This window comes from Lathyrus oleraceus, chromosome 1 (assembly GCF_024323335.1).
Source record: "Lathyrus oleraceus cultivar Zhongwan6 chromosome 1, CAAS_Psat_ZW6_1.0, whole genome shotgun sequence".
Classification (NCBI taxonomy): domain Eukaryota; kingdom Viridiplantae; phylum Streptophyta; class Magnoliopsida; order Fabales; family Fabaceae; genus Lathyrus; species Lathyrus oleraceus.
Window position 1 is genome coordinate 65,618,606 of NC_066579.1, and position 72,089 is coordinate 65,690,694.

Sequence of the window (72,089 nt, forward strand, 5' to 3'; positions counted from 1 at the left end):
TTAGAGGGCGCTTTTAAAAAAGCGCTCTCTATGTCCATGTACATTTCCAGTTTATAAGGCGCTTTTGGAAAGCCTTAGAGAGCGTTTTTAGAAGCGCCCTCTTAGGCCCCCTTTAGAGGGCGCTTTTGTAACAAAGCGCCCTCTAAAGTGAAGCCAAAAAAAATAATGAGGAAATGGAGGGACAACAATAGAGGGCGCTTTAGTGAAAGCGCCCTCTAAGGTTACCCTTAGAGGGCGCTTTTAAAAAAGCGCTCTCTAAGTCCATGTACATCTCCAGTTTAGAAGGCGCTTTTGGAAAGCCTTAGAGAGCGCTTTCAGAAGCGCCCTCTTAGGCCCCCTTTAGAGGGCGCTTTTTTTACAAAAGCGCCCTCTAAGGTCCCCTTTAGTAAACATTAAAATTATAACATATACTGCATGTCTCTTTATTTTCCCTCTCTATAAGCTATTTCGTTTACGTAACTGGGTTTTCTCTCTACTGCGATTACTCTCTACTGCGATTACTCTCGTCCTCCGTTCGTTCTCCCTCCCTCACCGTCATCGTCGCCGTCGCCTTTTTCTGCTGCTGCGTTCACGTTCACGTCCACCGTCACTGTTCACTTTCTTCTCCATCGTTACCGTCACCTTGAAGGTATTTCTCTTCTCCATCGTTACCGTTCACTTTCTTCATGTGTTTGATTAGGGCATTTTCTAAACTTAGTTTTACATTTTGTGCATTATGTTGATTAATGTTGTTTAGGGCAAACTGAGTTTTTTATTTCTGATTGAAAACTGATATCATTTAAAGTGTGTTTGAGCTTGTGCTTGGAAGTTTGATGATTATGGATGCAAGTTTGTTCATGTTCCAAACACCATAAGTTTGCATTGGTCTTTTGCATGCAGTAGGTGTGTGTGAGTTTGTATTCAATAATGATAAAAAAAAAGAGTTTAGATTGTTGTAACATGAGAGAAATGGAAGGTATATGAATGTGTTCACGTATTAAATCATTGTCTTACTTGGGTCTTATTGAATCATTTCTATATTACAGATAAAATGGCTAACCAAGACGATACCCATGACGCGAATGGATCACGTAACAATGTTGAAAAAGAAATCAAACGAGGATTGACTGTTATGAAGTCAATCATTCGTGCAAGAGACAAGGGTGTAAAATTTGAAGTACATTGGAGTGCTGAAGACCAACTAATTGAGCCTAACGGTTCAATGTTGGCAAGTTACATTGGTTTCCTTGTTCGACAACATATTCCGATTACATGTGATAATAGGAGAAGTCCGGACTTGAAGGTTGGCAAAGAAAAAATATGGTCGGAGATACAGGTACTTACCATATATTGTTATATGTTTTTTTTGTTGACTATTTGTTGACCATATATTGTTATAATATTACTTTATAATAACACACTCCATGTGTATGTTTTTTAGAGATCCTTTCACATCGATGAAAGCCGGCAAAAATATTGTATTCAATTGGCCGGAAAAAGACTCCGAGGATTTCGATCCTTTTTGTCCAACAAATTTCTCAAGGATGAGGAAGGAAAATTTGTTGAAGCAGAACGGCCAATGAAGTATGCCGAGATTATTTCAGCCGATGAATGGAATAACTTTGTCGCCAAACGAAGAAACGAAAAATTCCATGTAATGTCTATTAATTATGGTATTATACAATTGTTAAGTTACTTGGTTCTAATATGCCTTAAACTTTTTTATCCAGGAAGTAAGCGACATAAATCGGAAAAGGGCATCAAAACCCGCGTATCCGTACAAAAAAGGGCGTACGGGATATGCACGGTTACAACAAAGAATTGTGAGTATATTCAAATGCTATGAGCTTATACATTGTCACAATATGTTATAATTGATGATCTTATAATCTAATTCAATGTGTAGCTAGCCGAGGAGAAAAGTGACGCAACATCTCTTCCGGAGCACGTATTATGGAAGGCTGCTCGGGTTGGGAAGGATGGGGCTGTCGTTGAAGCGGTCCAAACTGTTTATGACGAATGTGTAAGTATATGTAACATTATTTCTTTAATTATATCGAAAATTTTGTTAGACATATAATTCATTTTTAATCTCCTCTAATAATATTTCAGGAGACTTTATCCCAAACCTTACCTTCAACCGAGGTCCAGGATTGCAGGAGTGTACTTAGTCGAGTACTAAATGTTCCTGAGTATTCCGGTCGTGTGAGGGGTAAGGGTTTTGGTGTGACTCCGTCGTCATTTTATAAAAAACCAAAAACAAAAAATCCTACCAACAAAGAGGTGATGGAGACCTTGGCGGAGTTAAGGGCACAAGTACTCCAACTGCAAAACGAGAATGCAAGGTATAGAGAGGAAAGGTGCGCCTCCGAGGCAAAAGATACTAGTGACCGAGCTAGTATCAATTGTCAACCGAAATTTCCCGAGGTAATTATATATGTTATTATGAAATTAAAATAGCACTTTTTTACTTGACACATATACACGTTAACAATAACATTTATTATTGGTTTAGGGCATTTCACCTTGTCAGCTGTATCTATCGTCACCAACTTATCGCATGGTTGGCAAGGGAAAAGTGCACAACACTTCGGGTGAATTACTTCACCATAATCCCCTCCCGGTGGGATATATGAAAGTTTCGGTTGACCTTGTATTAGATACCGACGCGCTTCTACCATTACTTGACGTTGTTTCAGAGACAACGTTGATGCGAGAAGCAGTCGGATCCTTTGTTGGATGGCCGTCAGATCTAATTTTCCCAGATGCCGAGGTATATATGTTCTAAATGATTATGAATCTTTAGTATTCACATTTCAATTCAGCTACAATTATGATATTTAATCAATCCTTATTATATGGTAATGTTAGACTCCTACAAGACCCACGCATAAAGCTGGTAAAGGGATTTCAAGACGCATCGAGTCGGCTGCATCTCTAAAAGAGGTACAAATATATATACCTATTGAATTATATACGCAACGATTCTGTTGCATCACAAAAAGTCATGATTTAATTTATATGAATTTTTAGGTTCCCGGTCGAAAGTTGAAAAAAGCTGGTAACGATATTCCTCCAACGACGTCCGGGACAAAATCTCAAATTATGATGCGTCTTGAGAAAATGGTGAATGAGTCCGATATTATGCACGGGGCCATTCGTAGTATAGATTTTGATGAAGGTGTTTTCGGAGCTGCTCATTTCGAAATAATTGCAAAGGAGGACATGCAACAACTTTTTGAACACGACGAATTGGGCATCGCTGTCATTCATACATACATATGGTACTCCGATCAATCTATAATTTACTTAGTTGAACAATTTATTTACACATTTCAATGAGTAGTCTAATGTTTATTATGTTTCTATTTAAGGTATATGTATGTAGCATTGCTGCGGGGAACTGAATTGTGTAACCGTTTCAATTTTATTGTTGCTTCCCGTATCAACGCAACGTTAATAACGAAAAATCCAACATCCGTAAAGAATGATCTAGTCGATAGATTCATGGCGGTCGGCGATAATACTACACCCAGTTTGTATTTTTTACCGTTTAATTCTGGCAACGGGTTAGATTTTCTTTAAATAATTTCATTCTAATCTATGTATATTTTTTACGTAGAAAATTTTCATTCATCTAAATTTTTGTTTTATTTTACAGTGGTCACTGGGTGTTGGTTGCTATGGATCTTTCGAGACTAATAGTGTATTATCTCGATTCGTTATCGGGTGATTGGAGTAAATATCCGAGTATGAAGAAGACGGTTGACGCGTAAGTGAAATTCCCCTAAATATTCGTGTGTATTTGTATATTTAATTATGTCTGTCAGATTGATCTCAATATACGTTTTTATTTTGTTAGGGCAATAATAAAATTTAGATCGAAAAAGAATTATCGCAATAGGAAGGACATTACCTGGATCAGAGTTCAGGTATATATTAAGTATCTTATTTTTGCTTATAATAGTGTTTGTTTTTTTGCTTATAATAGTGTTTGTAAGAAATTAACTATATATATATATATATATATATATTGTTTGTTTTTCTGTGTAGTGTCCTCAGCAAAATAATTCGGTCGATTGCGGATTTTTTGTATTGAGATTTATGAGAGATATCATTGCGTTGAATCGTATAGACATCCCAAAAATGGTATGGAATAATAACTTAGGGTTTATTTTAATATTATCGGATATTTCATCTAATTTGTTACTAAATCATGAATATGTTTTATTCTCTTAATTGTAGTACTTTGAGGAATACAAATCTTACTCAAGAGCTCATTTGGATGAAATGAAGGATGAATTGTGTCAATTCATTGTTGATCAAAGAATCATATAGCTAGGTTGTATATTGTTGTACATATATGTATGGAATGTTGTTGTTGTATGCTGTTGTTGTATATATGTTGTATATTGTTGTTGTACTTTTACTAAATCATGAATATGTTGTTGTATATTGTTGATCAAAGAATCATATATTATGTTGTATATATGGAGGATTAATGTTGTATATAAATGGATTCATGTTGTATATATCAATGGATTAATGGTGTATAACATTGGATTAAAGGATGAAATCAATATGAATTTTACACTTTTGCAGCATGCGAACAGGTTACCAATTAAATATCCACTGTTTTTCAAACAAATTTTTTTAAAATAACTAACACTTTAGAGGGCGCTTTCTGTAGGAAGCGCCCTCTAAACATTTTACATTGACAACTTTAGAGGGCGCTTTGTCCAGAAAGCGCCCTCTAAACACTTTACATTGACAACTTTAGAGGGCGCTTAACACTTTAGAGGGCGCTTTCTGTAGGAAGCGCCCTCTAAACATTTTACATTGACAACTTTAGAGGGCGCTTTGTCCAGAAAGCGCCCTCTAAACACTTTACATTGACAACTTTAGAGGGCGCTTTTTCCAGAAAGCGCCCTCTAAACACTTTACATTGACAACTTTAGAGGGCGCTTTTTCCAGAAAGCGCCCTCTAAACACTTTACATTGACAACTTTAGAGGGTGCTTTTTCCAGAAAACGCCCTCTAAGGTGTCCCTTTATGGACCACTCCAGAGGGCGCTTTTTTCTGAAAGCGCACTATAATGTGGCCCTTAAAGGGCCACTTTAGACAGCGCTTTCTCCAGGAAAACAAAGTGCTGTCTTTACCTATGCCAGCGCCACTTTAGAGGGCGCTTAAAAGCGCTGTTATAGGCCAAAATAAGCGCCCTCTTTTCCCTTATTTGGCGTAGTGCAAAGGCTAAACTCATTAACAAAGAAAGAGCTTTTAACAGATGGCTAAGCTACTGAGAGTTTTTCACTACGGAGACCTTCCCAATATTTTTTTTTACTTTGTTTACCTCACAATCAAACAAGAGATTTTAATGGTTTAACTCAAAAACAAACATTACATTCTTACAAGAAAAATATTACACAATATAATACACTATTGAGCAATTTACAACTTCCCCCTTATCAAAAATAAAGATCATCACAAAGCAAACATTCACCCTCAAAATTAAGGCAGAACTAAAGTGAGAAATGAGAGATATGTAGAAAAATAGTGAAAGTGAGAAAGAAGGATCAAACCATGTTTTCTAAGTAGCAGAGTTTGATGATGTCCAGAAGCTACTATGATGAGAAGCTCTGAACCAACATCTGATGTATAATAGCCTCTAAACCATCTCAATCTTTTAAACTAAGTATAAGATTAAATGCCTCTGATATGCACACTAGTGGACACAATTGTTGTATATGCCTCTGACACCTGTCCTCTTACGTGTCATAAATCTGGAATGTCTTCTGACACACGGGTTATTGTTGTTGGGTAAAAACTCCTTTGTTCTTTATTGTGTTTGTCTCAATTAAATATTCTTCTTGCCTATTTGTTTTGCTTATATTTTTTAAGTAATTTTACACTCAAAACCACTCTTCATATCAGACTCTCTCTCTCTCTCTCTCTCTCTCTCTCTCTTCATAACAAAATCACTTTTAAGTAATTTTACACTCAAAATCACTCTTCCCACACTCTTATCTTCTCTAATCTCCTCTGAAAAACTCCTTTTTAAAAAGAAACCCTAAAAACTCCTTCTACAATGACATCTTCATCTACTGCTCAACAAGCTCACATGATTGTCAAGTATGGTAAAAGTATGAATATCAAGCCCAAGGCAATGTATATCAATCAGAATGATCTAAAGCTTTTGGTGGAAAAAATTGTTGACTTAGAGTCTTTCAATCATAACGGGTTTGACCTATGGAGCTACTTCAGGGTACATGAGTGGTCGGTATTCTTTGATATACTTCAGGCTGGAAATTTTGTTGAATATGTTGCATCTGCGGAGTTGAGTCTATTGGTACAAAATGACAGTTCCTTGAAAGGGAATAGTAGAGGAAAAGTTAGTTTGAAGAAGTATAAACTAGATCAGCAGTGATAGGTGTTGATGTTGTCATCACTCATAAGAAAATTAATAACCTTTTGAAAGTACCAAACTATGGAAGGTTTGTTTTGAACACTAAAGAGAACAGTTCTGAAGCAGAAGCCATCAAAAGATGCTTGTTTGATAACTTCGGAAACTTTTGTTCTTCTTACTTTGGAAAGGTTAAGAACATGCAAAAGGATTTTAAGCTTCTATTCAAAATCCGTATTAGCTGTCTGATCCCTAGAGAAGGTAGCACTGCTAATATTTCATAGGATCACAAGCACTTCATTTTATACCTGAAGAATGAAGATAAGACCAATCTCTCTTCCTACATCTTCAATCATATTTATAAATCTATCAAGGAGAGAACTAAGCATCACAAGAAGAATGATCCTTATGCTAGACTGTTGTTTGAACTGTTTTATTAGGATCGCCTAATTAATTCCATTAAAACTTTGCATGACAGTGAGAATCTGGATGAGATCTATGGGAACATTATGTCTGCTTCTGTTCTTGCCAACATGGAGCTTCTAAAGAAAAGTGATGTGGTGACTTCAAATGTTCATTTCTCAGTTAGATGTACTATTTTTGATTATCTTGAGGATTATCCTATCATCACCAAGATGGACAATCCAAAAGTAATCAGATTATACATTGAACATACATTCAAATAAGGAGTAACTTTAAAATACAGAGACTTACTTGAAAACCCCGTTGAAGTGCTCAAATCCTCTTATAAGAGAAAGCAGGTTGTTTTAGATTCTCAAGAGGTAGTTCAGAAGTCATATAAGAGAAGGAATGAGTTTGAGAAAGAGATTGTAGAAGTCATTACACCTACTGACTTAATTCCTTTTAAGACTAGAAGTGGAAGAACTCCTCATAAGGAATATTCTTATACCGATACTCCATTAAGGAAGAGGAAATTGAGGAAGATAGTAGTACCTGATGAGATTGAAGAGTAAGAAGAGGATGTTGGTGTTTTCTTGGTGAGAAGGAAGGTGAATATAGTTGTTGCAGTTCAGAAGAATGATGTTGAACCTGTATTTAGGGGTGCCCAACTATTGTCCTCTGCTCTGTTGGAGCATGCGGAAAAACATCCTGAAACCTCTAAAACTATGGTGGAAGATGATGCGGGTACTAGAATTGTTTTGGAGAATGCTGAGGTTCAGGATGCTGAAGTTATTATTGGGTTAGAGTCTATTGAGAGTGAAGCTTGTAGTATTCTTGAAGAAGTCTTTTCTAAAGCTATTGAAGAAGATAATCTAGCTACTTCAGAAGCTCTGAATACTGGTATGACAAGTATAAATCTGAATTGTATCTTGGAAGATGATTTGGATTATTCCACTCTAAATCGAATTCCTCACCCAATCAATCTCCAAAACACACCTCACTCCCTATTGGTGAATCCACTGATGTTCAGAATTAGTTAATTCTATTTTTTGCTTCTGAACAACCATCACCTCTAAATACCAAGCTTGAAACTCCCATAGATGTTTCTAGTGGGAAAGCTTCTTCTATTAGTTCTGAGTCAGAATATGACGAAGTTGGGTTCGAAGCTCACCGTAACCTCAAAACAGTAAAACATCCACATGTGATCATTAAACCTATTAAAGCATCCCTATGCAAACCTTCTCTCCTCAAAACTTACCATCTAACCAAATATGTTATACTTCTGAAGTTGAACATGTAACTTGACCACAAACACAACCTACTTCTCTATCACCTAAATCCACACCTCATAAAGAACCTAGCCCTGTTCAGACTCAACTCCAAGGTCAAGTAGCATCTGAACTTCAAATTGAAACTGGACAAATTGTTCAGGATCTATCCCTAGTTCAATTTGCATCTGAACCTAGAATTGAATCTGAACATATCTCTTTTGACCTTCTTCATCCTAAAACTTCCCTAAACACAACTTTCCAAAATTACCAATCCTTTGGCCCTTCACAAACTAACACTTAATCTCTTCCACCTGCTATCCAAACTAACCTAGAAGAAATCAAATCTATCTTTCTTGATAAAGTGCAGGATTTGGTTGAAGAGAGAACTTCTACTTCTGGCCCAACTGCTTATACTGCTAAGTGGGAGTCTCTCTAAACCTCTATTGTATATTTTTTCTTCAGAATCTAAAGGATGCCACCTCATAATCTGTCATCTCTTCTAGTAGAAGGCAAGAGCTTTTAGAAGCAAAGTTGGCCTCTACTTCCGCTGTTCAATAAGCCATGGTTATTAAGCAAGCTGAAATGGATGAAAGGATGAAGTATATGGATACCAGATAAGACATCATGGGTGTTGATCTTAAAGTTGTTCTGGATCTGCTGAAGAAACCTTAGGCTTAGGATTTAGAACCTATTTTTTTGTTTTCTTTATTCATTCTCATTGAACTCATGTTATTTATTATATACTTTCTTATGTGTTTAACTTCTTAAAACTAATTCTTATCTATGTTAATAGTTGTTGATATTTGTTTTTCTCCTTTTCTCATATTCTTATGTGTGAGCTACATTATTTGGGAATATTTATATCCTCTGATAAAATTAAAAAATTGTTTTGTTAGTTTGTGCTCAATTGGTTGAATTTTTTTCTCTTCTCTAGTGATTTGATCATTGATAAAGAATAAAATGACTATTCATAAAGTATCATTACAAAAATATTCATATTTCATTAAGTTTGGAAGAAGAGTAGAAGAGGATTGATCTACATAAGTTTATCTAAATTTGAACAATATCCTCGAGCACAAAAGCATATCTCCCATCTATATCTCACTCCTCTGAACCTTAATCAGAGTCAAAGTAAACAATCTTCTTTGGTACCTTCTTCTTCTTTTTCATCTTGAGTGTATTCTTCTTTTTGGAAGCCTTCATGACCCTAAGTGCCCCTCTCGCAGTGGTTGATCCATAAGGCTAGACTTCCTCATTTGATGACTAGTGGTGCTCCACAGTGGTGTTGGTCTCTTTAACCACTGTGGTCTCTGATGAGACAGTGATTTTGGTTGCTTCAGAGGGAGTCATGATTTTGATTGAGAAGGATAAGAGTTGGGTGAAGATGTGATATTTCAGACTATAGAGGTGTGCTTTTATAGAGGATCTTAAGTGTCTTTTAAGTTGCTTATGGAGGTTAAATTACATATTATATTTAATGATACGATCGGTCTTCTAGCTCACTACTTCAATGATTACTTATGATGGTTCATATTCTTGGAAACTTGACGAGAGTCTGACTGTCTCGAGCAGGGGAGAATTTTCTTTACCCAATCTAAGCCATTTCTCTTTCCTTTGAAAAGCACTTTTTTTCTGGAAAGAGAAAAGAAAACATTTTTTATTTATTTTTATCATATTTAATTTTTTCCCCACATATTTCTTTTCTCAAATATCTTTTCTCTCTCTCTCTCTCTCTCTCTCTATCTCTCTATCTCTCTCTCTCTCTCTCTCTCTCTCTCTCTCTGTGTGTGTGTGTGTGTGTGTGTCGACATGTATTTATTCACTTTTAGTTGATGACAAAAGTGGAGAAATTTATTGGAGTATTTAAGAGGATTGAAGTATTTTTGAAATACTTTTATTTACCCGAACCCTCATTAGAACCTATTTTATTGCTTAAATATGAACATATATGTTTTATGCTATAAAGATAAGTTTAATTAACTTAGATATGACTTAGGGGGGCTTACAAAACTCAATCTTAGAAATATTAGACTCAGAGGGAGCTTACAAACCTCAGACTCTGATGTTATCAAATTAACTAAACTGACCAACAATTGTTCTTAAATGCATTTGTTTGTCATCATAAAAAATGGGGAGATTATTGGAACAAGATTTGTTTATACACATTGGATTTTGATGATAACAATGTACTTAAAGAGAAATTAGATATTGATCAGTAAATTAGCAAGTGTACTAATCTGCCAATGTAGTAATAACAAGGGGAAATCCCCAATATCGATCTCAAGGACTGCTTGACGATACAGAGTTCTAGATTAATTTCAACTAAACAAAATCTTGGGGGTTTTGGGATAATTTGGTGAAATTATGAAAGCAATTGCAAATAAAATAAATAAAGTACGTGAACGGTTAAAACATATATGCGTAATATAGACTAGAGAATGTGTATGATCCGATTCAGTAACAACTATGAATTAACACTACAACAACTTATTTTAACTAACTAATTACCAGTTCTTCAGGGTGTTTACTCCTAAGTCCTTAGTGAGAAAATCTTTAATCATCCAACCTAATTCCTAGGTCCATAGAGAATTAAAGATGAAATTAAGCATTCAATTATCAAGAATATTCCGGTTTCTATAGGGTATCCCTAGTCCTATGTGATATCTACTATAGAATAATCTCAAGCAGACATTAACAATGGTGGTCCAGCCTAACCGTTAACCTTAAGTCAAACCTATTTGTCCGACATAGCAAGCATTAAGAACAACAGAAGAATAATTAATTATGGAAAATAGATTGTCATTGCAATAATGATATCAGAGTCATTACAAATCCAAATCAGGGACACCCCTTAACATTGAGGGGTTTAGCTTCTCATAGAAATAAAACAAAACATAATTGAAATTGTTGTAATTATAGATAAATTGATACAAATTGATCTTCAATCGCGAATAACTCATGAAAATATGAATCCACCGTTAAAATCTGAGTTCTCCAGCCTTCAAAACGTGTATTTTCCGTAAAAAATCGTCCAACCCTCGAAAGATCGCATTTTCGGGTTAAATCAACACATTTTAGGCTTCCTGAGTTTTTTGGGCTCATTACGCGTATTGACCTACCTGTTACGCGTAATGCCCTGTTCATTGCCTCAGTCTTCTACGCGTAAGCATCCTGGCAAGCATTCCAGGCATGTCATTACGCGTAATGCCTTCCTTGTTACGCGTAAGGGCAGAAGCTCATTTTTTTCTCCCTCCTTTTTGAAATCGTATCAAACGTGTACGGGAATGAGGCAATACGTGTAATGACTTAGCATTACATGTACTGGCAGCAACTGTGCATTTTTTCAGATCTGATACGCGTATGACTAAGTTGATACACATATGGGCTGACAATTACGAATTAATCTTTGATGTATTCATGAAAGTTATAGCCATGGATGTTAGCTTTCATTTTCCATTGTCCCACATCATTCCTAGTTACAACACTTTAGTTATGATCAAAATACCACACGTCTATCATGCTGTAAAACATGCTGAAAAATAGACTTTTCCAATTTTTCTGAAAATTCTCCGTTTTCCTTTTCCGACCATATCATTGACTTCCTCCGAACTACGAAACACGTTAACCTTCCCAAAAAGATAAAAAAAAACATAAATGATTAAAACATAGATAAATATGAAATTAAAGAAACTGACATATAAATCACTCAAACTATATGAAAAATGCAAATAACTCGTCTACTTTCACCTATTAAAAGGATAATAACTATAACACAAATGGTGACTGATCAGGTATACTAACATATGTTTAAGTATGTTGTATCATAAACCCTAAAGTATACTCAAAATTGACCCTGCTGAAAGCATTTGTTGACAAGCTGAATGTCTCAGATTCTGATGGATCAAAATTTGATGACTTTGAAGGATCAGCCTGTGAAGGATCATACTATAGTCATGATACTTCTGCCTCTGGTGATAACTCAGACTCTGGAGTCCTTATCTTGAAAATATCAGCCTCTGGTTCGTACTCTTTCCCCATAGAAGACCTATATTGTCAACATCCGACTAAGCGTAAAAGTCAACTCGAGTCCCTTAGTGCAAGGCTCAAGAAAAGCTGATGGGACTTGTCTAGTTTGCCCCCTCACCTGGTTTATTCCTAGTATGTAGTGGACTATGTTTTTACACTCTGGTTGAAGATGTTAACATGATTTGTCTTCCAGCGAATCTCTTTTGGAGCTGCTGCATTTCATTGGAGCTGCTGCATTTCAATGTTTCTCTTGTGCAAACAACTTTCAAACGAATCTTTTATCGCCTCTATAAAATGAAGCTGGAGACTTGAAGGAAAGTTATACAACTACTACACAATCTAATAGAACGCGTTGAGAATAAAATTCGAGCTAAAGTTCCATATACTCATTTGCATAAGCTCTTAAGATTTCTTATCTATGTATACCTTAGAAATATTAAGTGTTTAAGATACATTGTAGTTGTTGCAGTACTTCTATACTTCTGATTGTGTATTAAAGTATAGTTGTAATTATTTCTACTAAGCTATTTGTTTAAATTAGAGGAAGTCTCTTGCCTGCGTGCTTGAGCAGTGAAGTCTCTTTCAGGTGTAATTGAGCAGAAGTCTCTTACAGGGTTACCCGAGCGGAATTTTCTTTCAGGATTAATTGAGAAATGAAGTCTCTTTTTGGATTGGTTGAGCAAAGTTGTAATCAAGATTGATTATAGTTAAAATCTCTTGTTGAACAAGGTGACTGGACTACTCTCAGTTTAGAAGAGGAACCATGATAGATTTTGTATGTTCATTTACGTATTACTTCTGATTGTTTATCTTTCTATTGCAGACTAACTCCGTGTTCCGATTCCGAAGCTGGTTTTTTAGAAGTTAAAAAATAATTAACATAAACAATTCAACCCCCTCCCCTTCTTCTGTATTTTTCTCACCTTCAAGTTTTATAGAACAATCCTTTCTTGATGTTGAAATAGTTCTTTCAAGGATCTTTTTAATCTATTTTTTAGAGACCCCAACTTTCCCATTGGTTTACGGATGATAAGGTGATGCTACCTTGTATGTGACTCCATAATGCTCAAGGGGTTTTGCTAATTGAGAGTTGCAAAAATGTGACCCTCCATCAGTGATGAGTACCATAGGAGTTCCAAAACGAGTGAAGATGTTATTTTTGAGAAACCTAATCATTATTTTGCCATCATCTTTTGATGATGCAATCACTTCCACCCACTTTGAAACATAATCTACTGCTACCAAAATATATTCATTTAAGAATTACAAGGAAAATGGAGCAATAAAATCTATACCCCAACAATAAAAAACTTCCACTTCAAGCATATTTTGTGAAGGCATCTTGTTTCATTTGGATATTCCTCTAGTCCTTTGGCAGTTGTCACATTTTTTAGTATCTTCATGCATGTATTTAAACAGAGAATGCCAATAAAACCCAGACTGTAGAACTTTGGACACAATTCTCTCTCCGTTGTAATGACCACCATATGGAGAATTATAACAATGTCATATTATGCTTCTAGCTTCCTCTTTGGTAATAAATATTTTCAAGAGGTTATCTGATACATTTTTGAACAATTATGGATCATCCCAAACATATTAATTTGCATCTCGGAGGAATTTATTTTTATGTCGCGAGTTGAAATCATCAAGTATCAAACTGGTTACTTTATGATTGACTATGTTTGCAAACCACGATATTTCTTGCACCATGAGTAACTTCTAATCAGGAAACTCCTCCATAACTTCACATTTTTGTTTGATTATCTCATTGTTCACCAATCTAGATAAGTAATCTGCTACCAAGTTTTTTGTTCCCTTTTTGTCCCAAATTTCTAGATCAAATTCTTGTAGAAAAAGAATCCATCTTACGAGTCTAGGCTCAGAATTAGACTTGGTGACCAAATACTTTATGAATGCATGGTTAGTATATATAATTATCTTTGAACCAATGAGATAAGATCTAAATTTTTCAAATGCAAACACTATTGCAAGCGATTCTTTTTTTTGGTAGCCTAATTAACTTGAGCCTCATTAAAAACCTTGTTTGCATAATGCATGGAATGAAATTTTTTATTCTTCCTCTGACCCAAAACTCCACCTACTACATAATCACTAATGTTACACATAAGTTCGAAATCAAGTGTCCAATCATGCATTGTGATAATGGGTGCAATTTTCAATTTTTCCTTTAAGCCTTCCGACATTTGATCAAGAAATAGTAAGATTATTGACGGTTCAAGAAAACATGACGGTTCAAGAATTAGTAAGAAAACATGACAGTCTTTCCAGAAATATGGAAGTCTTATTGACCTGGCAGTCTTTCCAACATTTGATCCATAAACGGAAATGGTAAGTGGTCTTTTCTGGTGGCTTGGTTAAGCCTCCGATAATCTATACACATTCTCTATCTCATGACAATTCTTGTCGGAATCAGTTCATTATTGTCATTTGTGACAACTGTTATACCTCATTTCTTTGGAGCTACCTGAATAGGATTCGCCCGACCACTGTTTGCAATTGGATACATTATTCCTACTTCCAACAATTTCACCACTTCTTTCCTCATAAGCTCTTTTATGGAAGAATTCAAGTGACGTTGAGGTTGAGCTACAAGTTTAAAACTCTCATCCATCAAGATCTTATGCATAAATGAATATGGACTGATACCTTTTAAATCAGATAGCACCCATGATATTGGTTTCTTATTCCCTTTCAAAACTTAAATCAATTTGTGTTCCTCCTGAATGGATAGTGAACTGCTGATAATGACTGGTTTGTTGTCACTTTCTTCTAAAAATACATATTTCAAATGTGATGGTAACATCTTCAATTCAAGTTTGGAATCATCCGTTTTTGGTTCACTTTTCAATTCTTATATTTTAGCTTCAAGAGGGGGAACTTCTTTTAATGTATCAAGTTCTTTCAAGCACTCTTCAATATATTTTTCTTCTTTCGCATTAAGGACATTGAGTTCATTTGTTAGTGCTCGTTCCATAGGAGTTAGTATATGCATTTACTTTCGCACATCCATGATGGCTTCATCAGTAACATCTATTTTAAAACAAACTCTCTTGTCTTTTGAATGCTTCATTGATTAGACTATGTTGTAACCGAACTCTTCATCATGGACTTGGACTTTCATCAATCCATCGTCAATATCAATCATCATTCTTGCTTTCCTCATGAAAGATCTGCCTAGGATCAACATAACATCATCATCTTCTTATATATCCATCACAACAAAGTTTATCGGAAACATAAATTTGTCCACCTTAACCAAAACATCTTCAGATATTAGTGATGGACGTGTGATATATTTTTCGGCTAGTTGAAATGACATATTTGTATGCTTTATGTTAAGATCACTTATTCGCTTCATCATTAATAATGGTATAAGATTTATGCTTGAACCCATATCAATCAGTGATTTGTAAACATTTATGTTTCCTATGGTGACAGGTAATGTAACTCTCTCAGAATATTTTTCTTTCTTCTAAAGGGTTCTATGAATAATGGCACTATAACTAGCATTCAAGTAATGGTTTCCTCATTTGCGTATCTCTTTTACTTTGTTATAATCTCTTTCATGAATTTAGCATATGTAGGCATTTGTTCCAGGGCTTCAATAAACAAAATATTAATCTGCAAACGTTTGAATATATCCAGAAACCTTTCATACTATCTTTTTTTATCTTTCTTGGTAGGACCGTGCAGATAAGGAAAATGTTGCACCAGAGGATTCTTCATATTCCCTTTCTCCTCTCTAGCTTTTTTACTCTTTGTCTTCCACTTTTCACTCTCTTTTTATCTGATTCTTTTTTTTTCTTCCATATTTAACTAATTCTTCCTCTTTATTCTTTTATTCTATTTCTTTTTCACTTTCTTCTTTTTCTCCCTCTTGTTTTTCTTTCTTCTCAACAACAATTCTTTCCGTTTCTAAGTTATCACCAATGCCCTTGTCAATCATTCTACCGCTTTGAGTTTTAATTAATTTTCAATGTTCCTTTGGATTTGTTGGAGTGTTTGCAATAAACGTCCCTCCTTGTTGATCAACCAGCTGCTTAACTATTTCACCATCTTGAGTTTTGAGATTCTTAATGGATGCATTAGTGTTCTTTTGATACACAATATACAATCGCATAAACTGATTTAGAATGTCCTCCAATTTTGAAGTTTTATCTTGATGAGGAGGATTCAAATTGTAATTTTGATATGAACTTTGTATATTGGATGGTCATGCGTCTTGTTGTCGCATCTCGAAAAATGCAATCCTTCGTGAGGCGCTCGCGAAAAAGATGTTCGAACAGATTCACCACCAAAATTTATTTATTCCAAAATAGGAAAGATAAAATATCGATAAAACCCCTAAGAAAAGAAAAAAAGAAAATTATCGTCGCAACCAAATTCGGGTTCGGAAGTCGGTTATGCAAGAGAAATGTATTAGCACCCCTTACATCCGTTGTACTCAATGAGAACCTCTTAGTTAGATTTGTGATAAAGTGTTAGCTAAGTTAATTATGATCTTCTACTTACTTAGTGAGGAAAAGAAAAAAAAAGATAAATGTTTTTTTATTAAAGGGGTGCCTAACAAGATTTCTCAATCCTGCTACTACGTATCTCCAGGTGTTATAGAGAACTAAAGGCTATATAGTTCTACTAAAAGAGAACTATTTGGTTGATTGCTTTTAAGGAGTGATCCTTTAAACATATCGAGTGATTAAACCTTTACTTGTTGCTCGCTCTTGGAGGCTGAAGTCTTTTTTTGTTTCACGTCGATACGGATAAAACACACTTGTTTCTGAAAAGGTTTTTGAAGTCGGACAAGGGCGGAAAACAAGTTTGATTTGTTGAGTGTTTTGTTGGATGACGATTACTCGAATGACCGAGTAAGGCTACTCATATCCAAGTACTTGAGAAGAGGAATAGAAGGTTCTAGATCATCTCTGTTTTCCTCCTTAATTACAAAAGGATTTAGATAAGGTTAATGTATTTTGGGCGTACGACAAATACTCAAATGATCGAGTAAGGTTACTTGTATCCAAGTACTCGGGGAAAGGAATAGAAGGCTCCAGACCACCTCCTTTTTTGTCCAAGTTTATTACAAAATTGAGTTTAACTTAAGTTTTTATTATGAAAGAAATTTGTGGTGAATCAAATTAGAAATTTTTTAACAGATGATAATTGCTCGAATGATCGAGTAAGACAACTCGTATCCAAACAATTGAGGAGAGGAATCGAAGGCTCTAGACCATCTCCCTTTTCACCCTTTTGAAACAATATTTTAAGCATGATTAGGTACTTTGGATTTGATTAGGGAAAATACACTCGATGTTTGATCAAGGTTTTTATTATTTGCGTTGAGTTGAAATAGGATGGAATGATTTGAGAAGTGGATAGTGGAAATGGTTCTTATTTGTGAAAATTGCTCGACGTTGGATCAAATATTTGTTGTTCTTTTTTGAAAGTGTTGATTTTAAACTTGAATTAACAATCAACTAACATGATAACAATAAAAGGGAAAGCGGTAAACTTATTACACACCACAGGGGTGGGGGTACGAATTGTCAAATGGGGGGAAATAGTACAACAATTAACAAAAAAACAAGTTTAATAAACAACTGTAAATAACAAAAATATCGTTGTAAGAAGGTGATAAGTGCATATTTATGCACAATTCTCCTACTTTTTACTTAAGAATTTCTTTATTTTATTTTGTTTATTTTTATATTTTATTATGTTTTCATATTTTATTTTATTTTTAGTTTAATTTAATTTTCACACTTATTTTTCAGCTTTAGCAGTCTGCGCGGAAACGGTCATAACTGGAGTTCCGGGAATCCGTTTGAGGCGTTCTAAAAATCGCCGGAAAGCTAAGAGAGAGAGCTACGACTTTCGTGTTGGAGTCGAAGTCAGATTCGGAGCTCAAAATTCCAGAATTTCGTTTCAAGTTACAGCATTAGAATTTTATTTTAGTGTTGGGTCATGTTGTGGGCCTGGGTTATATTTTCGACCCAATTGGGTTTTGAACCGGATCCATTTTTTATCTTTTTAAGGAGAACGTGTGTACTGTTCACGGGGGGGATTCACGCAAAAAAATATTGTTGAAGCTTGAAAACTCATGGAGAACTAATCCTCTTTGGACGGATTCACTGTACTCAGGTTTCAAACTTTGAGATTGTTATGATATTTACAATTTAATTTCTATTCCTTTCAATTATATCATGTGATTGTTGTTTGCTTAATTCAATTATCATATAGTGTATTTGATTTAATTTAAGTGATCGGTGTTCCTAATTTTAATCGTAGATTAACTCTGCTTAACTGTTAATTTGCTCTATCATTTACCGTATGCTTAATCCGGCAATAGGAACATGTTCTCATAAAATCTTCCACGCTTGTTGACTGATTTTTTCATCAAATAGGATAGAAGTCCCGCTTGGGAAATTGTATTTTCATCGGTCGATGATTAGTAAGAACTGAGGCAGTGGATCCGTTACTTTAATCGCTTATTTCACAACAACTTATTTCAGTAATCAATTCTTTTAAGTGCTTTTTCTTTATCGGAAACCTAAACCAAACCCCCCCTTATTTTATTACTGTTATTGATTTTCCCACAAGAATCCTTGAGAGACGATATTTCGAGTCATTGTCGCTATATTACATATTTACAAAAACCACTCGTTTTTGATCCGCGAGCGACCGCGGATCAAATTGGCGCCGTTGCCGGGGATTCTTGTTTCTTTTAATCGTTTTTAGAGTCATAGGTTTAGTGTCTAAGCGTATAGGTCCTAGTTTCCTCGCAGTTTCGTCCAACTTGCGTATTGGTCTTTTTGCGGTTTGGGATAAAAAAAATCTGTTTTTAAACAAATTGTCTCAGATTATTCCGATTTTTTGTCGATTCATTAGGAAAAAATCAGTAATCAAAAGCCTTTATTTATGGAATAAATAGTGGACGACACCCTAAAAAATGAAATTCCTTATTTTTCTATTTTTTATGATTTTTTTTTCTGTTTTGATAGTTTTAGAAAATTCCGAAAAAAATCTCAAAATTATATTTTTAAGTCATTAGATTAATTTCGGTGTCAGTTTATTTTTTTGAATTATTTTTGATCGATTTCTTTCTTTGTGTTTGTTTTTTAGGACATTGTTGGAATTTTCACTATTGTTGCTGTTGCTGCATTGCTGTTCCGTTAGTCCTGGCTACTAGGTCTCGCTGTTCTGAAATTGTTGCTTTTGATCCTGAAATAGAGAGAACTTTGCACACACAACGTAGAACAGTCCAGGCTACCAATAGTTCACCACCCACAATTGAGTCTGATTCTGAGTCTGACTATTTGCATAACTTGTTTGCTTCGGATTCTGAGCTTGATTTTGCAATGGCTGATAATAGAACCTTAAGGCAGTTAGCTGCACCTGATGTGAATTACAACGGTTTGTGTATTGAGTATGCTGCTGATGCTGTTCCTTTTGAGTTAAAATCAGGTTTAATCCATTTGTTGCCCAAGTTTAGTGGTCTTGCAGGTGAAGATCCTCACAAACATCTGAAAGAATTTCAAGTGGTGTGTTCTACGCCACTGAAGCCTGAAGGGATCACTGAAGATCATATCAAACTTCGAGCTTTTCCTTTTTCATTGCAGGGTGCAGCAAAGGATTGGATATATTCCCTCGAGCCAAATTCAATTGCAAACTGGAATGCTCTGAAAAAAGTGTTCCTTGAGAGATACTTTCCTGCCTCCAGAGCTGCCTCGATAAGAAAAGAGATATGTGGTATTAGACAGGGTAATGAGTCTTTGACCGAATATTGGGAGAGGTTTAAACAGTTGGTATCCAGCTGCCCTCAGCACCAGATCACCGAGCAGCTACTCATCCAGTACTTTTATGAGGGATTGTTACCGATGGATAGGAACATTCTTGATGCTGCTAGTGGTGGAGCACTTGTCGATAAAACTCCGGCTGCTGCCAAGGCTCTAATTGAGAATATGTCACTAAATTCCCAACAGTTCACCACAAGAAATAATTCTGTCCAAATAAAGGGTGTGAACGAAATTCATGTATCCTCTCATGTTTCTCACTCCGACAAAGCCTTCGAAAATAAAATGAATGAACTGAAGGATTTAGTGCAGCAGATGATAGTCGTAGGTAAGGCTCAAGCAACCCAACAACTTCAAACACCACCAAGGTTATATGGCATTTGTACCTCTTCTGATCATCCTACTGATACATGTCCTATTTTGCAAGATGATAAGCCTACTGAATTACCTCCAGCTTATGCTGCAGCCCTTTACAACCAAAGTAACAACCAGAACCGGTACAACATTCCCGACCTGTCCACTAATAAGTACCACCCGAGTTGGAGGAACCATCCAAACCTCCGATATGGAAACTCACAAACAAGCCAACAACCTAACCCACCTCAAGCGGCTGCCCCTACACCTTCCGGACCTTCTTTAGAGGAACTTGTTAAACAAATGGCCGTCAACAACCTTCAGTTCCAACAAAGGACCGATGCTAGCATCCAGAACTTGAACACGCAGATGGGACAACTTGCTACTCAAATGAATAACATGCAAGCCCAGGGTCGAACCAACTTCCAGCCCAAACAGTTATCAATCCAAATGGTCCTAATGCTAATGTGAGTGCAATTTCTTTGAGATCCGGAAAAGTTACAGAATCAGCCCCTGAAAAAAATAAAAAAATCATTGAGGTAACTTCTGAACTTCCTACTTCTGAATTGTCTGCTGAACCTCCTTCTCCTTCTTCTGTTGTGGTCGAAACTGAAAAAATTAAAGAAAAAGAGCACGTACCACCAGTCCCCTTCCCACATAGAGTTCTGAAAAATAAGAGAATTGAGGAGGGAGACAAAGAAAGAGAGATATTAGATGTTTTCCGAAAAGTTGCGGTAAACATCCCGTTACTTGATGTGATTAAGCAGGTTCCTAAGTATGCTAAGTTTCTAAGGATTTGTGCACCAACAAGAGGAGGATGAAGGGAAGTGAGAGAGTCAATTTGGGAAGGAATATTTCTTCCTTTATTCAGCCCCGACCTTCATCTGAAAAATTTACGGGCGAAGGGAATGTTTCAGCCCTCACTATTCCGGTCTTGCCACAAAAGTGCAAGGACCCGGGAACTTTTGCTATCCCTTGTACCATCGGAAATAGTAAATTCGATGACTGCATGCTTGATTTAGGAGCGAGCATTAATGTTATGCCTACTTCTGTTTATAATAACCTTTGTCTTGGTCCTTTGCAGCCTACAGGTTTAATCATTCAGTTGGCGAACAGGAGTAACACCCGCCCTGCCGGCATAGTCGAAGATGTCCTTGTTCAAGTTAACGATTTCATTTTTCCTGCAGATTTTTACATTCTTGACATGGAGGGAGAAACAAGGTCCAGCAAAGCTCCAATCATTTTAGGAAGACCATTCATGAAAACGGCAAAAACTAAAATTGATGTTGATGATGGAAGCATGTCCATGGAGTTTGGCGACATTATCGCAAAATTTAACATTTTTGATGCCATGAAACATCCTTTGGAGGAACACTCTATTTTTCGCATTGAGTTGATTTCTGAATTAGTTGATGACACTTTTTCTGATTTATTTTCTCTTGATTTTTCATCTGGTTTTGATGATGTTTATTCATGTTCTGATTGTACTGACACTAACCTTTGTGTTGTGTGTGCTGAGATTGATGCTGCCCTGCAGGCTGACGTATTTCCTACAGGTGAAGTTGTCGCCGATGAATATGTTTTTGTAGCTGATGCTCTTGATGTTCCTGCTGCCCCAAGCGCCCCATCCATCGAGCAGCCCCCGTCCTTAGAGCTAAAGGAGCTCCCTGAAAACCTGAAATACGCTTACTTGGAGAGTAATGAAAAACTCCCTGTTATTATTTCTTCTAACCTTGATTTCGATCAAGAAAACAAACTTTTGCAGGTTCTGAAGAAGCACAAAAAGGCAATCGGGTGGACATTAGCCGACCTTCCAGGAATTAGTCCTTCCATGTGTATGCACAGAATTTTACTTGAGGATGGTGCGAAAACAGTAAGGCAGCCCCAAAGGAGGCTTAATCCTTTGATTCTCGATGTCGTGAAGAAAGAGGTAACCAAACTCTTGCAAGCAGGTATCATTTACCCTATCTCTGACAGTAAGTGGGTAAGCCCAGTGCAGGTTGTACCTAAGAAATCTGGACTTACAGTTATCAAAAATGAAAAGAATGAACTTGTTCCCACTAGAGTGCAGAATAGCTGGAGAGTTTGTATCGATTACAGGAGACTAAACCAGGCTACTAGAAAGGATCACTTTCCTTTACCGTTCATCGACCAAATGCTTGAACGGCTAGCTGGTAAATCACATTATTGTTTTCTTGATGGCTTTTCAGGTTACTTTCAGATTCATATTGCACCGGAAGATCAAGAGAAGACCACTTTTACTTGTCCTTTCGGTACTTTTTCTTATAGGCGAATGCCTTTTGGTCTTTGCAATGCTCCTGGCACTTTCCAGCGTTGCATGCTTAGTATTTTTTCTGATTTTATTGAAAATTGCATGGAAGTCTTTATGGACGACTTCACTGTCTATGGTTCTTCTTTTGATGCATGCTTGAGCAGTTTAAGCTTGATTTTAGAAAGATGCATCAAAACTAACCTTGTTTTAAATTATGAAAAATGTCATTTTATGGTTGAGCAGGGAATTGTTCTTGGTCACATAATTTCTGAAAAAGGAATTTCTGTTGACCCTGCTAAGATTGATGTGATTTCTACACTACCTTACCCATCTTGCATTCGCGAGATTCGCTGTTTTCTTGGTCATGCAGGTTTTTACAGGCGTTTCATCAAAGATTTCAGCAAGATAGCTCTTCCGCTGTCAAACTTGTTGAAGAATGACGTCACTTTCCACTTCGATGACAAATGCAAACAGGCGTTTGACTTCTTGAAGAAAGCATTGACCTCCGCTCCCATAATCCAGCCGCCTGACTGGACCCTCCCTTTTGAGCTTATGTGTGACGCTTCGAATTATGCTGTTGGGGCTGTCCTTGCACAAAGAGTTAACAAGGCTGCCCATGTTATTTACTATGCTTCTAGGACTTTAGACTCTGCACAGTCAAATTACACTACCACTAAAAAAGAACTTCTAGCTATTGTTTTTGCTCTTGATAAATTCAGATCTTATTTGCTAGGTTCCAAGGTTGTTGTTTTTACTGACCATGCAGCTTTAAAATATTTGTTGAAGAAGCCGGATGCAAAACCGAGATCGATTCGGTGGATGTTGTTGCTCCAAGAGTTTAATGTAGAGATTAAAGACAAAAGTGGAGCTGAGAACTTAGTGGCTGATCACTTGAGCAGGATAGAGAGAAATGAAGATCCTTTTCCTATTCAGGATGACTTTCCTGATGAGCAGTTGTTTCTTTTGCATGGGATTACACCTTGGTTTGCTGACATTGTTAATTTTCTTGTTGCTGGTGTTTTTCCTACAGGTGCATCGAGATCACAGGTTCATAAACTCAAGAGTGATGCCAAATATTATGTTTGGGATGATCCATATCTATGGAAGTTTAGTAGTGATCAGGTAATCAGGAGATGTGTCCCCGACAATGAGATTGAATCTATTTTGAATTTTTCTCATGCATCTCAAGTCGGTGGACACTTTGGTCCTCAAAGGACGGCAAGAAAGGTCCTTGATTCAGGTTTCTATTGGCCAACTGTTTTTAAGGATGCTTATGAGACTTACCGCACTTGCAAAGAGTGCCAGATAGCAGGTACAAACATCACTCGCAAGAGTGAAATGCCTCAGCAGCCTATGCTTTTCTGTGAGGTATTTGATGTATGGGGAATCGACTTCATGGGTCCCTTTCCTGTATCATTTGGTTTTATTTATATTTTGCTTGCTGTTGATTATGTTTCAAAGTGGGTGGAAGCTATCCCCACTAGGACTAATGATTCTAGAGTTGTTGCAGATTTTGTCAGGTCTAATATTTTTTGCAGGTTTGGAATACCGCGAGCTATCATTAGTGACCAAGGCACTCATTTCTGTAACCGCACCATGGAAGCTTTACTCCGGAAGTATGGAGTTATGCACAGAGTCTCTACTACTTATCACCCACAAACTAATGGGCAAGCTGAGATCTCAAACAGGGAGATCAAACAGGTTTTAGAGAAAATGGTGCAGCCAAACAGGAAGGACTGGAGCCGTCGTCTAGAAGACGCACTTTGGGCTCAAAGAACCGCTTTCAAGACACCCATTGGGATGTCTCCTTATCGACTTGTTTTTGGTAAGGCATGTCATCTTCCTGTTGAGATAGAACACCGTGCTTATTGGGCGGTGAAAAGTTGTAATTTGGAGATGCAACAAGCAGGTATTGAAAGAAAACTCCAATTACAACAGTTGGAAGAGCTTAGATTAGAGGCTTATGAAAGCTCTAGGATTTATAAAGAGAAAACTAAGCACTTCCATGATAAGATGATTTCTAGGAAGGAATTTTCTGTGGGCCAACAAGTTTTATTGTTTAACTCCCGCCTTAAGCTTATGGCTGGAAAACTTCGATCCAAATGGATTGGCCCCTTTGTTGTCACTAATGTTTTCCCTCATGGTGCAGTAGAAATAAAAAGTGCAGGTACTGACAAAGTCTTCAAGGTTAACGGGCAGCGTCTGAAGTTATTCCATGCAAGTTCGGTGCCTGAAAATGTCAGCATAGAGGAGCTTTCTTTGGAAGCGCCTGACTACACTGCAACTTGATCAGGGAGTCTTTCTTTCCTTCTCTCTACTTTATTAGTAATGTCCTTTCATTGAGGGCAATGCTTAGTTTAAGTGTTGGGGAGGGAATCGTGTGTTTTCTTTGTTTTTGTTAGTGTTTTGTTTGTTTTTAGTCATTAAAAAAATAAAAGAAAATGCATCTTCTTGAAAGTTTTAGGCTATAGATTACTTTGAGTCGAGTTTGCGGAGACTTGAGAAAAATTCACAAGATCGGTATTGTTTTAACACCGTAAGTCTCCTGCATATGGAAATTGAGTTGAATTTTTATTATGTTTTAGCCGTACATTCGCATCCTCTGACATCTCTTGAGTAGTTTATTTCAGCAGTCGGCACCATCTCACACACACTCTACGCAGGGAAGCCGATGAATATAAGTGAGTGTTCCGAAAAAAAAAAGAAAAAAAAAAGAGAAAAAAATAAAGGAACGCACCTTCTAAGTTTGGTGACCCTCACCCGGTCACTTAACTCAACGGTTGTAGAACCTTCAAAAAAAAAGTTTTTGACTCGTTGTTAGTTGGTTCAACGATTTCTGGTGCTGAACTTGGTAGGGCGAATTACGGTCCGATCCCCCGCAACTACAAATGAGTAAGCAAAGGGTTATGCCACTTAAGTACCAGAACCCCGTGCAGAAAAGGATCAGAGTCACTAACCGGTCGCCTTGCTATGAGTGTGTGGAGATAACGGGCTTAATGTGATTGCGCCTGAATGAAAAAGGGCAAAAGAAGGATGAGTAAGTTAGGCTTTAGTATAATAATATGATTCGAGTTGATTTGTGTATTCAGGAGGTTTATGTCTGCATAACTGTGGATTAGTGTTCTTACAATATCCTTAGTGTGCAAGATTAGTACCTATCAATGCAAACTTAACCGAGGAAGACTTGTAGCCTGGAATGAGTAGCTATTGATGTGTGTGTGCTTTTTTTGTTTTATTTCAATTTTGCTCGGAGTGCAAAAGTTCAAGTCCGGGGGAATTTGATAAGTGCATATTTATGCACAATTCTCCTACTTTTTACTCAGGCATTTCTTTATTTTATTTTGTTTATTTTTATATTTTATTATGTTTTCATATTTTATTTTATTTTTAGTTTAATTTAATTTTCGCACTTATTTTTCAGCTTTAGCAGTCTGCGCGGAAACGATCATAACTGGAGTTCCGGGAATCCGTTTGAGGCGTTCTAAAAATCGCCGGAAAGCTAAGAGAGAGAGCTACGACTTTCGTGTTGGAGTCGAAGTCAGATTCGGAGCTCAAAATTCCAGAATTTCGTTTCAAGTTACAGCATTAGAATTTTATTTTAGTGTTGGGTCATGTTGTGGGTCTGGGTTATATTTTCGACCCAATTGGGTTTTGAACCGGATCCATTTTTTATCTTTTTAAGGAGAACGTGTGTACTGTTCACGGGGGGGATTCACGCAAAAAAATATTGTTGAAGCTTGAAAACTCATGGAGAACTAATCCTCTTTGGACGGATTCACTGTACTCAGGTTTCAAACTTTGAGATTGTTATGATATTTACAATTTAATTTCTATTCCTTTCAATTATATCATGTGATTGTTGTTTGCTTAATTCAATTATCATATAGTGTATTTGATTTAATTTAAGTGATCTGTGTTCCTAATTTTAATCGTAGATTAACTCTGCTTAACTGTTAATTTGCTCTATCATTTACCGTATGCTTAATCCGGCAATAGGAACATGTTCTCATAAAATCTTCCACGCTTGTTGACTGATTTTTTCATCAAATAGGATAGAAGTCCCGCTTGGGAAATTGTATTTTCATCGGTCGATGATTAGTAAGAACTGAGGCAGTGGATCCGTTACTTTAATCGCTTATTTCACAACAACTTATTTCAGTAATCAATTCTTTTAAGTGTTTTTTCTTTATCGGAAACCTAAACCAAACCCCCCCTTATTTTATTACTGTTATTGATTTTCCCACAAGAATCCTTGAGAGACGATATTTCGAGTCATTGTCGCTATATTACATATTTACAAAAACCACTCGTTTTTGATCCGCGAGCGACCGCGGATCAGAAGGCCCAATAGAAAACCAAGGGACAAAAAATAAATAGGAATTTTAAACTACTGAATTTAACGATATGTTAAGCAATCATAAAACGATTCATGTAGAAATCGCCCTATCTGAGGCCGGTCAACAAAACTCTATGCATTTAAGCAATTTCTGAAGTTAAATTGAATTTTTAACTCCGAAATTGCAACGCATATGTGGGGAAAAAACGATAATTTAAGTGACATTTTTAAAATGAAAACAAACACATTTTAAACTAAAGAATTTAGCGCTATGTTAAACAATCGTAAAGCGATTCATGTATGAATCACCATATTTGAGGTCGGTCAATAAAACTTTATGCATTTAAGCAAATTTCTGAAGTTAAATTGAATTTTTAACTCTGCAATTGCAATGCATCTGTGAGAAACCGATGATTTAAGCAATATTTTGAAAGGTAAAAAGAAACGACATTTAAAATAAAGAATTTTTAGCGCTATGTTAAGTAGTCATATAGTTATTCATGTAGGAATCACTTTATCTAAGGTCGGTCAATAAACTACATGGGACTAAGCAGTTTCTAAAGTTAAATTGAATTTTTAACTCTAAAATTACAATGCATCTGAAAATCGGAGAGACAAATTAATCATGTTTTCTATTTAAAAATAAATAATTTAATCAATAAATAATTAATAAAAATAATAATAAACAAAAATAATGATAATAAAAGTAACAATAATTATTAATAACAATAATAATAATTAATCAATAGTAATAAAAAATAACAATAATGACAACAAATAATTACTAATGATAAAATTTATAAAATTAATTTATAAGTTTAGTATTAAATATAATATTTTTCACACTTTAATGAGCGATTAAAATGTAAAAAATATAATAATAAATAATATGTTACACACACAATATCATAATTAAATAAATAAATGTAATAGACCAATAACACATAATTTAAACTAATTAAAAAATAATATGTTACACACACAATATCATAATTAAATAAATAAATAAATAAATATAATATTACAATAAAATGAAAAGGTATTACAAAATACATGATGTAACTGGTCGTACCTATCGCAGGTCGAGGTTGGCTGCCATGGAGTTTGTTAGAGGTAATCTTTAGTGTAGTGTTTACAAAAAATATATAGTTTTGTAGTCAAATTTTGATTGGTTTGTGAATAGTATAAACCAAGACCGTAGATAACTTCTCATAATATAATATATCAATGACCAACTTTATGAAAACCAACTCAAAAATCTTCTACTTTGAAAACTAAAAACATGAATCATTTGGATAAGTAAATTCTCCATCCTTATATCTATTTTCCTCCCAAAATGCATCTACAAAAGAAGTCATTGGCAAAACATCCAAAGATTACATCTATAAATTATATCATGTTGAAAATACGTGTGTTTCGAAGGTTGTTGTTGAGTTTAATATGGAGGTTGTGTTGAGTTTCGAGGTGAAAGATGGTTTTCACAGTGGTGGTGCTTTTGATAGTGTGACGCGATGTTGGAAGAAGTCTGGTGAGTTGAAGATGGATGTTAAGTTGTTGTTGTTGTTTAGAGACGGAGAAGAGGTTGGGTAGCAGTAGGGATGATGGCGGTTAGGTGTGGTGATAGGGAGAAGAGGGAATCAAGAATGGAGGAAGAAGAAAGAAAAAAAAGGAAACCAAAATGGAAAGAAAAGGAAGAAGGTCCATGGAAAGAAATTAATTAATAGTTTCTGACTTTTAAAAACCTCGCAAAGGAAAAGAAGAAGAGGGAAAATATATAAATCCTAGGCCATGTGTCATGTTTCTAATGGTCCAAATTACAAATAATTTTAAAAAGAAAAAAATGACACTTGGTCTTCTAAAACAATTTAAATTCAAATTTTCAATTAAAAATTGTTATTTTTACTAAATAAATTAAAAATAAATAAAATAAATTAAATGGAACTCAAAATATAGATGATCTTAAATAAATCTTTCGATTATTTTGACAAAAGAATAAAAATAATCGGATAAAAATTGAATACCTGAAAAACTAAATTGAATGCATGAAAATGATCAATGTGAAATAAAATTCTCGAAAACATACCGGTTTTGACCAAATTTTGAAGTGAAAAATGGTCGGTTAAAAGGCTCAGGTTGATTGAAATGCAATCGAAAAAGTAGTCGAAAAATTAAAACGAACACGTCAAGTTAAACTACACGAACTGTAGGTTAAGAATACGGACGTCTGCAAACTCAATTTTGAAATTTTTTGCCCGTTAATTCCACGAAGTTTGAAAATTTATTCATCTTATCTGCTTGTAGATCCGAAAAATTATTTTGGTTGACATTTTAAAACTTATGCGGAGCGAAATGCATGTTGTGATAAGTAAAAAATGCATATGAATTATGAATGCGTTGATTTACTGACTCAATAACTATGAATAGATGATTAGAGGCAAATGAACCGCTCTGGGACCATTTGCTTCTGATTCTCAATTACAATTAAAGCTCTACAAAGATTCAAATGATGACAATACTCTTGATTGTCACCCTCTGTACCACTAAAACATGATGCAGTTTAAATGGCAATGCACTGAGATTAGGAAATCAAGTCTTTTTGACTTATTTTTGACTCCGTAAATACAGCTTCTTCTGCTTCAGATGCTCCTAGTGTATCGACAAACTAATAAAACTAGGTAAGATGAGTATATGAATCCTCGTGGTAAAGTCTAGCAAATGGGCTTACATATATGATCTGAAGTAATCCAGTCTCATTTGTGTTTGTCTGGTATTTATCTGAGATCTGACAATATGGGCTATCCGTCTTCACTACGCCAAAAACTGGAATAGACAGCGCACCTTAGAGGGCGCTTTATTACAAAAGCGCTCTCTAAAGTGAAGCGAAAAAATAAGGAGCAATAGACAGCGCACTTTAGAGGACGCTTTTGTAATAAAGCGCCCTCTAAGGTGAAGCGAAAAAATAAGGAGGAGATAGAGGGACAACAATACATGGCGCTTTTTAGAAAGCGCCCTCTAAGGTTACCCTTAGAGGGCGCTTTTAATAAAGCGCTGTTATAAGTCCATGTGCATTTCCAGCTTATAAAGCGCTTCTGGAAAGCCTTAGAGAGCGCTTCCATAAGCGCCCTCTTAGGCCCCCTTTAGAGGGCGCTTTTTTAATAAAGCGCCCTCTAAAGTGAAGCGAAAAAATAAGGAGGAGATACCTTAGAGGGCGCTTTTAATAAAGTGCTGTTATAAGTCCATGTGCATTTCCAGCTTATAAAGCGCTTCTGGAAAAAGCCTTAGAGAGCGCTTCCATAAGCACCCTCTTAGGCCCCCTTTAGAGGGCACTTTTTTTCCACAAGCGCCCTCTAAGGTCCCCTTTAGTAAACATTAAAATTATAACATACTGCGTGTTTTGTTATTTCACTCTCTGTTATTGTCGTTCTTTTTCACGTTAGGGTTCTAAGGCGTTTTCCTTCCACCTCTGTTAGATCTACATTATTACTGCGCGTTTCATCCTTCTACCAATCAAAGGTACACGATGCATACATTATTACTTTTACTATTGCTTTGTTTTAGCTTTGCCCAATTTCAGTTTTATGTTATTGTTTTACTATTGCTTTGTTTTAGCTGCGCGTTTACTATTGCTTTGTTTTAGCTTTGTTTTAGCTTTGTTTTAGCGCATGCAATGGGACTACATTACCCAGTAGTTAGGGTTATACGACCTATGAACATCTGATTTTGTGTCAACACCAGTATCATTAGAAACCTAGGTCCGAATGTGTTTGAACTCTTCTGAAATTGTTAGCTGAAGCAATGCACATATCAAGTGTGAAGGACTTAAACCCCAAATTTGCAAATCTGTCGTATTTTGGTGTTATCGAGCGCATTTGGGTGTTTGATTATGAGAAGTTTCAGATTCCTATATTTGGTTGCAAGTGGGTTGAAAATAATAACGACATTCGAATGGATAAGTCAGGATTTTTGCAAGTGGATCTTAATAGGGTGGGATACAAAGATGAGTCTTTTATTCTAGTCTCTCAAGCTAGACAAGTGTTCTATGTCAATGATCCGAAAAGTACGAAATGGTCTATAGTTCTTTTTTCCAACAAAGTAATTGATGAAAACACTGGAGATCAAGGTGATATTGATGTTGAGATTGAATCGTTTACCAGAAATGATCAAGATGAGAATATTATATCAAATGATTCATATATTAGAAATGATCATAATGAGGGTATTTGGATCAATCCAACTGTCCGTGTTGTTAAGAGACATGTAGAACATATTCCAACCAAGAAAAGAAAGAGAACTTAGTGAAAAAGGTACAGGTCAAATGATTTTAATTGTGCTCTTTATTACAGGTAAAATGACTTTTATGATTTTAATTGTTTTTACATTTGTCATCTGATTTTAATTGTTTTCTTTATTACAGGTAAAATGGCTATTATGAAGTCAATCATTCGTGCAAGGGGCAAGGGATACTCGAAAGTATCAATTGATATTTGTTTAGATGGAGATGTTCCATTGTCGTCAAGCCTCATTCGCGTAGATGATGATGCTGGATATTTGAAAGTATCCCTCTATGACAATGGAACATGTCCATCTAAACAAATATCAATTCTATCTTCAAAAGATAAGAGACAAAAAATATAAGGGGATTACGCAGCAAATCGAGTCAGTTGCATAAAAAAAAAGGTATAAACACAATTATATGATATTTATGCATAGAAAATGTTAATTCTTGATCTTATACATCACCTAACTAATTTTATGATATTTTAGGTTCATGCTATTGATATTGAACAAAAAGAGGTTGTTGCTAAGAAGATTGCTGCTAGCAAAAAAAACATACATCTCAGAGATGCTTTTGCTACTTAGTTTTATTTCTTTTTAAGTTATGAATTGGTTGTATATAGAATCTTTAGAAGTTAAACGATTATATATCAGTGGATTGTTGTATATGTATGGATTGTTGTATATAAGGCTTGTTGAATGCAATGTGTGAAAAAGGGCTTCAAATTATATAGTTTTAGGTGTACTGCTTCAATATACAGGTTGTCTAAAATAAAAAATAAAATATAGCGCTTTTTAAAAAAAAATAATTAAATAACCACCCACTTTAGAGGGCGCTTTTTAAAAAAAGCGCCATCTAAAGTGGAAACATTTAAGGGTTTAGAGGGCGCTTTTACTGGAAAGCGCCCTCTAAAGTGGAAACTTTTAAGGGTTTATAGGGCGCTTTCCAGTAAAAGCGCCCTCTAAACCCTTAAATGTTTCCACTTTAGAGGGCGCTTTTTTTTAAAAAGCGCCCTCTAAAGTGGCCCTTAAAGGGCTTAAAGAGCCACTTTAGACAGCGCTTTCACTAGGAAAAAAAGCGCTGTCTTTACCTATGCCAGCGCCATATTAGAGGGCGCTTTAAAGCGCTGTTATAGGCCAAAAAAAGCGCTCTCTTTTCCCTTATTTGGCGTAGTGCTTGGTCTATTGTGACACGACATCCCCCTACCCCATTCTTGTTGTTTCCATTGTTATTGTTGTTGTTGTTATTGTTATTATTGTTGTCGTCATGTTCCACTATGACTTTTTCAGGTATATGAGACGTTGAAGAAATGGAAGTAGAAGTTCTTTCTTATTCCTTCCTTTGTTTGACTAACTACTTTTGTTTTTTGTTCTTATTGTTGTTGCTTGGGGTTGTTCTTTCAATTTACGGATCAAAGAGTAATTTGTCTTCTGGTGTTTTTCCTTGCATAAACAGAATTCAAAAGAATAACCAAAACAAGTGAGCATCATGATATATATATATATATATATATATATATAATATATATATATATATATATATATATATATATATATATATATATATATATATATAATATATATATATATATATATATATATATATATATATATATATATATCTATATATATATATATATATATATATATATATATATATATTACAAGCGCAAACCTACTTAAAATGATTAAAGAATGTTGATATGCTTGTAATATCTAAACATCAATCCCCGACAACTAGGGGTGTGCAAAAAAACCGGTTATTCATAACCAAATTGGTATCCAAATTGTTCCACTTTAAAAAACCAAACCAAATCCTAAAATAAAAATCCGGGTATCCATTTTGTTATTCAAATATAAATTGTTACCCATTATAAAAATTTGGTTTTGTTATTAGGTATCCAAATTTTAATATTTGTCTATTTTCATGTTTTATCACATTATAAATCAATTTTATATTTTAATTTTTTTTTAAATTTCATTAAAAAGTTATTTTAAAAAGAAAATTCAGAATTTTTTTCTTTTCACGAAAAATCTTATATTTGGAATTTTTTTTTGAAAAAATTAAATTTGATATTTTTTTTCAAATAAAATTATTATTTTCTTCTGAATAAAAAAGATATTTTTTGTCAAAACTATTTTGTATTTTTTTCACTAAAAAATAGATTTTTTTTTAATTAATTTTTTAATTTTTAACAAGGTTATTTTTTCAAATTTTCAGAATAAAAAAAACTTATTTTCAGAAAAAAAATTTTAAAATATTTTTTTTTATGATTTCAGAAGAGAAATTATTTTTTATTTTTAGAATGTTTTTATTTTTGATTTCCAATTTTTTTTAAATAAATCTTTTTCAGTTACTATTATTTTTTGGATTAATTTGTTTTTTAAGATTTTTTATTTTCAATTTTTTTTTCTCATTTTCAGAATATAATTTTATTATTTTCAATTTCTTTTTGATGTATTTTTTTTCTTTTTTCTGAACATTTGTTAGTTATTTTTTCTATTTTTTTTATGTTTTTTAAATTTTAAAAGAAAAAATATTTAAAACTTCATAAAATTTGTTTATGTTTTTAAATTTAAAAGTGTAGGCTTAAGCCTTAGAGGTCAATATTTTTGGTACTTGTATTGAATTGTTTATTAATAATAAAAAACTTTCTTTATTATGTTTGTTTAATAAAGTCCCTAGAATAGTTAGTCCGTTTAATGTATCAAGTGTGACTTAATCATGAGATCACATTAAACATAAGAACATTATTCTTAAAGTATCCGTAGTCGAGCTTTATTGTGAAGTGGGATAACATTAAAGCATTAAGACTATATGTATATAGACTGATGATCACATCTCATGGATCATGGATAAGGAGTTATCAAGTCTTAAACATAGGTATGAATATTAAGAGTAATATTTATACTGAATTGACCCGCTATGAGAATATTATATAGAATGTTATGCAAAATGTCATAAGTTATTCTCATGGTGATAGTGGTGTATACCACCCTTCGACCTGAAACCACTATGGACCCTATATGTAGAGTCGAGTGCCTTATTGCTGATCAAACGTTGTCCGTAACTGGATGACCATAAAGACAGATGATGGGTACTCCACGAAGCATGTTGAGCGACATGAGTGACCTAGATGGAATTTGTTCATCCTGCGTAAAAAGATAAATGTCTACGGGTCCAATATTGAACTGGACAAGGATGACACGGTCTATGCCTTGTGTTCAATATAGACATAGGCGTAAAAGGGTAATTATACATATAAGTATTATCACAAAAGGATTTGTTAGATCACATGACATTTTTGTGTCTTGGATAGCAGTGATGTGTTGCTAGATACGGTTCACTGTTTATTATGTTAAATACGTGATTTAATATAATTGCTAATGTCGCGAAAACCTACAGGGTCACACACAAAAGGACGGATTGATGAGAGATAGAGTAACTAAGGAACACCGTAAGGTACGATGCACTTAAGTGAATTGTAGAACATCGTAAGGTACGGTGTACTTAAGTAGAATACGAAATATGGTAAGGTACCACGCTTAAGTGATTTTGGCATATCATAAGATATGGGCCACATACATTTAAGTGGGTTTTTTAGCTTGCATCCTACACAAGTGGTTCTATAAATAGAACCCTTGTGCAGAAGCATTTGTGTAGTTGCAATTTCGTTTCTCTCTCTCTCTCTCTCTCACTCACTCACTCAAAGACATCATTCGTAGCAGCTAGCACTGAGATTGAAGGAATCCGTTCGTGTGGACTGAGTAGAGGCATTGTCACCATTCAACGTTCGTGATTGCTCCGTAGATCTACATCAAAGGTTTCAATCGCCACAAGAGGTAATGATTCTATCACTGATCATGCCCATTCGTAAGGATCACCAAAGGAGAAATTTTTAAATTCCGTTGCATTTTGGATCGCTCTTCTCCTTCAAAAAGTTAATATTAATTTAAAGAAAATAAAATTTAAATTAAATTAAATAATTTTGATTAAAATCAAAACCCATTTAAAACTGATTTTAAACCGGTTCGGAACCGGTTCTGAATTTTAAATTGGTTTTTGTGAGAAGTGGTTTGGTTTATAAACCATAACTATAAAAATGGATTGGTTCATATTAAATGGTTATCCATGCACACCCCTACCGACAACGGCGGAATTTTGATGTGTATAATCAAAAGTTAGTATTTTATTTATCGTATCCACATGGACTAGTGTGATATTACTGTCGTTCAATAACTAATACGATTTCAAGTGATGTGATTGTAAAATATTTGGTTGCATAAAGTAAAGAAATGTAACAACGGTAAGCAATAAATGATAAGGAAGTTAACAGAGAGGTATGGGCTTGTTGGGATTACTTTTCATTAACCAATTTTGCATGTATCTTCCATATCAATTATATAAGTTCTAGCTATCATTCAATATTATCATGTAACGCTCACCAACATTATTTATGTCTAAACAATAATTGGAGTTCAACCATATTATTTAATCGACATTCTCTCAGCCTATTAATCAATGCGGTAGCATTAATAATCGATACTTGTAGTGAATGTTAAATGCAAATCTAAGGCTCGTTTTGAGATAGCTAAGCGAAACTACTAATTTTAGAGGTCTTGAAACATTCTTCATGGTCTCACTTTGAGCTCACTCTGAGATGGTTAAGCGAGATGGCTGATATTTGGAATTTGGGAAATTATGACTTCACTCACTCTGAGCACACTTTGCCCTCGCTCTGAGCTTGCTAAGCAAGGTTGCTGAAACTTTGTTCCTTGCTTTGCTGAACCAATCTCCTCACTTGCAAAAACACCTAAAAATGTGTTGAAATTAGGTGTAACATGTAGAAACTACTTGTTATCCTAATAAAACTAATATGTACTCTATAGTTGGAGTTTGGATAAGAGAAGCTTATGAAACAAGTCAATAAAAAATGCCCTCGATCAATGTGTACATTTACCATATTTTGGAACTTATCAACCATCAACCAGCAGGACAACTCTCACCCTTCTTCATGCTATGAGGGTACCCGTCACGCACCCATTACGACTGTCATTGGGTTTGGCATCATGACAGTCTGTCAGTCACCCACGGTGATGACTGTCACCTGGGAAGATTTCACCCTTTTGTGTTTTTTCCGTTAAAAATAAAAAATAAAAATATTTTCTTTTTTATTTTATAATTTGTTGTTTATGACCTTTCACTTAACATATAATTTTTATGTGCTTCTTAATAATAATTAAGTCGCGAAAATAATTAAGTAGGCATGTAAAGTTCTGAAGCGCACCAGGATGCACTAATGAAAGTTCTGAACGCAACTCAAATCACCTTAGATATCACTATGGATCAGTTTAATGCGAATATTTTCTAACATTACTTCCAGTAGCTGTCTCGACTTTAGCAGCGAAGAGTTTCAAATCGAAAGGAGGGTCCACAATAACGCCTTTCATACATCTATGAAATGTCTCGACAACATTCACACAAGAGTTTAGGTCGATACTGGTTCCTCACTATATGTCATGCCAAAATGTCAGTCGAGGGAACCTACATGAAATCCAACGCTATGGTGGTAAAGGCTATTGATGAATCTGAGAGAGTAGTCATTGGGGAAATTGCTAGGGTTCATTGTCAGTCACTGGGGGATTATAGTTGACCCCGATAAAAAGCGAGCAATTTAGACGATTTCATCTCCTCGTACCGAAAGGAAGTTCGTGGTTTCCTAGGAAGGGTGAATTATATCTCCAGATTCATCTCACACCTTACCGCCACTTGCGAACCAATTTTCAAGTTGTTGTGTAAAAAACATGTTATTAAGTGGAATGAAGATTGCCAAGGGGTATTTGAAAAGATTAAATAGTATTTGTAAGAACCACCGATTTTGATACCACCTATCATAAGGAAACCCTTCATTATGTACTTGATAGTTCTCTATGTGTCAATGGGATGCGTGTTGGGGAAACATGATGACACCGACAAAAAAGATCATGCAATATATTATTTGAGCAAAAAATTCACTAGATGTAAGGCCAAATACTCATAACTATAAAGAAATTGTTGCGCGTTAGCATATGATGCTCATCGATTTAGCCAATACATGTTATGTCATACCACCTAGTTCGTGTCGAAGATGGATTTGATAGAATATATCTTTGAGAAACATGCTTTTTACTGGTAAGATTGCTCGTTGGTAGATGTCTGAAGGAGAAGAGCGATCCAAAACGCATGGGAATTTAAAAAATTTCTCCTTTAGTGATCCTTACAAATGGACATGATCAATGATAGAATCGTTACCTCTTGTTGCGATTGAAACCTTTGATGCAGATCACAAACGTTGAATGGTGACAACGCCTCTACTCAGTCCACACGAACGGATTCCTTCAATATCAGTGCTAGCTGCTATGAGTGAAGGCTTTGAGTGAGTGTGAGAGAGAGAGAGAGAGAGACGAAATTATAACTGCACAAATGCTTCTACACAAGGGTTCTATTTATAGAACCACTTGTGTGGGCTGCGAGCTAAAAAGCCCACTTAAGTGTGTGTGGCCCATATCTTATGATATGCCAAAATCATTTAAGTGTGTGGTACCTTACCATATTTCATATTCTACTTAAGTACATCATACCTTACGATGTTCTACAATTCACTTAAGTGCACCGTACCTTACGGTGTTCCTTAGTTACTCTATCTCTCATCAATTTGTCCTTTTGAGTGTGACCCTATAGGTTTTCGTGATATTAGCAATTATATTAAATCATGTATCTAACATAATAAGTAGTGAGCGGTATCTAGCAACACATCACTGCTACCCAAGACACGAAAATGTCATGTGATATGACAAATCCTTTTGTGATAATACTTATGTGTACAATTACCCTTTTGCCTCTATATCTATATTGAACATAAGGCATAATCCGTGTCATCATTGTCCAGTTCAATATTGGATCCATAAACATTTATCCTGTTATGTAGGATGGGCAAATTCCATCTAGGTCGCTCATGTCCCTCAGCATGCTTCGTGGAGTACCCATAAACTGTCTTTATGGTCATCCAGTTACGGATAATGTTTGATCAATAATAAAGCATTCAACTCTACATCTAGGGTCCATAGTGGTTTCAGGTCGAAGGGTGGTATACACCAGTATCACCATGAGAATAACTTATGACACTTTGCATAACATTCTATATGGTATTCTCATAGCGGGTCAATCCAATATAAATATTACTCCTAATATTCATACCTATGTTTAAGACTTGATAACTCCTTATCCATGATCCATGAGATGTGATAATCGGTCTATATACATAACAATCTTAATGCTTTAATGTTATCCCACTTTATAATGAAGCTCGATTGCGGATACTTTAAGAATAGTGTCCTTATGTTTAATGGGATCTCATGATTAAGTCACACTTGATACATTAAGCGGACGATATATTCTAGGGACTTTATTAAACAAACATAATAAAGAAAAAACCTTTTATTATTAATAAATAATTTGATACAAGTACCAAAGTATTGGCCTCTATGGTTTACACCAACAATCTCCCACTAGCACTAGAGCCAATCAGGCATACCCCTAATGCCCATAGATCTAGTATGGCCATCATGCTTCAGCTGTGCAAGAGGCTTTGTTAGTGGGTCGTCAATATTGTCAAGTGTAGGTACTTTGCATATTTTCACATCTCCTCTATCTATTATCTCTCGAATGAGGTGATAACTGATAACATGAAATAATATCACATTTTTGGACTCGTATTAATTAAATTATATTATTATTTGATTCGATTTATTTTATATTATTCGATATTACTTGGTATTTTTCTTCTATTTATTTCAGGTAACATTATTTGAAGCATATGTGAAAAAGAAAGAAAAGGGGGTGCAAAAAGAGGATTCTCTAGGAAAAGTATTCCACTAAAGCCCAGCCCACAATTACAAGGAAAAGCGTTGTGACGCTGTGACGACCGCCACACATGGTGTGACGAGCGTCACGGCCCTCTGCTTAGTGTTACGAGCGTAACACATGGTGTGACGGACGTCACACCCCCACTCCTATTTTTTGGCTTTGACGCGTAACAGAAGCACGTTCTCTCCTATTTTTCCTCTGACTCGTTAACACGTTAGAAAACCTACTGAAGAGACTTTGGAAGAAACGATTACTTTATGGATGAATATAAATAGACCTTAAAGGATGCAATTGAGGGCTCCTCCTCCTCCTCCCCCTCTCCTTTCCGCAGTGCAAGTTTTTACAACAATATATTTTCCATCATTCCATTTTCTCAGCATTTTTATTTCCTTAGCATTTTATTTTCTTTTCTTTGTTAGCTTAATTTTTTAGGCATTCAATTAATTTTCTCACAATAGTTTCTACACCGGAAACTATTATGTAACTTTTACTGGATCTAACCTTACGTTAGATCATAGTATTTTACTTCTTTGTTTTTATTTTACTGTCTGATCGAAGATTGTGAAGAACAAATCCAATCGGTTTGTGGTGGAGTGTTCAAGCATCGAAGCTAGGGAACAACCAATGTTTCTATTAATTTTACAGGTTCATTAATTTATTGTTTTAGTTTATATATGCTCTGTACTGTTGTTTATCTATACTGTTTGTCTGATATGGCTGTATTTAAGCATAATAATTGTTTAGGCATGTTTAGCATGTCCGGCTAATTAATTTAGATATCGGTATGTAAAGTAAGCGGAATAAAGGAATCAAAATTGAGTCGGTTTAAATTTATTTAAAAATATAGTCACTCTTTTTATGGTCTCAATTTACAGAGTTAATACCAAAGTTTTTGTACGAAAGTAAAAGACATAAAGAAGTTAAAATCAATAGAACGACGGTTTGAGCTTTTAACTGGACAGTGTAAATTGGACATTAACATTAAATCAGGGCGAAAGCAATTTTTAGAGTTAATTAAATTCTAATCATTTTCAAAAAGTATTTTTAAAGGTTAAATGTGAGGACGAGAGTTAAGCATTTAAGTTTAATCATATAATCTAAGTCAACAGAGCGAGAGTTTGAGACAAGGGTGTTTAAACGGTTAGTATTTTAATAAAAAGAGTTTCTATAGATTCTATTGTTTTCAAAAAGTGATTTTAGATTTAACTAAATAGTGAGAGCGTACGTTAATATAAAGTCATAGTCTGATTCAACAGAGCGAGAGTTTGAGAAAAGACTTTTAATCAATAGTGTCTACTGAAAAGACTTATTTTAAAACTAAGAAACTAACGAAGACTTGATTCCCTAATTACGACGAACTACATACCGATATCCGTGTTATTTGATATTTAATCTAGATCCAATTTTAGTTTTACTTTTCCCCCTAATCATCAAAGTATCATCTGCCTTAGCTTTACGAAGTAACCTTAGAAAAACGGTATATCGATTCATTAAGTCCCTGTGGGATCGATATCTTTTAAAACTACGCGATTAGACTGTGCACTTGCAGTTAATACCCCAATAGACTCATAAAGTCGCGATCAAGTTTTTGGCGCCGTTGCCGGGGACTTTTATTTAGTCGATATCGTAACTCTTCTGTTACGCTGTAGAGACTAAGGCATTTTTTATTTTTCCTTCTTTTTCGTTGATTTGTATGCCACACACTTTCTCACAAGGCGAACCGTACTACTTACGAATCAACGACGTTGAACGATATCTCAGAGTCTTACGACGAATTCGGGAGTATCGGGCTGCAAACAATCTTCCTCCAATCGAAATTCTTGATCTCAAAAATCTCCTTCCTTCGCCGATACTCGAGATGGCAGAACCAACTCGTGCTCTTCGAGATTACGCCGCTCCATCGCAAGATGAGCCGCATTCGAGTATTGCTCCACCCGCAATCGAAGCGAACAACTTCGAACTTAAACCTTCGCTGTTGCAGGCAGTGCAACAGAATCAATTCTCTGGAAATCCTACCGAGGATCCAAACCTTCATTTATCCGTATTTGTCCAATACGCTGATACTGTTAAAGCTAATGGTGTCACTTCAGAGGCAATTCGACTTCGTCTCTTTCCTTTCTCGTTAAGAGATAAAGCTAGAAGATGGCTTCAGTCTCTTCCTTCCAACTCAGTCACCACATGGAATGAGTTGAAGAAAGTCTTCCTTGCCCGATATTTTCCTCCAAGCAAAACAGTTATGCTAAGAGCCCAGATAAATGGATTTAAACAGAAAGATAACGAGTCTCTTTTCGAAGCATGGGAAAGATACAAAGACATGATGAGACTTTGTCCACACCATGGTTTAGAGGACTGGTTAGTAATTCATACCTTCTATAATGGTCTTTTGTACAACACAAGGTTAACAATAGACACCGCCGCCGGTGGTGAGCTTATGGATAAACCTTACGCCGATGCTTATCAACTTATTGAGTGCATGGCCCAAAACCATTATCAGTGGGGAAGCGACCGAACAATGGTAGAAAAACCTCAAACAAAAGGGGGCATGTACGAGATAAGAAGCCTTGATCATGTTAATGCAAAAGTGGATGCTCTTGCCCAGAAAATCGAAAGTTTAAATGTATCACCTCCAGCCACCGTGGTTGTCGTAACTCAAAATTGTGAAGTCTGTGGAATTCAAGGTCACACTCCTACAGATTGTCAACTCCTAACAGGAATCCAAGCAGAGCAAGTGAACTATGCTCAAGGAAATCCCTACTCGCATACCTATAACTCAAACTGGAAGAACCATCCTAATTTTTCATATAAGAGTAATAATGCTTTATACGCACCAGGTCAAGCTCCCAGTCAAGCCCCAGCTATACCTCCTGGATACCAAAAGCCGACCCCATCTACACCTAACAATAACGTTCCTAGGAAATCCAATTTGGAAATCATGATGGAGAACTTCATAGCTTCTCAACAGCAAACCAATAAAGAGTTCTTAAACCAGAATGTACACACTAACAAACAAATTAAACAACTAGCAAGTAAAGTAGATGCCCTGGCTACCCATAACAAAATGCTGGAAACACAAATCTCGCAAGTAGCTCAATAACAAGCGCCTACTGCTGTCCCAACTGGTACATTTCCTGGACAGCCCCAACCTAACCCGAAAAGCCACGCTCATGCAATTATATTAAGAAGTGGAACAAAGGTAGAAGGACCGTCTGCCCCAAGGATTGAAAACCAAAACTCTAAAAAGTCAACTGAGGAAGAAAGTAAACCTAAGGAAAAGGAAGAGTGTAATAAGGAAACCGTAGAAAAGAAAGAACCTTATGTACCTCCGCCACCTTACAAACCACCTATCCCTTATCCTCAAAGGCAAATTAAAACCAAAGATGCGGGCCAATTTAAAAAATTTGTTGACCTACTGAAACAATTAAACGTCACCATTCCTTTTACAGAAGCTATTACACAGATGCCCTCATATGCTAAGTTCTTAAAAGAAATTCTTTCTAATAAAAGGAAACTTGAAGATAGCGAAACCGTTACACTCACTGCTGAGTGCAGCGCGATAATCCAAAATATGCCTCCTAAACTTAAAGACCCTGGTAGTTTCTCTATACCCTGTCACATAGGAAAATTTGTCATAGACAAAGCTTTGTGCGATTTAGGAGCCGGTATCAGTGTTATGCCCTTGTCCATATGCAAGAGACTAGAAATGGGAGAATTAAGACCAACTAAAATGTCTGTGCAATTAGCAGATCGTTCCGTTAGATATCCCGTAGGAATTCTTGAAAACGTTCCTGTGCGCATAGGTCAATTCTACATCCCAACCGATTTTATAATTATGGACATAAGAGAAGATGAAGTTACCCCCATTATATTGGGAAGACCATTCTTAGCAACCGCCGGTGCTATCATAGACGTAAAACGAGGACGACTCACTTTCGAAGTAGGAGAAGAGAAAATTGAGTTCATTCTTTCCAAATTTTTGAAAGCACCTGCAATAGATGACACATGTTACTTCATGGATATCATCGACGAATGCATAAAAGAAACAGAATTAGAAAATGACAAATTGTCTGACTATCGTGTAGAAGACAGACTTAACCAATGTTTAGCAATAACATCGGATCCTACACAATGCCTTAAGAAACCAACCCTCGACCTGAAAACACTTCCCAAAAATCTGAGATATGAATTTCTAGACTTAGAACTTGAACGACCAGTGATAGTCAATGCAAACCTAGGAAAACTCGAAACCGAAAAACTCCTACATATCTTTAGAAAATATCCAACCGCACTAGGATACAACATCAACGATCTTAAAGGGATAAGTCCTTATATTTGTATGCACCGCATCATGCTAGAAGAATACTGTAAAACTTCTAGGGAACATCAGAGGAGACTAAACCCGATCCTGAGTGAGGTAGTAAAGAAGGAAGTAACGAAATTATTAGAGGCAGGTATCATATATCCTATATCCGATAGCAAATGGGTTAGCCCTGTACACGTAGTACCAAAGAAAGGGGGTATAACTGTGATCGAAAATGAAAAAGGAGAAACTATAACCAAACGAATCGAATCGGGATGGAGAATGTGCATTGACTATAGGAAGCTAAACAAAGCAACCCGAAAAGATCATTTTCCTTTACCATTCATAGACCAGATGTTAGAACGATTAGCCAAGCATTCTCATTTCTGCTATCTGGACGGTTACTCAGACTTCTTTCAAATACCAATTCATCTTGATGACCAAGAAAAGACAACGTTCACATGTCCTTTTGGTACCTTCGCTTATCGACGAATGCCGTTTGGCTTGTGCAATGCTCCTGCAACCTTCCAAAGGTGCATGATGGCAATATTCGCCGATTTTCTCGAAAACATCATGGAAGTCTTTATGGATGACTTTTCCGTATGCGGGCAAAGTTTCGAAGAATGTCTTGAAAACCTAGAAAGAGTTCTAGAACGATGTGTAAAAGTAAACCTAGTACTTAATTGGGAAAAATGTCACTTTATGGTACAAGAAGGAATTGTTTTAGGATACATCATATCAAATAGAGGAATTGAAGCAGACAAAGCCAAAATAGAAGTAATCGAAAACCTTCAACCTCCGAAAACTGTGAGAGAAGTACGAAGCTTCTTAGGACATGCCGGTTTTTACCGACGATTCATTAAAGATTTCTCTAAAATAACTAAACCTTTAACCGGATTATTAATGAAAGACGCTGAATTCACCTTCGACAATAAATGCTTAGAAGCATTTCAAACACTTAAACAAGCATTGATCTCCGCGCCTATAATGCAGACTCCGGATTGGAATGAATCATTCGAAATAATGTATGACGCAAGTGACTACGCCGTAGGCGCTGTTTTAGGACAATGAAAGGATAAAAAACTTCACGTCATATATTATGCGAGTAGAACTCTAGATGAAGCAAAAATGAATTACGCCACGACCGAGAAAGAACTTTTAGCAGTAGTATTTGCACTAGATAAATTTCGTTCTTACTTGGTCGGAGCTAAAATAATCGTTTACACTGATCATGCTGCCATTAAGTACCTCTTAACAAAAAAGGACGCTAAACCTAGACTCCTAAGGTGGATCTTGTTGCTACAAGAATTTGATTTGGAAATCAAAGATAAAAAAGGAACTGAAAACGTAGTAGCAGATCACCTTTCTAGACTTGAAAACCTGGAACCGGAAAGAACATCGATCAATGATGATTTCTCGTACGATAAACTTATAGCTAATTTGGAAGAAAATAGAGCTGATGAACAGGTAGATACCACCTTGGCTATATGCGTTACACCATGGTACGCTGATTTTGTCAATTATTTAGCCGCCGGAGTAGTTCCACTTGATTTATCCTACCAACAAAAGAAACGATTCTTCCATGACATAAAACATTATTACTGGGACGACCCTTTACTTTTCAAAAGAGGCCCGGATGGTATTTTCCGTCGTTGTATACCTGAAGAAGAGATAGAAAGTATAATCCAACATTGTCATTCCGCTCCTTATGGTGGACACGCAAGTACATCCAAGACCTGCTCTAAAATCCTACAAGCCGGTCTTTATTGGCCAAACATATGGAAGGATGTGCATGCCGCTGTCAAGAAATGCGATAGGTGTCAACGCACAGGAAACATATCTAGACGTGACGAGATGCCACAAAAAGGCATTTTGGAAGTAGAAATTTTCGACGTGTGGGGAATAGATTTCATGGGACCTTTTCCACCTTCTTTTGCTAACAAGTACACACTCGTAGCGGTTGACTACGTATCAAAATGGATTGAAGCTATAGCTTCTCCAACAAATGATACACGAGTAGTAATTAAACTCTTTAAGAATATAATCTTTCCAAGATTTGGTGTCCCAAGAATAGTAGTCAGTGATGGTGGATCGCATTTCATATCTAAGATACTCGAAAAATTATTGTTTAAGTATGGTGTAAAACATCGAGTAGCGACACCTTACCATCCTCAAACCAGTGGACAAGTGGAAGTGTCTAATAGATAAATTAAACAGATATTGGAAAAAACAGTCGCCACCTCGAGGAAGACTGGTCATCAAAATTACCCGAAGCTTTATGGGCATATCGAACCGCTTACAAAACTCCCATAGGAACAACCCCATTTAGGCTTATTTATGGTAAATCTTGCCACCTCTCAGTGGAGTTAGAACATAAGGCCTATTGGGCTATTAAAAATTTAAATTTAAACTATAAGTCCGCCGGTGAAAAGCGAATCCTTGATATAAACGAATTAGAGGAACTTAGACAAGACGCATACGAAAATGCCAGAATCTACAAGGAAAGAACGAAAAAATGGCATGATAAACGCATATCAAGGAAAACTTTCAAACAAGGCGATGTAGTCCTATTGTTTAACTCTAGACTTAAGTTATTCCCAGGAAAACTACGCTCTAGATGGTCAGGCCCTTTCCAAGTCACTAATGTCTTTCCTAGTGGGGCTGTGGAAATTAAGGGAAAATCTATTGAAGCATTTATCGTAAACGGGCAGCGTCTGAAACATTATGACTATGATGAAAACAATGAAGACTCGCAAGTCCTGCACTTAGACGTATTGTCTCCTAAATTTATAGATTAACATTTAATAGTTTTATGTCGAGCTTGCGACATTAAACAAAGCGCTTCGTGGGAGACAACCCACAAATTTTTACTATTTTTTCTTTGATTATTCTTTTGATTTTATTCAGTATTCATTCTTCATTTATCTTATTTTATAAAACTTTTTTCTTTTCTTCTTTCGGCATCTGGCCAAATCCTGACTAAATTCTTGTTTTTCTTTTCTTTAGTTAACACTAACCTGATGGGACATATTGATCGTATGGGTATCAAATTCCGAGGGAGAGCTCAGAGACAAAAATTTGAAGAACTAGCGGAGAGAGAGATGCACCCAAGTTTTTATGCTGATGATTGGGCAATGACTGTCCTTGGACTAAGAGAGAGTGTCCTATATCTGCTGAGTCAAATAGGGTGGGAAACCACTCCTATTCGAAGACAATTTGTTACCTACCGGAGGCTAACTCTAGAATTCCTTAGCTCCCTGATCTATTTACCGAACCATGGAAAAGGAATAAACCGAGGTTTCATTCAGTTCAGGATGTTCAATATGGAGTATCAGTTTAACATTCAAGAATTCACTAACCTTTTAGGGTTCCCTACTTCTTTTGATACATTCACCATGAGCCAAGAAGACCTTTTTGAATATAGAGAGCTTGAGCATTTTTGGGGAAGTTTGACGGGAAATGACGACCCCGAGGAACATGAGTTTCTTTCTGGAAACATACATAACCCGACCTTTCGTTATTTCCACAAGATCCTAGCACACACTCTCTTTGGGAAAAGATCCAACGTTACCACGGTATCACATGATGAACTCTTCATAATATTTTGTGCTTCCCAGAACCGTCCAGTGAATGGTGCCACTTATATGTTGGCGAGTTTTGACCTCCTTATTCAAGATGACCGTACACCGATCCAAATAGGAGGATTGATAACTATGATTGCTAATGCTATTGGATTGCGCCAACCCATGCTTGATTTGAACCCTTTCTGTGGCATTGAGCCTATGAATATACCTTTCCTCTTCAACACTATGTTTATAGGAAACCTTGGACCTGAAGAGTTTGAACTAATAATTAATAACCAAGCTTTTTACCTATTCACCATGCCTAGTCCGATGACTAGTGTCCATAACCGAAATAATTGGCTCTACAACCTGAATGGAATACCTTCTCCTGTTAGATCTGTTGAATCCATCCCATATTATGAGATTTGTGACGACCAGATTCCTTATGCTGAGTCCGATCCGCAGACACCAACTGGTTACCATGATGTTGCCTCTCCACCTCATCCTATCCCGTCCGCAGAATCGGCAATACCTGATCTTAGACATCATATGCCCGGAACTAATTATAACACCGCCATTCAAGCCTTGATGTCAGAACAAGATGCCATTAGAGAAGAGTTAACTAATATGGGACATGAATTCATGGAATACATGAGTAGAATGACAAATCAATTTCACGAGTTGCTACACCGTGTCAATTCCTTTGCTCCTCCGGCCAGAGATCCTACAAGTGGCTAGAAGAATTGTAGTTAATTAGTTTTAGTTTTAGGCAATTTATAGTTTCATTTAACATTGCTTTTAATCTTAGTATTTGTTTTTCGCATGTTTTCTTTTATCTTCAAATGTTACATTATGTTTATTTTATTGAAGCTATTGGCGTTATTGGTTAAATTTTATTTTAATTTGTTTTATGCAATATCTACAATTACCAGTAATGATATTCACTATATGCTACTACTTACATAGCCTATTAGAGAAAAATATATATATATATATATATACACTATGGTGTGTAGTAGAATAACATACATGGCAATTCAAAAATATAACATTAGCAAATATAATAAACAAAACAAAACAAAAAATAATAAAAACAATTTATGAAGCACCCACGCAGGCAGAATTGAGCATATTTATTTATTTTTCCTTTCTTTTCGCTTTTCTTTAAAACATTGGGGACAATGTTTCATTTAAGTTGGGGGGGGGGGGGGGGGGGGGAAACTTTGTTTCAGTTATGATTATTTCTCTTTCAACATTCCTCTTTCAAGTATGTTATTTCCCTTTCATATATATAAAAATAAAAAAAAACAAAAAAAACAATATATATATATATATATATATATAATATATTATATATATATATATATATATATATAATATATATATATATATATATATATATATATATATATTATATATTATATAATATATTATTTTAAGTCGAGTCCCTAGTGTGAAAAATTTTATTATCTATTCCCCTCAATTTTCTCGAGCCATAACAAAAATTTAACACACTCGATAAGTATAAAGGTTGCTTATTTTATAAAACTTGAGGGAAATTAAGACAAAATTATTACCGCCCCAACACTCTAAAAACCTCAACATGTTAGATCAGGCTAAGTACCTATTATACCAATTCCTTGAACTTTTAGTTTTATAGTAACCCCGAGTAGTTTATACGAGAAGTCAACACCATCTTAATAGCAAACTACGTGGAGAGCCGATGAATATAAGTGAATGATTCCCAAAACAATATATTAAAAATCAGGAAATGCACTAATTAAGTTAGGTGATCCTTACCCGATCATTTAATCCAAAGGTTGCGGACCCTACCAAAACATTGTATGAACGATCCATTGTGAGTTGGTTCAGCGGTTTCTGGTGCTGAACTTGGTAGGGCGGACTACGATCCGATCCCCCGCAATTTGCAATGGACTAAATAACGAAGTTATCCAACTTATGTACCAGAACTTCTAGCTAAAAGGGGATCAGAATCGCTAACCGGTTACTCCACTATGTGCGTGAAAAGATAAAGGGCTTAATGTGATTTCGCTAGAATGAAAACGGGTGAAATAAGAGTAAAAGAACTAGGCTAGCTATAATAGCGTGACTCGAACTGGTTTGCATAAGGTGGGGTTATATGATGTTGTAACGGTAGTTGTTGATGTTAAGATTAAACTCAGGTTATTCCTAAACGAGATTTACTTGCAACCTAGTACGAATTGATGTGTGTTTAGAAATTTCATCTGGCTAATATTTTAAAACGACTTCTATATTGTATCTTGCTTGAGGACAAGCAAAAGTCTAAGTATGGGGGAGTTTGATAACATGAAATAATATCACATTTTTGGACTCGATTTAATTAAATTATATCATTATTTGATTCGATTTATTTTATATTATTCGATATTACTTGGTATTTTCCTTCTATTTATTTCAGGTAACATTATTTGAAGCATATGTGAAAAAGAAAGAAAAGGGGGTGCAAAAAGAGGATTCTCTAGGAAAAGCATTCCACTAAAGCCCAACCCACAACTACAAGGAAAAGTGTTGTGACGCTGTGACGACCGCCACACATGGTGTGACGAGCGTCACGCCCCTCTGCTTAGTGTTACGAGCATAACACATGGTGTGACGGACGTCACACCCCCACTCCTATTTTTTTGGCTTTGACGCGTAACAAAAGCACGTTCTCTCCTATTTTTCCTCTGACTCGTTGACACGTTAGAAAACCTACTGAAGAGACTTTGGAAGAAACGGTTACTTTATGGATGAATATAAATAGACCTTAAGGGATCCAATTGAGGCCTCCTCCTCCTCCTCCTCCCCCTCTCCTTTCCGCCGTGCAATTTTTTACAGCAATATATTTTCCAGCATTCCATTTTCTCAGCATTTTTATTTCCTTAGCATTTTATTTTCTTTTCTTTGTTAGCTTAATTTTTTAGGCATTCAATTAATTTTCTCACAATAGTTTCTACACCAGAAACTATTGTGTAACTTTTACTGGATCTAACCTTATGTTAGATCATAGTATTTTACTTCTTTGTTTTTATTTTACTGTCTGATCGAAGATTGTGAAGAACAACTCCAACCGGTTTGTGGTGGAGTGTTCAAGCATCGAAGCTAGGGAACAACCAAGATTTCTATTAATTTTACAGGTTCATTAATTTATTGTTTTAATTTATATATGCTCTGTACTGTTGTTTATCTATACTGTTTGTCTGATATGGCTGTATTTAAGCATAATAATTGTTTAGGCATGTTTAGCATGTCCGGCTAATTAATTTAGATATCGGTATGTAAAGTAAGCGGAATAAAGGAATCAAAACTGAGTCGGTTTAAATTTATTTAAAAATATAGTCACTCTTTTTATGGTCTCAATTTACAGAGTTAATACCAAAGTTTTTGTACGAAAGTAAAAGACATAAAGAAGTTAAAATCAATAGAACGACGGTTTGAGCTTTTAACTGGACAGTGTAAATTGGACATTAACTTTAAATCAGGACGAAAGCAATTTTTAGAGTTAATTAAATTCTAATCATTTTCAAAAAGTATTTTTAAAGGTTAAATGTGAGGACGAGAGTTAAGCATTTAAGTTTAATCATATAATCTAAGTCAACAGAGCGAGAGTTTGAGACGAGGGTGTTTAAACGGTTAGTATTTTAATAAAAAGAGTTTCTATAGATTCTATTGTTTTCAAAAAGTGATTTTAGATTTAAGTAAATAGTGAGAGCGTACGTTAATATAAAGTCATAGTTTGATTCAACAGAGCGAGAGTTTGAGAAAAGACTTTTAATCAATAGTGTCTACTGAAAAGACTTATTTTAAAACTAAGAAACCAACGAAGACTTGATTCCCTAATTACGACGAACTACATACTGATATCCGTGTTATTTGATATTTAATCTAGATCCAATTTTAGTTTTACTTTTCCCCCTAATCGTCAAAGTATCATCCGCCTTAGCTTTACGAAGTAACCTTAGAAAAACGGTATATCGATTCATTAAGTCCCTGTGGGATCGATATCTTTTAAAACTACACGATTAGACTATGCACTTGCAGTTAATACCCCAATAGACTCATAAAGTCGCGATCAATAACGCATAAGTATGTGTTTGGATCGTTGGTGAGATCTAGGCTCCTTAGCTTGTGCGATAGCACCATTATTATCACAATAGAGATCAATGGGATCCACAACGCTAGGAACTATGCCAAGTTCACTAATAAACTTTTTGATCCAATGAGCTTCCTTTGCTGCACTTGAGGCAGTAATATACTCGGCCTCGGTTGTAGAATCAACAACTGTATCTTGCTTTGAACTTTTCCAACTCACAGCGCCACCGTTTAAGCAAAACACATAATCAGATTGTGATCTAAAGTCATCCTTATCTGTCTGGAAGCTAGCATCGGTGTATCCAATTACAACAAGCTCTTCCTGACCTCCATATATCAAGAATGAGTCCTTAGTCCTTCTCATATACTTAAGGATATTATTGACAACTACCCAATGAGCATCACCAGGATCAGATTGGTACATACTCGTTTCACTTAAAGCATACGAGACATCTGGTCGAGTACATAACATGGCATGCATGATATATCCTATTGCATATGCATATGGAATCTTATTCATGCGATCCCTTTCTTCCTTAGTTGAAGGGGATTGTGTTTTTGATAGACACAGGCCATGTTGCATAGGTATGAATCCTTTCTTGGAATCATGCATATTAAAGTGTCTCAGCAGTTTGTCTATGTATGTACTCTGACTTAGGCCAAGCAGTTTTTGTGATCTATCTTTATAGATCCTGATTCCTAATATATAGGCTGCTTCACCTAGGTCCTTCATAGAAAAGCATTTCCCCAACCAAGACTTTACTTATTGTAGGGTAGGGACATCATTTCCAATGAGTAATATGTCATCTACATATAATACCAAGAAGACGGTCATGCTCCCACTAACCTTCTTGTAGACACAAGGCTCATCTTCATTCTTGATGAATCCATATTGTTTTACTATTTCATCAAAACAAAGATTCCAGCTTCTGGAAGCTTGCTTCAATCCATAGATTGATCTTTGTAACTTACATATCTTTTGGGCTTCTTCTGGTATGTCAAATCCTTCAGGATGTGTCATGTACACATCCTCAAGAAGATTCCCATTAAGGAAAGCAGTTTTGATATCCATCTGCCTTGTTTCATAATCATGATATGCAGCGATAACAAGTAAAATTCGAACAAATTTAAGCATTGCAACTGGTGAAAAGGTTTCATCATAGTCAACCCCATGAATTTGTTTATATCCTTTTGCAATCAGTCTTGCCTTATAGGTATGTACCTTACCATCCATGTCAGTCTTCTTTTTGAAGACCCACTTGCATCCTATAGGGCTAACTCCTACATGAGGCTCTACCAAGGTCCAAACCTGGTTTGTGTACATGGAATCCATTTCATATTTCATGGTTTCTAGCCACTTCTCAGACTCGAGACCAGTTATGGCCTCTTGGCAGGTCACAGGCTCATCTTGATCCATGAGTAATACATCACCTTGATCAATTATGAGATATGCATATCTCTCAGGTAGGTGACGTATCCTGCTTGACCTACGTTGGTCTTGTTCTACTTGAGCAGGTTGCTCTTCCACAACTACTTGTGTTTCCTGCTCTAATTCCTCCATAGGTGTATCAATGCTTTGTGATTCTTGAATTTCTTCAAGCTCTACTTTCCTCCCACTAATTCCTTTGGAAATAAAATCCTTTTCTAGGAAAACTCCAGTTCGAGCGACAAACACTTTGCCCTAGAAGGATTGTAGAAGTAATACCCTCTTGTTTCTTTAGGATACCCCACAAATAAGCATTTGTCAGATTTGGGCTCAAGCTTAGTTGAAATTTGTCATTTCACATAAACTTCTCAACCCCAAATCTTCATGTAAGACATGCGTGGTTTCTTACCACTCCATATCTCATATGGTGTATTCTCAACCTTTTTGGATGGAACACGGTTAAGTGTGTAAGTTGCTGTCAATAGTGCATGTCCCCAAAAGGAGTTTGGAAGATCAGCGTGACTCATCATGGGTCGGACCATATCTAATAAGGTTCAATTTCTTCTCTCAGATACACCATTCCATTGGGGTGTTTGATAACGCGAAAATACATCAAATATTTGCCTTGATTTACACTCAAAGATCATACCATTTTAATTAATAATCCGATTATTCCGCAAGTATTCGAGTTGTTTTTGCAGGTATTTAAATCTCCAAGCATAAATGAGCAAAATGAAGAAAAGGAAGAAAAAGAAGAAGAAACGGATGAGAAAGCATAGGAAAAAGCAGAGAAAACCAGAATGCAGAAATTGTTGATGTGACGACCATCATAGCTTCATGACGACCGTCACGACCCAGCCTGTGACGGCCGTCACAGGCCCATGATGAACGTCACGCGGCCAGAATTTACGCTTTGAAACAGTCAATCACAGGCACCCAAACGTGCCTAAAATCCCTCCAACAACATGACTCCTCCGGATTCCTCATTCAACCACTCTTCCTTAAAATTCTCAACCGCCAAGACCTAAAGGAGCAATATATAAAGGACCAAAGTTGGAAAATTGAGGACGCCTACATCTACACTTACGCTATGCAATTAATTTTTACAGCTTTCTAGCGTTTTAGTTATTTTCTTTTCAGCAACTTTGTTTCCGTTGCCTTAGTTCATTCGCCATTCTTTTTAGAATTTCCTTTTTCCCTTTTCCTTTCTGTTTTCCAGTTAGCCATAGTAGTAGTTTCCTACACTGGGGAACTACTACACTTTATTTAATTTTAGTAAACAATTTGTATTGAAGAAGCAGAAGTGTCATACCCCAAAATTTGCCCATTAATATTTCAAGACATTTTTCAGGGGCATTCCGACTCATTTTATGGCACTGATCTTAAAGGGACAAAGGCCCAGCTCACGAATGGCCCAATCCAGAAAATGGCCCAAACTGGCCTGTTCGCTACACGCTCGCCTAGCGAACGTTACGTTCGCTACACGCTCGCCTAGCGAAGCAACCGTTCGCTACCAGCTCGCCTAGCGAGGCTGACAGACAACAAAAAAATTCGGGCTTCGTTCTGAGCCCATTAGGTCATGAAAAAGGGCATTATAAATACCAGCACTTCAGTAACGAAAAGGAGGACGAAAAACAGAGGGAGACAGACGAAAACCCTGGCACAAAAACCCTGGAGGCTACTTTAGAAACCCTGAAGGCCGCTCCTCCGCTCCGAAGCTACCACCGCCCAACTCAATCCGGCTCGCCAATTCAAGGTTGCAATTCGATTGCAAACAGGTTTGCATTACTATTATCGCTTTATTTTCTTAATTTGCATGTGATACCGCTTTATGTTCTTAACTTGCATGTGATATTATAATTGAATTCATAAACATATTTGAGGTTTTGCATGTGAATTTAAGTGTGCCTGAATATTGTGAATGCTGAACCGTATAATTATGTGTTGGATGCCATAAGCCATGCCGCAGGTTGAAGTCATACTGTTCTGAAATTCAAAACCCGCAGCCGCTCGCTAGCACATCGCTAAGCGAGCATGTAGCGAGTATTCGCTAGGCCCTCGCTAGGCGAGGCAGAGGCGAACGGGACAGTCGCTAATATTTTGTTTGTTATGTCCTATGCGTATCTGATCTATTCTATGTTAATTATGCACTGTTTTGCCTGACATTCATGCTGCTGTATTTTCTTTTGCGGTGTAATCTTCGATTACACCCCGATTTGGTATTCTAACCCGTTTGCTGAATTTTGCCAAGGTTCACATGTCCCAGGAAAAGATTGCCGTTAGGTCTTCCACTTTATTTGTGGGATACCCTTGTGGAGACTCACCCTAAATTACTTAATTAATTTTAATGTGTTAATTTTAATGTATTAATTTTAATGTATTAATTTTAATGTATTGATTTTAATATGGAGGCTCGTCCTAATTACCTAATTGACTTTAAAATATTGCCTTTAAATAAGTGATCTTGGACCTCTCTTTGCTGCCCTACGGTATTACGGTATAACGGTCATGTCCCGCGAATGTAGGGATACACTTAGCAAAGACCCTTCGATTAAATCATCATAAAATAAATCATGGTCCCTCGGATGTTGCCTTCGAAAATACGATTTTGTCCCTCGATGACCCTTCGGTGTAGCCTACGGTTAAATGATGATCGTCCCTTCGAATGCTAAGGTATCCTTACAACTGTTGCCTTCAATGACCTATCGATGACCCTACGGTGACCCTTAAACATCCAAAGGGTAAGATTACTTACTTCTCAATAGTAAGGACAGTTTTACCCTCATAAGGATAGGAAATGCCCATAACGACCTCAGGAAGGTATAACTCTCAATTACTGGATCATAACCTAAAACATTTTCCACCCCTCACACTTTACACTTTACAAATCCTAGAAAATCACCACTTGGTATACATTCATACTAGAATCATTACCGAGTTATATTTTTCTAAACCATTTTTCAAAATCAAATGAGATAAATACTTTGTATACATTCATACGAGAATCATTACAAAGTTAAACTCTCTTTCAAACATTTTTTAAGCAATTCACCGACACTGTTTAGACAAAAATATAAGTGATCTAGTAATTAAGAGCCCATGGATAACCATGGATACAAAGGGTGCTAACACCTTCCCTTTGTATAATGTACCTCCCGAACCCAAAATCTATTGAGGTCTTTCCTGTTCTTTTCCACCTTTCCTTATTGGATAAAAGAAAAGTCGGTGGCGACTCTTGCTATCCGCGACATTGCGATAAAAAGCAAAACACCCCAAGTCAGTTCACCGTATGACAGAACTGGCGACTCTGCTGGGGACACTTTAAAAAGAGAGGTTACCTTAAAAAACAAGATCACTTATTTGAATTGTTTGATTTACTCTTAAGGGATTACTTGGGTATCCTATGCTTGAGTGAAAGATCCTACACCCGGATCTAGTGTACCTTAGGTAAGTAGCAATAGATCATCGCGACTATCCGACGTATACTGGAATGGTTAAAATGATGGCTACGGTTAATGTGACACTTTGGTTGTCCTGATGTTCCTCATGTTCACTTGAGGAAAAATTTGGCTTCCGCGTGGTGTCATTAAAGCATTAACCAGACCTTTAGAACCCTAATTGACTCATCCTGGCCATTAGAAAGTAGTGAGATAATTGACTTCGGTTCCGACTGGGGTTGGTTGAGACTCGATACTACACTCTTTGAGATTGGACTTTAGGGAAGCTTCGGTCAACCACTTGGTGTTGCACTGAAGTGGACTTAAAGAAAGGTCGATGATTTGAGATCCTTCTAGAACCCGGTTACTATTCTAGGACAGGTTGAACCAACCAAACTTCAGTGGGGAGGGTACTTACCTATGGAACTCATGCAAGCCTTAAAACCTAGGAATGATGGTTGTGTGACTTGCTTGTGCTTGTTATTTATTTAACCTCATAACATCATAACATCATAACATCATGACATCATAACATTGAACTAACCATTTCAAGGACTTAGGGATTTAACTTTGCTCTGTTTTGTATGAAAAAAAAAACAAAAAAAAAACAAAAAAAAAAAGTTTCCCTTTTCGGTAGTTTATGCAAAGTTAAATTCCAAAAGGCCTTGAAAACATTTCATGCATTGCATAGCATAACATAGCATAACAGGTACTCTAAAGGGATCAGTGTTCTCACGGTTTTCCTCCACACAGAAAAATGGACCTCGAACAAACTGTCAAGGATCTCCATGATCAGAATGCTCAACTCCAGGAGATGATCTTGAACTTATCCAGGGGGCAGGAGGAACTGAAAGCTCTCTTGCTCGAGAAAAAGAAGGACAAGAAAGCTGTGAGTTACATTAACCCGGGAAGAAGGCTTAAAGGACAGGCTGCGGGAATCAAAATCAGAATTCCAAAGGATCAAGAAGAGGAAACAGAGACAGATTCAGAAGATGAGAATGCTGATCCTTTCAACCCTGAGGATGACGATGAAGATTACGAGAATGAACAGTACTCTCCAAAAGATGGCAAGTACAAGTTGCTGGAAGAACGCATGCTAGCTATGGAAGGTCAGAAGGCGCCCGGTCTGGATTTTGGAAGTTTGGGTCTAGTCTCCGATGTGATCATTCCTCGCAAATTCAAGGTCCCCGCTTTCACTCAGTATGATGGGGCATCTTGTCCTCAGATGCATCTGAGAGCTTACGTGAGAAAGATTCAGCCATATACCACTAATAAGAAGCTCTGGATCCATTTCTTCCAAGAGAGTCTGTCTGGCACACAATTGGAGTGGTATTATCAGCTTGAGAGCTCTGACATCCACACATGGACTGATTTAGCAACTGCTTTCTATAAACAGTACCAGTATAATTCTGAACTAGCGCCTACTCGGCTACAGTTGCAGAATATGACTATGGGATCTAAAGAAAGTTTCAAAGAATATGCTCAAAAGTGGAGAGATTTGGCTGGCAGAGTCAAACCCCCTATGACTGATCGAGAATTAGTGGACATGTTCATGAGCACACTGACTGGCCCATTCTACAGCCATCTATTGAGGAGGTCCTCATTGGGTTTCACTGAACTTATATTAACAGGTGAACATGTTGAAAGTGGCATTCGAAGTGGGAAGATACAGGCGACTATCTTTGATCCTCCGGAGACTCCTAATGGCATCACTGCCCCTCTGCCTAATCATGACGAGACTGTCAATGCTGTGGAAGATACTGATAACGATTATGACTTGGATAGCTGGATTTTCCCAACAATTGGTGACGGACCCAATAATTGGAAGGCTGAAGACACTATCCCGATTTCCTTTAGTCAGGAGTAATTGTTATTGCTATTTTTGTGTTTCAAAGCATTGTGTCTATACCCGGGGCATAATAGCTAATTTTTCAAGGGTTTTGTCATTTCATAAGCATATTCATATTCAATAAATCAATGGACTTTTTGCATTCAAATATTGCGCTCTTTATCTTTCCTGTCATTTTTTTCAAAACAAGCTATGTTTTCTTGCACACACGCACGTAACAGTTTTCCGATACATATCCACTCTGGATCCTGTTGATAATAGTTCTGCTACTGTTCATTATGACTTTGAAAATCCGATCTACCAAGCCGAGGATGGAAGCGAGGAAGATTGTGAAGTCCCTGGTGAACTTGTCAGACTGTTACTACAAGAAGAAAATACCATACAGCCGCAGGAGGAATCAATTGAAATTGCAATGGGTACTGAAATAGACAAGAAAGAAGTCAGAGGTTTCTTGGGGCACTCGAATTACATTGCCCGATTCATCCCACATTTGACTGCTACCTGCAAACCCATCTTCAAATTACCAAAAAAGAAAAATCAAGAGATGGTATGGAATGATGAATGACAAAATCAAGAAATATCTCCAAGAACCTCCAATTCTAATGCTACCAGTTGAAGGAAGACCTCTAATCATGTATTTGACCGTGTTAGAAAATTCAATAGGGTGTGCTGGGGCAACATGACGAGTCTGGTCGAAAAGAGCATGCCATACACTGCCTTAGCAAAAGGTACCGACTGTGAAACAAGATACTCACAGCTCGAGAAAGCTTACTGTGCTTTGGCTTAGGCTGCTCACCGACTAAGACAGTATATGTTGAATCATACCACTTTATTGATTTCTAAGATGGATTCTATCAAATATCTACTTGAGAAACCTGCTGTCTCCTGAGAGAGTTATCACTGATAATGGTACTAAACTGAACTCTACACGCAGTTCAAAATAAAGCACCATAACTCTTCTCCGTACCGGCCAAAGACGAACGGCGCCGTGGAGGCTGCTAACAATATCAAGAATATAACAGTAACATACAAAGACCGGCAGGAGATGTTACCTTTTGCTCTTCATGGTTACCGCACTTCGACAGGGGCAACCCTTTCTCTTTAGTCTATGGAATGGAAGCCGTTTTACCAGTGGAAGTTCAGATTCCCTCTCTAAGAATTGCGAAAGATGCAGGCTTAGATGAGGATGAATGGATTCAAACTCGACTCGATCAGATAAATCTGATTGATGAAAAGAGACTTGCGGCTGTTTGTCATAGGCAGATATATCAGAAGCGCATGACCCAAGCATTTAACAAAAAGGTCAAGAGACAGGTGTACCAACTTGGCGCCTTGGTGGTCAAGCGTATCATTCTACCACAAGGTGATCCCAGAGGCAAATGGACTCCCACACACGAAGGGCCATTTGTAGTTAAGAAGGTATTCTCTGGTGGAGCCATGATGCTTGCTACAATGGATGGTGAAGAGTTCCCGCATCCTGTGAACGCTGACATAGTTAAAAAATACTACGCATAAAAGAGACCCGCTAGGTCGACGTACCTAGGCAAAAGTAAGGGCATCCCGGCGAACCAAAAGGGTTCGGGCAAAAAATTAGGAATAAACATATAAAGACGTACACCCGGCAAGTCGAAAACCTGAAAAGGCGGCTTGAGCAAAAAAGGGTATCCCGGTGGACTGAAAACCTGAAAAGGAGGTCCAGGCAAAAATTAGGGATTAAAGCGTATGACTATGTCCCGTTCTCGGTCTGCTTCATCCAAGTTCAAAGGACTGAACAAGCTAATCACTTCTATCCGACAGCAGGAGATGAGAGGCTTGAAGACATAATGACAGTGGTGGAATTAAAATCAATAGAACTTTTCCTGCATAGCTTTTTCTTTTCTTGACGGTTTCCTCTTACTAGGATTTCTGTCTCCTTGGACTCAAATTGCCTATTTATAGGCCCTCTTTCAAAAATCAATGCAATTTTATTTCATTTTTACTTTTCTGTTTTGTTTGCATAAACGTCCATTGATTTAACTTGAATTGATATATGCATTTGAATATGATCAATGTTTATCAAAATACATGCATAAAATAGCAATGGCAGTTACTAAAAGACTTCAGGATCGTGGATAAGGTCTAACCATGCTTTCCGATGAATCCGTTGCTAATTCTATTCCCCGGCAACGCCAGTTATTCCCCAGAAGAGGTCGGCACCACCAGACGAATTGGTCATCTCTTCTATCCCCAGCCAGGCTCTGTCGAATGTTTCTACCATCAGACAGAAATCAAGTATCCCCCAGCTAAGAAAGGATCATCAATACAAATATCTCCGACCAACAGACTGAGATTTATTCCCCCAGTAGAGTCCCCTGGAAGAACGTTTCAGACGCATAGTGCATTCATTACATCATTTCACATCACATACCTACATACAATTTTCATTCCGCATCATATACATTACATTATTTCATAACATATACATGCATACAATGCTCGCATTTATTCCAGACGCATAATTCACTCATCACATCATTTCACAGCACACGCATGCATACAACATTTGCATCTCATGCATCATGACATGGCATGAAGCTAACTTTATTTTTCAGGTTAATTATCCTCTTGATACAATCAATACAAAGGTCAATTCAGACGGACATCTGTATCAATTACATTCAGGATTCAACTACACCTTTCAGATATACTCCATGTCAACATTCATTCTGACATCCTCCTAACGATGGCATCTATAAGCCCATCCCCAGAAATTTATTGCAAATACAACATATACAAATACTATCAGATACAGCCTAACGTACGGTTCACTCTGATTCAGCTCAACATATGACTCTTTCAACTCAGATGTGATCTAACGTACGATCCATTCTGACCTTCCACTCAGATACGATCTAACGGACGATCCATTCTGATCTTCAACTACTCCCAACACGGGCTAATGTATGACCCAGTTGGACCTTCACTTCTCAGTCTAATGTACGACCAAGTTAGACCTTCAAATCTTCAAATACCACTCAAATACCGTCTAATGTACGACCAAGTTAGACCTTCAAGTCAGATTCTGCAAATACAGTCTAATGTACGACCAAGTTAGACCTTCAAGTCAGATTCTGCTCAGTGACGGTCTAATGTACGACCCAATTTGACCTTCGTCTCCTCAGATGCTACCTAGTGTACGGTACATTTCTGAAGTGTAGTCTAGTGTACGACTACCCCCTTTTTATCATCAGATTCAGCCTAATGGACGGCTCAGTCTGCTCAGATACGGTCTAATGTACGACCCAATTTGACCTTCGTCTCCTCGGATGCTACCTAGTGTACGGTACATTTCTGAAGTGTAGTCTAGTGTACGACTACCCCCTTTTATCATCAGATTTAGCCTAATGGACGGCTCATTCTGCTCAGATATGGTTTAATGTACGACCAAGTTAAACCTTCATCTTCTCAGATGCTACCTAGTGTACGGTACATTTCTGAAGTGTAGTCTAGTGTACGACTACCCCCCTTTTATCATCAGATTTAGCCTAATGGACGGCTCATTCTGCTCAGATATGGTTTAATGTACGACCAAGTTAAACCTTCATCTTCTCAGATGCTACCTAGTGTACGGTACATTTCTGAAGTGTAGTCTAGTGTACGACTACCCCCCTTTTATCATCAGATTTAGCCTAATGGACGGCTCATTCTGCTCAGATATGGTTTAATGTACGACCAAGTTAAACCTTCATCTTCTCAGATGCTACCTAGTGTACGGTACATTTCTGAAGTGTAGTCTAGTGTACGAATACCCCCTTTTATCATCAGATTTAGCCTAATGGACGGCTCATTCTGCTCAGATATGGTTTAATGTACGACCAAGTTAAACCTTCATCTTCTCAGATGCTACCTAGTGTACGGTATATTTCTGAAGTGTAGTCTAGTGTACGACTACCCCCTTTTATCAGCAGATTCAGCCTAATGGACGGCTCATTCTGCTCAGATACGGTTTAATGTACGACCCAATTAGACCTTCGTCTCCTCAGATGCTACCTAGTGTACGGTACATTTCTGAAGTGTAGTCTAGTGTACGACTACCCCCTTTTATCATCAGATTTAGCCTAATGGACGGCTCATTCTGCTTAGATATGGTTTAATGTACGACCAAGTTAAACCTTCATCTTCTCAGATGCTACCTAGTGTACGGTACATTTCTGAAGTGTAGTCTAGTGTACGACTACCCCCTTTTATCAGCAGATTCAGCCTAATGGACGGCTCATTCTGCTCAGATACGGTTTAATGTACGACCCAATTAGACCTTCGTCTCCTCAGATGCTACCTAGTGTACGGTACATTTCTGAAGTGTAGTCTAGTGTACGACTACCCCCTTTTATCATCAGATTCAGCCTAATGGATGGCTCATCCTGCAACTCCAATACAGTCTATCATAAGACCCATTTGGATCTTCAACTCAGAGACGATCTAGCGTACGATCCATTCTGATTTTTCATCCTTGGCAAAGTCATCCGCCTAACGAACAGCTCACTCTGGTATTCAGATACGGTCCAGTGTATGATCCATTCTGATCCCTTATCCCCAGCAGTATATAGCATACTCCGACTCCCCGGCGAAGTCGACAGCATAATGGATGACTCACTATACGGTCTGATGTACGACCCGGTGTGACACCCATGTCTCCAGATATCGTCTAACGTATGACACAATCTGGAAATCTCCTCATCAAACTTCCTGGATGGCAACTTTAAGCCCATCTCCGTCAAGACTGATGGACAAGCGCAAATTGTTGGGGCATTCTAGTGTTCAATAATCTTTCACCTCCAGACCACGAACGACACATACCATTCTGACTCTCTCGGTTCAAGAATATTGAACAGGGGCAGCTGTCATACCCCAAAATTTGCCCATTAATATTTCAAGACATTTTTCAGGGGCATTCCGACTCATTTTATGGCACTGATCTTAAAGGGACAAAGGCCCAGCTCACGAATGGCCCAATCCAGAAAATGGCCCAAACTGGCCTGTTCGCTACACGCTCGCCTAGCGAACGTTACGTTCGCTACACGCTCGCCTAGCGAACGTTCGCTACACGCTCGCCTAGCGAAGCAAACGTTCGCTACCAGCTCGCCTAGCGAGGCTGACAGACAACAAAAAATTTCGGGCTTCGTTCTGAGCCCATTAGGTCATGAAAAAGGGCATTATAAATACCAGCACTTCAGTAACGAAAAGGAGGACGAAAAACAGAGGGAGACAGACGAAAACCCTGGCACAAAAACCCTGGAGGCTACTTTAGAAACCCTGAAGGCCGCTCCTCCGCTCCGAAGCTACCACCGCCCAACTCAATCCGGCTCGTTAATTCAAGGTTGCAATTCGATTGCAAACAGGTTTGCATTACTATTATCGCTTTATTTTCTTAATTTGCATGTGATACCGCTTTATGTTCTTAACTTGCATGTGATATTATAATTGAATTCATAAACATATTTGAGGTTTTGCATGTGAATTTAAGTGTGCCTGAATATTGTGAATGCTGAACCGTATAATTATGTGTTGGATGCCATAAGCCATGCCGCAGGTTGAAGTCATACTGTTCTGAAATTCAAAACCCGCAGCCGCTCGCTAGCACATCGCTAAGCGAGCATGTAGCGAGTATTCGCTAGGCCCTCGCTAGGCGAGGCAGAGGCGAACGGGACAGTCGCTAATATTTTGTTTGTTATGTCCTATGCGTATCTGATCTATTCTATGTTAATTATGCACTGTTTTCCCTGACATTCATGCTGCTGTATTTTCTTTTGCGGTGTAATCTTCGATTACACCCCGATTTGGTATTCTAACCCGTTTGCTGAATTTTGCCAAGGTTCACATGTCCCAGGAAAAGATTGCCGTTAGGTCTTCCACTTTATTTGTGGGATACCCTTGTGGAGACTCACCCTAAATTACTTAATTAATTTTAATGTGTTAATTTTAATGTATTAATTTTAATGTATTAATTTTAATGTATTGATTTTAATATGGAGGCTCGTCCTAATTACCTAATTGACTTTAAAATATTGCCTTTAAATAAGTGATCTTGGACCTCTCTTTGCTGCCCTACGGTATTACGGTATAACGGTCATGTCCCGCGAATGTAGGGATACACTTAGCAAAGACCCTTCGATTAAATCATCATAAAATAAATCATGGTCCCTCGGATGTTGCCTTCGAAAATACGATTTTGTCCCTCGATGACCCTTCGGTGTAGCCTACGGTTAAATGATGATCGTCCCTTCGAATGCTAAGGTATCCTTACAACTGTTGCCTTCAATGACCTATCGATGACCCTACGGTGACCCTTAAACATCCAAAGGGTAAGATTACTTACTTCTCAATAGTAAGGACAGTTTTACCCTCATAAGGATAGGAAATGCCCATAACGACCTCAGGAAGGTATAACTCTCAATTACTGGATCATAACCTAAAACATTTTCCACCCCTCACACTTTACACTTTACAAATCCTAGAAAATCACCACTTGGTATACATTCATACTAGAATCATTACCGAGTTATATTTTTCTAAACCATTTTTCAAAATCAAATGAGATAAATACTTTGTATACATTCATACGAGAATCATTACAAAGTTAAACTCTCTTTCAAACATTTTTTAAGCAATTCACCGACACTTTTCAGACAAAAATATAAGTGATCCAGTAATTAAGAGCCCATGGATAACCATGGATACAAAGGGTGCTAACACCTTCCCTTTGTATAATGTACCTCCCGAACCCAAAATCTATTGAGGTCTTTCCTGTTCTTTTCCACCTTTCCTTATTGGATAAAAGAAAAGTCGGTGGCGACTCTTGCTATCCGCGACATTGCGATAAAAAGCAAAACACCCCAAGTCAGTTCACCGTATGACAAGAAGCCTACCGACTTGTGGAGGACTGCTCAAGTACTCCGAGATTCGCTATACTCTGTTACTTCGATTGCCAGATTTTTATTGAATTATTATTATTATTATTGCCCAATTATTATTATAATTATGTTTCCCGCAATATTGATCTATTTATGCTCTGTGTTTGCCTTATTTAACATGTTCGGCTAAATTACTGGTATCAATATGTAGCAATTTAATTAGATGAGATTTAATAATAATCGATGAAAACTCTTTTTCTCAAATAATCTTTTAGGCTGAAGTTTTTAATTTAAATTTAATTAACTTTATCACAAAAGCGTGAGAAGCTATTTAATACGGTTTTGCCACGAGAGTGGGAAATTAACTAAGGTGAGAACCAACAATCGCGAGAGCGTGAGGCTCGAGCTGGATAGTAAAAATAAGTCATTGAGTTTAAAAACAGTGAGGGCACTTTAAAAGCAATTAGAACTTATTTATTTTCAAAAAGTAATTTTAACTTCAAATGGGACAGCGAGAGCGTACATTCTGACTTAAAGCTATAGGCCGAATCAACAATCACGAGAGTGTGAGATAAAGCCTTTTAAATAAATATTTTCTACTGAGAGATATTTGGCATTTAAACTATTCACCGTGACTTATCGAATCCCTGACAATTAATGTGTTGCATACTGATTCCTTTCATCAATTATTTCTTAAAACTAAATTTCCCTTAGACTTACTATTTTGCCCCCGAACTTCTATTAATCAATTCCCTTAGCTAAACATAGTGACGTTAGTAACACTAGTTTGACCGTAGGTCCCTGTGGGATCGATATCTTTTAAAACTAAAGCGACTAGAATGTGCACTTGCAGTCAAGTACCCGATAGACTATATTTTATATATAGTCACGACAAGCATCAAGTTTTTGGCACCGTTGTCGGGGACCTGTTTTAGTCGAATAGTGCGATTCTTTCGTTGCACGGTATAGACTAAGGTAAAAATAAAAACTAATTTACTCTCCCTTCTTTCCCTGATTGTATGCCAAGTACTCGCTCACAAGGCGATAACTTAGCACCACCAGTCCCAGAATTAGAGCGTTTCTTATACGTAAGACGCCGAATACACGAATATCAACAAAAGTACGATATTCCCGATATATTCTCTCCTCCTAAACCAGAAGAAAAACCAACCATGGCTGAAGAAGGACCACATAATCGTCCTCTTAAATTCTACGCTACCCTGTCCCAACAAGAACCTCACAACAGCATTGCTGCCCTCGCTATAAATTGAAACGATTTCGAGCTAAAAACCCTCACTATTATCAGTCGTCCAACAACATCAATTTTCTGGAAATCCTACGGACGATCCTAATGAACACCTGACCAAGTTTGTGCAGTACGCAGACAATGTAAAGGCGAATGGCGTATCTCAAGATGCGATAAGATTGCGTCTTTTTCCTTTCTCACTAAGAGACAAAGCTTGGGCTTGGTTACAATCCTTGCCATCCAACTCGGTTACAACATGGGAAGAACTGAAGAACGTTTTCTTATCCCGATATTTTCCGCCAAGCAAAACCGCTATGCTGAGAGCTCAAATCAACGGATTTCGGCAAAAAGATGTGGAATCTCTCTATGAAGCGTGGGAGAGATACAAGGATATGATGAGGATATGTCCATATCATGGTCTCGAAGACTGGGCGATCATTCACACACTCTACAATGGGCTTCTATATAACACAAGACTTACAGTAGACGCTGCCGTGGGCGGTGCACTCATGGATAAGCCACACAACGAAGCCTATAAACTCATTGAAAACATGGCCCTGTTCGAATACCTATAACCCAGGTTGGAAAAACCATCATAATTTCTCGTATAAGAATAACAACGCCCTGTATGCACCTGGCCAAGCACCAGTTGTTCTGCCTGGATATCAAAAGCCAGCTAATAATGCTCCTAACATGCCTAGGAAGTCCAATCTCGAATTAATGATGGAAAGCTTCATAGCTACCCAAGCTCAGACAAATAAAGACTTCTTGAACCAAAACATACACACTAGCGAGGAACTTAAACAACTAGCGAGCAAAGTAGACGCCTTAGCCACCCATAATAAAATGCTTGAAACACAGATTTCACAAGTGGCTCAACACCAAGCATCTACAACCGCTCCAGCTAGAACATTTCCTGGACAGTCGCAACCTAATCCAAAAGGACATGAAAATGCCGTTATATTGAGGAGTGGAAAAGAAGTAGACGGACCCGTAGATCCAAGACTCCAAAACCCTGCCATGTACCAAAAACCAGATAAAACCTCAACCGAGCAGGTGAATGAACCAAAGGAAACAGAAGATAATACCCGAGAGGCCGAAGAGAAAGAAAAACTTTATGTGCCTCCACCTCCTTATAAACCACCCATTCCGTATCCCCAAAGATTCAAAAGTTCTAAAACTGCGAGTCAATTTAGGAAATTTGTTGAACTTCTGAAGCAACTAAACATTACAATACCCTTTACAGAAGCCATCACACAAATGCCCTCCTATGCCAAATTTCTTAAGGAAATCCTATCCAATAAGAAAAAGATTGAGGATAACGAAACAGTTACACTTACTGCCGAGTGTAAGCAATAATCCAAAATAACATGCCTCCCAAACTAAAAGACCCATGTAGTTTTTCCATACCCTGTGTCATTGGAAAATTCGTCATAGACAAAGCTCTATGCGATCTAGGAGCCAACATTAGTGTAATGCCCTTAACCATTTGTAAAAGGCTCAGTATGGGAGAATTAAGACCGACCAAGATGTCTGTTCAATTAGCTGACCGCTCAATCAAATATCCTGTCGATATACTAGAGAATGTCCCAGTACGTGTAGGACAATTTTACATCCCTACAGACTTCATAATCATGGACATCAAAGAAGATGCCAGTACACCTATTATACTAGGAAGGCCATTCTTGGCTACCTCCGGAGCCATAATAGACGTAAAGAGAGGTAAGCTGACATTCGAAGTTGGAGAGGAAAAGGTTGAATTCATCTTAACCCAATTCTTACAAGCGCCAGCTATAGACGATACCTGTTATCTACTTGATGTCATAGACGAGTGCGTGAGAGAGATGGAGATGCAAGAAACCACATACTCTGATATAATGAAAATCCAAATCCCTCCAATCTTTGAAGACGATAATTGGCATGAACCATACCAAAACGAAAGTCTAAGTGAATGCTTAGCACTTCCACCCAACCACATGCCATACCCAAAGAAACCTGACTTGGAATTAAAAGCACTACCAAAGAACCTAAGATACGAATTCCTAAACACTGAACTGAAAAGATCAGTAATAGTCAACGCTGACTTGGGACAGATGGAAACTGAGAAATTACTAGATGTCCTAAGAAAATATCCAACAGCGTTAGGATATAACATCGCTGATCTAAAATGAATAAGTCCTTCTATCTGTATGCATCGCATTATACTGGAGGAAGATTGTAAAACCTCTAGAGAACACCAGAGAAGGATCGACCCAATCCTAAGTACGGTAGTCAAGGATGAAGTAAATAAACTTCTAGATGCTGGAATCATATACCCGATCTCTGATAGTCAATGGGTTAGCCCCGTTCATGTAGTACCCAAGAAAGGGGGTGTTACAGTTGTTAAGAACGAGAAGGGCGAATCTATAGCACAAAGAGTTGTGACCAGAAGTAGAATGTGCATTGACTATAGAAAACTAAACAAAGTCACTCGGAAAGATCATTTCCCTCTACCCTTCATTGAACAAATGCTTGAACGATTGTCTAAGCATTCTCACTTCTGCAATCTAGACGGTTATTCGGGATTCTTTCAAATCCCAATCCATCCTGACGACCAAGAAAAGACTACCTTCACATGCCCTTATGGTACATTCGCTTACCGACGAATTCCATTTGGATTATGCAACGCTCCCGCAACATTTCAAAGATGCATGATGGCAATCTTCGCCGATTTTATAGACGACATCATGGAAGTCTTTATGGACGATTTTTCTGTTTATGGGCAGAGTTTTGAAGGATGTCTATCAAACCTTGAAATGGTACTCAAAAGATGCGTAAAGGTAAACCTCGTTTTAAACTGGGAGAAATGCCATTTCATGGTTCAACAAGGAATCGTGTTAGGTCACGTAGTATCTGACAGAGGAATTGAAGTAGACAAGGCTAAGATCGAAATCATAGAGAACCTTCAACCTCCGAAAATCGTACGAGAAATACGAAGCTTTTTAGGACACGCCGGTTTCTACCGACGTTTCATTAAAGATTTCTCGAAAATTACCAAGCCACTTACAGGTTTATTAATGAAAGATGTTGATTTCATCTTTGATGAAAAATGTTTAACAGCGTTCAACCAACTGAAAACCTCTTTAATCACTGCACCCATAATGCAACCACCTGACTGGAGATTACCTTTTGAAATCATGTGTGATGCAAGTGATTACGCAGTAGGCGCAATACTAGGACAAAGAAAGGATAAGAAGCTTCATGCTATTTACTATGCGAGTAGAACACTAGATCCAGCCCAAATGAACTACGCCACCACTGAAAAGGAACTTCTAGCCGTCGTGTTCGCTTTGGAAAAATTCCGTTCCTACCTAGTAGGGGCGAAAATCATCATTTATACCGACCACGTCGCTATTAGATTTCTGCTAAGTAAGAAGGATGCCAAACCAAGACTTTTAAGATGGATCCTGCTCTTACAAGAATTTGACTTAGAGATAAAAGTTAAGAAAGGTACTGAAAACGTAGTAGCAGACCACTTATCACGAATCGAAGGGAATAAACCTGAACAAATTCCAATTAACGATGATTTCCCTTACGAACGACTCATAGACCAAATGGAAAGCGATATGTCTGAACTAATATTAAACGATACAGAAATAGAAGAATCCGTGGAAGAAATACATGCGAATGCAACTCTTCCATGGTATGTTGATTTTGTCAACTACCTAGTTGTCGGAGTACTTCCATCGGTCCTATCTTACCAACAAAAGAAGAAATTCTTTCACGATCTGAAACAATACTACTGGGATGAACCTCTGCTTTTCAAAAGAGGTACCGACGGTATTTTCCGTAGATGTGTCCCTAAGGATGAAATAGATGATATAATCTCTCACTGCCATTCCGCTCCCTATGGAGGGCATGCAAGTACCTCAAAGACCTGTACTAAGATCCTGCAATCAGGCCTCTTTTGGCCTACTCTATGGAAAGATGTCCATAACGCGGTTATAAAATGCGATCGGTGCCAACTCACTGGCAACATCTCAAGACGCGAAGAAATGCCACAAACAGGAATCTTAGAAGTAGAAGTCTTCGATGTATGGGGGATTGACTTCATGGGACCATTCCCAACTTCTTTTGGTAATAAGTACATACTCGTTGCTGTCGACTATGTTTCAAAATGGATCGAGGCTATAGCCTCTCCGACAAATGACACACGATTAGTGATTAAGTTATTCAAGAACATTATCTTTCCCAGATTCGGTGTGCCAAAACTAGTAGTTAGTGACGGTGGCTCCCATTTCATATCGAATATCTTTGGAAAACTTCTTCTGAAGTATGGAGTCCGACACCGCGTAGCAACACCGTATCATCCACAAACTAGCGGGCAAGTCGAAGTCTCGAATCGAGAAATAAAACAAATTCTAGATAAGACCGTAGGAATATCCAGAAAAGACTGGTCATCCAAACTAAACGAAGCTTTGTGGGCCTACAGGACGACTTACAAAACCCCGATAGGAACCATACCCTTCAAACTAGTCTATGGTAAATCATGTCACCTCCCTATGGAATTAGAACACAAAGCATATTGGGCAATTAAGACCCTAAATATAAACTACACTTCCGCAGGCGAGAAATGGATTCTGGACATCCACAAATTAGAAGAGCTGAGACTGGACGCCTACGAGAATGCCAGGATCTACAAAGAGCGAACCAAAAGATGGCATGACAAACACATTTCTAGGAAGGAGTTTAATGTCGGCGACGTAGTGCTACTATTCAATTCAAGACTTAAACTTTTTCCAGGAAAACTCAAATCTAGGTGGTTCGGCCCTTTCGAGATCACCAAAGTCCTCAACAGCGGTGCGATAGAAATAAAAGGTAGGAATAGTGAACCTTTTATAATAAACGGGCAGCGATTAAAGCACTGTCATAATATTGAAAATAGAGACTATTCGAACAGTCTCAGACTCATAGAGCTGCCCGCTCAACCCCAAACCTAGTACACCGCGACGCTACTGTCGAACTTATGACATTAAACAAAGTGCTTAGTGGGAGACAACCCACCTTTTTTGTTATCTTTGTTATAAACTATTTTCCTTCTTTGATTTTCTTATTTATTTTTCTGCTCCCCTCTTCTTGATTCTTTGCAGTCATTCTTGTTGCTTCTAGTTACTAACTTAGACATATTGGATACTGATAAACAGGAAAATTACTAACTAGTTAGTTAATTACTTTCAGCATGCAACAAATAGAGACAGTTTTCAGAGGTAGAGTTCAAAGAAGGCGGTATGATTATCTAGCTCGGAAGGATATGGCATTGACCATATATTATGATGGACCTACCATGGATAAATTAGGCATCCGAGATAGCATCCTATTTATGTTTAACCAGCCTGGGTGGGAGAACGCAACCATTAAGAGACGGTTTTTCACGTACCGTGAACTAACCTTAGAATTCCTTAGCTCCCTTGTATACGACCCCGAGCATGGTTATGGACTTAACAAAGGGTTGATATCCTTTAGGTTGTTTAGCATGGACTTCACCTATAGCCGTCGAGACCTTGCTGACCTCCTAGGATTCCCTAGTGGCCCTTTTGCCTTTACTACCCGCCAGGAGGAACTAATCGATGACATCGACCTAGATGACTTTTGGGGTAGCTTAACTGGAGACTCAAACCCAAACCCGAATGATATCGAATTTTGCTTTGATCGTAGAATCATAGGAAACCTTAGGATGGATACTTTTGATTATTTAATCAATAACGAAGTGGTTCGACTATTTACCTTGCCTAACCATGAGAGAACGAGTGTTCACAACCGCAATAACTGGCTTTATGACTTTGATGAACACCCTATTGATCCACCTTCACCTCCCGAGACACCGCCCAAATATGAGTATATCAATGACCCTATCCATGTAGAAGAATCTGATCTTGAAACACCTCCCAACTATTATAACATTGATGAACCGGTTCCTCCATCATATGCTGATAATCTTGCCATGCTTCTCACCCGTCTGAATGGTTTCCAAGCTGACATCACAATTGTGAAAGAAGAGATAAAGATCATGCGCTTGGATATCTTAGGCCTGATGGATATAGTCGTCGAGCAGTTTCATTACCTGAACGAAGTTGTAGCTGCATTGGGACAAAACTGTGGCTAATACTACCGACCACTGATTTCTCCTACTCGCACTAAGCAATGAGGACACTGCTTTGTTTTGTGTGGGGAGGGAGCACATTTATTTTATCACC

The 72,089-nt window shown here is 37.1% G+C and overlaps 2 non-coding genes and 1 pseudogene across 2 annotated transcripts; 1 reads left to right on the top strand and 2 right to left on the bottom strand.

Moving 5' to 3' along the window:
- Positions 1-6,064: 6,064 nt before the first annotated feature.
- On the top strand, positions 6,065-24,807 carry LOC127091610 (uncharacterized; annotated as a pseudogene).
- A 16,464-nt stretch (positions 24,808-41,271) lies between these two features.
- Positions 41,272-41,378, bottom strand: LOC127117001 (small nucleolar RNA R71). The gene has a single exon (XR_007801766.1). It is a non-coding gene; the product is annotated as a small nucleolar RNA R71 (small nucleolar RNA).
- Positions 41,379-66,170: 24,792 nt separating this feature from the next.
- On the bottom strand, positions 66,171-66,277 carry LOC127116998 (small nucleolar RNA R71). Its single transcript, XR_007801763.1, has one exon. It is a non-coding gene; the product is annotated as a small nucleolar RNA R71 (small nucleolar RNA).
- Between the last annotated feature and the right edge of the window lie 5,812 nt (positions 66,278-72,089).